Genomic DNA, 72,089 nt, shown 5'->3' with positions numbered 1-72,089 from the left:
TTCTCTGTCCTTCCTGCTCAAGGCATCGGCTACCACATTTGCCTTCCCCGGGTGGTAACGAATCTTAAAGTCGTAATCATTCAACATTTCAATCCACCTACGCTGCCTCATATTCAGTTGTTTCTAATTAAATATGTGTTGAAGACTTTTGTGGTCGGTATATATAATACTTTTGACCCCATATAAGTAGTGCCTCCAAGTCTTTAATGCAAAAACAACCGCGCCTAATTCCAAATCATGCGTCGTATAATTTTGTTCGTGAATCTTCAATTGTCTAGACGCATAAGCAATCACCTTCGTTCGTTGCATTAATACACAACCGAGACCTTGCTTTGATGCGTCACAATAAATCACAAAATCATCATTCTCTTCAGGCAATGACAATATAAGTTGCAACATCCTTCTTAAAATTAGGCTACCAATACTGTTCCTTAAGATCGTGGTACATTTTACCGGCTCCTGGATGAATCGAATATCTTGATTTATGGGCTTCGTCTAGAATGAGGCTTCGCAAATCCCCATAACTAGGCACCCAAATTCTTCCTGCGAAGTATCAGAGTCCAGTCTCCTTAACCTCGAATCGAGAGACGAGAATGTTCAAGTGTTCATGGGAAATATTCTCCTCCTTGAGAGCCTCATCTTGAGCGACTCAGATCTGGCTATTGAGATTCGAATGAATGGCGATGTTCAGGGCTCGAACACGAAGAGGTGCCATCCTCTCTTTTCGGCTTAAAGCGTCGGCTACAACATTTGCCTTGCCAGGATGGTAACAAAGTTCACAATCATAGTTGTTCAGCGTCTCGATCCATCGTCGCTGTCTCATGTTCAATTGTTTCTGATCGAAAATGTGTTGGAGGCTTTTGTGGTCGGTGAAGATAGTACTTTTAGTTCCATAAAGATAGTGTCTCCACAATTTGAGCGCAAAAACAACGGCTCCTAGTTCGAGATCGTGAGTAGTGTAGTTTCGCTCGTGAATCTTCAGTTGACGAGAAGCATAACCAATGACCTTCGTTCTTTGCATCAATACGCAACCAAAACCATTTTTCGAGGCATCACAGTATACGACGAAATCATCACTGCCTTCAGGGAGTGATAAGATAGGCGCGGTGGTTAACTTCTACATCAAGGTTTGAAATGCTGATTCTTGTTCGGGTTCCCAAATGAACTTCTTCCCTTTGTGAGTCAGCGCGGTCAAAGGACGCGCAATCAGAGAGAACCCTTCAATAAATCTTCGGTAGTAACCGGCGAGACCTAAAAATTGGCGGATATGAGTCAGAGTAGTGGGGGTTTCCCACTTGCTGATAGCTTCGATCTTCGTGAGATCAACTTTGATACCTTGATCGCTCATAATATGACCCAGGAATTGGACTTCCTTCAACCAAAACTCACACTTGGAGAATTTGGCATAAAGTTGCTCTTGTCTCAAGAGTTCAAGCACTAGTCGAAGATGTTACTCATGTTCTTCTTCGCTTTTGGAGTAGATGAGGATATCATCTATGAAGACGATAACGAACTTATCTAGGTATGGCTTGCATAAACGATTCATGAGATCCATAAACACGGCAGGTGCGTTGGTTAAACCGAATGGCATCACGAGAAACTCATAGTGACCATAACGGGTTCTGAACGCAGTTTTCATCACATCACTCTCCTTCACCCTCAACTGGTGATAACCGGATTTTAAATCGATCTTAGAGTAAACGCTTGATCCTTGCAGCTGATCGAAAAGATCATCAAATCGGGGAAGGGGATACCGATTCTTGATCGTCAATTTGTTGAGTTGGCGGTAGTCGATACACATGCGGAATGATCCGTCCTTCTTCTTCACAAACAAAACAGGAGCACCTCAAGGCGAAGAACTTGGTTGGATAAATCCACGGTCTAGCAGTTCTTGTAGTTGACTCTGCAACTCTTGCATTTCGGAAGGTGCGAGTCGATAAGGTGCGCGAGCTTTGATGGCGGTAATCCAGCCAATTCTTCCGAAAAGACATCGGGAAATTCGTTCACAATTCGTACATCATCCACGCTCTTCACCTCGGTTTCTAATGTTTTCACATGTGCTAAAACTGCAAGACGTCCTTTCTTCATGATCTTTTGTGCTTTCATGCAACTAATGAGGTTCAGCTTCGAGTTACATCTCCCTCCGTAAATAATCAGTGGCTCACCATCTCCGTGTGGTATACGAATAGCTTTATCTCCATAGATAATGTCGGCCCTTACCTTGGTCAACCAGTCCATACCGACAATCACATCAAAACTTCCCAATTTGATGGGTATCAAGTCAATCTCGAAATCTACACCAGCTATGTTGATAATACCTCCTCGGCTAATTTGGTCAACTTTCTCAAGTTTTTCATTGGCTACCTCAACAAGCATACTCTCCTTTAAAGGAACTAACGACCAATTTATCTTAGAGCAAAAGTGTCTACATACATAACTCCTATCGGTACCAGTATCAAATAGGACAGAAGCTAATAGATTGTTGATAGTGAATATACCTGTAACCAAGTCGGGGTTCTCACGGGCATCCCTTGCATTTACATTGAAAGCTCTTCCACGCGCTGGCCCGCCGTCCTTTCTCTTGTTGGGACATTCATTCCTGAAGTGGCCCTGTTGTCCACACTCATAGCATTTCCTTGGCCCGGTAGGGTTTGTCTTCACAGTTGGGGTAGTGATCTTGCAGTCTTTGCCAATATGCCCAGTCCTTTTACACTTTTCACAAACCACGTTGCAATACCCGGTGTAATGCTTGTAGCATCTCTTGCACTGCGGGAGACTACCCTTGTAGTTAGGGTTTGAGCTAGGGTTCGGGTTGGAGTTGTTTCCCTTGAAACTTTCATGCCTCTTAGCTGGGTTTTGATCAAAGACCCTTCCCTTGTTGTTGTCCCACTTACGTTTGTCATTACTAGCTCCCGATTCGGATTTCCCCTTTTCTGGTTCTTTACTAGTAATTTGGTTCATCAGGGTGTGCGCCATGCGCATAGCTTCCGGGACATCAGCTGGTTTTGAAGAGGTGACATTTCCTTGGATGGACTTGGGAAGTCCCCACAAATACCGTTCCATTCGCTTAAATTCCGGGGTAACCATCGTGGGATACATCAATGCTAGTTCCAATTATCTTCGGTTATAACCGTCAAGATCGGTTCCAACAACCTTCAACTCCCAAAACTCAGCTTCCATTTTCTGAATCTCTGTTCTGGGGCAGTACTCCTCGATCATAGCCCCCTTAAATTCCTCCCACGGTGTAGCATAAGCCTCGTCAATACCTTTAGTCTGAGCAAGTGTGTTCCACCAGGTTAAAGCGCCGTCCAACATTGTACAGGAGGCATACTTAGTCTTGTTCATTTCTGAGCAGTTGCTCACATGGAACACAACTTCCAATTTCTCAAACCACCTCGTCAGTCCAACCGACCCCTCAGTACCACTGAAATTGTGGGGCTTGCAGCTTTGAAATTCCTTATAGGTACACCCGTTATGATTGTGTTGGTTAACCGGTGGAGCTTGGGGGTAGACATTCGCAATTGCGGCAGCTATTCGTTCAGTTATCATATCCTCAATCTGTGCTGCTGTGGGCGTTGATCTTCCGTTTGGCATTGATCTTCGAAACAGAAATTTTGACTTAAGTCAAAATCCAGCATTCAATAAATAGTAATACAGTATATGGTAACCAACATTGAATCAACACATTGCATGTTAATTAAGTAATGCAACTAGATACAGATACCACAAAATCATCATATAGTAACGTAAATAAAACACCGTACAGAAATTAAACAACACCAAGTTCCATTCATTAATAAGAAAGTGACATACATCCACATACAGTTCGTACAATACATTAGCAAAACATGAAACTACAACCGAAATTACATAATAAAATCTAACACAATAGCCCTAGGGTGACGGTGGGTAAAGAATGTCCATCATGTGGGACACCTGGTCCTCGAGCTTAGTTACCCAAGCATGGAGGATATGCACTTCCTCAGTTCCTCGACGAAGGGGGATGCTGGTGGGGCAGGCGGTGCAGACGGTACAGGTGGAGCTGATGGTGCAGACAGTACAGCACCAGAAGTAGATGCTGCGTATCGGGAAGCCTTACGCACGAATGGATCGGCAGGGTAAGGCATAACCCGCTTACGGGTGGTAACTCTAACCTTCAGTTCATGTGCGTTAACGAACGACCTACCTCCGTTAACCCCTGGAATAACAGTACCATCGAAACGATACCGCTTTTTCGGCGGGGTAGAGGGCGGCTGCACGGGCGTCTCCTCAGGGTCCTCGTCAGAATCCTCCTCGGAATCCTCCTCGCTGAAGTCATCGGATGATGAGTCGTCTGAACTATCTGAGGGTGGATCTGCTCGACTGGTGGTCATCAGTCAGTATCTGCAAGGCAGGATCAGCACGACACGTCCATCAGGAAGGCGTCTAGCCCAATGTCCACACTCATTACGGAAAGGACCGTCCCCATTTTCCCCAGGAATCACAGCACCACCGGAATGGTGCTGTGGCTCCGGGAGTCCTGGGTTAGGTGGAGCTGGAATCTCCTCTGGCTCCTAGTCTCCATCGGAGATGATCATCAGGTCGGGTGCGTGGCTACTGTCCCCAGTGGATGAATCGCCAGAGTCACTGGAGGGTAGCGATGACGGGATCTGTGAGTCGGCAGCAGTAGCAGACGAGGCGGCAGATGAATCTGAGTCGCTGTCCAAGTCAATGATGATGGGCGGGATATCCAACATCTGAACAAGGAAAAATAACTTTTTCCATGTCAGTAAGTCATATAGCAAGCACGTATTAGGCAAAGTAACTACGACAGTCTAGATCATCTATAGCAGTAAGTAGCATGGCAATAATGACAAGTATCATGCAATCGAAAGCAGATAGTAGCATGCAGTAGGGAAAGCAAGTAGCAGTATATGATATATAGCAGTAAAAGTAAGCAGCAGCATGGAGCAAGTTTCACAGAAATAGGTAAACTAGCAAGTTGTAGATTAGTCCTATTAGTGAATCCTACTCGGTCCGGTCTAGACTCACTAATGCAACCTAATTCCCTACAACCAACGCTCTGATACCAAATGTGACGCCCCGTACAAAATTAATTTGTACGGATCATCAACAACAGGATCATTACAAGGTCAAACACTATATGCTGTTTTAAAATAAGTTTGCATTCATAAAACGGAGTGACGTCTTAACCAACATTAAAAGTTTTACAACCGATAGTGTGCTTCTACGAATAGAAGGCAATAATAATAGTACGTAACCCAAAGGTTGTAATGACCCTGGATTTTCCAACGTTTATTTATTAATAATTATTATTATTAATACGTGTGATTAAACGAATGTACGTTATTACATTTACATGTTGCCATGATTGCCCGTACTTGACTTTAAATGCCCGAAACGTCTTTGTGACACACGAAACTTTCACGAATAATATTTTTAGAGTATTATTTACATTCATGATTGATTTTATTAATCATTTTAATTAACTATGGTTATTAGTTAGTTACTTGGGCTTTAATTGGACTTATTTGTTAATTAATGGAACTTGGGCTTGTTTAATGTTAATGGACTCATGAATATAAACTTATAAGCCCACCCTACTTCTTTCATGGACTAACTAGCCCACTCTTCCATGTAAGTATTAATTAAAGATGTAACTAGTTTGATTAAGGCTTTTAGAATCTAGTTGCACATCATTCCCATAAACAACCACCTTGTAACCAACTTTAAAGAGCTTTACATGCTAGTGACCAAAGAACACTTCTCTTCCCCCTTTGTGAGCTGCAGGCCGTGGCCTTAGAAGGCCTAGGAGTGTTTTTTTTGTTTCATTTTTCTTATTACTACTTCACTTGTTCACTCTCATTTACAAACACACACTTACCTCTCATAATCTCTCAACTTGTTTTCTCTCTTTCTCTCCAATACTTGCAAGTATTATGAACATATTTCTTCTCTTCTTTCTTGCCTAAAACCAAAACCAAGAACATGCATCATCATCATTCTTTGTTGTTAACTTGTTACTTTTCTTTGATTATTATTTACTTACTTATAGTTACTAGTTGTTGTTTGTTACTTACTAGTTTCAAGAATCAACTCTTTAGTTTGATTCTTCATTATATCTTGTATTTACAAGAACACTCAAGAACATAAACTTTCTAGTTTATGATTCTACCTTTACTTGTTAAAAGATTTAAGTTCATGAGTTGTGAAAGCATACTTGTAATTCATGTTAGTAAATTTAAAGTTTACTTTCTTAAAGGTCAAGACTTAGGCTTGAATCTTTAAAGTATGGAACTCATGAACTAGTTACTTGTTTATTTAGTTTACTACTTCATTTGCTTACACTTTAATTTTGTGATTTTGGTTGTTGTTGGTCAAGTACTACAAGTTAGTCTTGATCTCATTTCTCTTGAACTAAAAGTTAACTTTACTAGTTCAAGAACATGTAAATGAAACTTTTTAATTATAACTTTGTACACTTATGATAGATCTAGACTTTTGAGTCTTGGATCTTCAAGATCAAACTAAGAACTATGTTCTACAACTTAAGATCTTGATTTCATAAGTTCACTTTCAAGTTTGTAACTTATTATTAGTTTTACAGTTCATGTATGTGTTAGATCTAAGACTTTGATGTAATTTTGGTTCATCAAAACACTTGCAACACTTAAGCGAGTTGTGCTTCATGTCTTAGACTTACACTTGGGTTATGATGGTCAAACCTTGGTGAAAATGATGCAAACACATCAACGAGTTGTACACTTGAAGCTATATGCATCAAGGATGAGAACCATGATAAGCATCGAGCACCAAGAACCACCGGAACCTACTGACCCTACTGTTTTACTGTTTCTGGGTCTGATCAGTAAGACCTGGGCTGTTTTAATGTTGATTTTCAGATAGCTCTGTTTGAGTAGATAACTTTTCATATAGGACTCGTCTTAATCCGAGTTACGGTTTAGGATTTATGGCCCTCCGATCGTCACTATGTCCATTTAACGTTGTGCTGAAAATTCTGACCTACTCGCACTTAGACCATCGCCACGGTCAAACGAAGACGAGTTTGCTTCTTTAATTTTAACCACACTTAAAGGACTCATAGATGGAGCCATGGCCACTGGTCTCACCTTATTTCAGTAGGTTTAGAGGCCGTGGTGACTGACCGAACTCAGCCTTTGTTTTAAACTACTTTCATAAACGAAACCTACTTTACACCTTTTGTTTGATGATGAATGATGATGACCCTTAAGACCTTATTTACTGACTTAGTACTATTTGACTTAGGTTGAGGACCCGTTTGGACAACCTTCATTACTTTCTTACTTTCCGAGTCATACTTTACCGCTACTTTATCATTGTGAGTTATAGCATTCCCTTTTTACTTTAACTTATTTTGGGAACTGAGAATACATGCGGATTTTATGTTTTACATACTAGGCACGAGTACTTAAACTTATATATGTGTGGGTTATACAACTTCATAAACATTCCCTTTAGCTCGGTAACGTTTAATCATTGGTTTTTGAACCGTGAACGCGAATCTTAGATAAGGATCCATAGGGTTTGACATCCCCACTCGGGCTAGTAGCGCTAGCATTTAACGAGTGTTTAATACTTCGTAGACATACGCACTTGCCAAGTATACTTTCAGGGGGTATAAACGTTAAGTTAGTTACCAAGTGCCCACGGTTAACATATACTTTATCATACTGTTTTGAAACGCTCTTTGTAGCACTGAAATCTCGCGGCCTACCTTACATACTGTTATACTTAAACTATAGCTCACCAACCTTTGTGTTGACATTTTTAAGCATGTTTTTCTCAGGTGCTTAAGGTTATTTGCTTCCGCTGTCGTGCTAGTCTTGCCGTAGACACCCGCTGCTCTAGTGTTATCACCGCATGAACTGTTTAACTTGCATTCAGACTTTAATACATTTGAAACTATGTTTTGTAACAACCTAAGGGTCACATACATTTATTCATGCTTGCTATTCGTAGAAGCATACTGTTGGTGTAAAACATTTGATGTCGGTTATGACGTCACCTTTTTTATCGTGAATGCAACTTCTTTTATTACAGCATATAGTACTTAACCTTGTAATGATCCTGTTGTTGATGATTCGTACACGATGGTTTTGTACGGGGCATCACATTTGGTATCAGAGCATTGGTTGTAGGGAATTAGGTTGCATTAGTGAGTCTAAGACCGACCCAAGTAGGATTCGCTAATAGGACTAATCTACAACTTGCTAGTTTACTTGTTTCCGCTGAACTTACTGCATGTTGCTGCTTAATTTTACTGCTATATGCCATATACTACTACATGATTTCTCTACTGTATAATATCACTTACTTTCGATTGCATGCTACTTCTGTACGATTCGTTATTATTGCCATGCTACTTATTGTTATACATGATTTAAACTGTTGGCCTAATACGTGCTTGCTTTATGACTTACTGACATGGAAAAATTTATTTTTCCTTGTTCAGATGTCGGATACTCCACCTGCTATCGTTTTGGGCAGTCCAGACTCGTCAGCCACCCCACCTGCTGCTGCTGCCGACACACCGATCCCGATACGCACCAGTGACCCCGGCGCTTCGTCTTCTGGAGCTAGTAGTAGTGCGCCGGCACCAGTGGCTACTATTGACGGACACGTGGACCCTACGGAGATTCCAGCTCCGTCTGCTCCCGGACCCTCTGAGCCACAGCCCCGCATCGGTGGTGTTGTGATTCCCGCGGAGTTCAGGGAAGGGCCATTCCGTAACCATATGCACATGCCGTGCCGACGCGCTCCTAATGGATGTTTAGTGCCGATTCCGCCAGGCAGATACAGACAGATGATGGCCACCCACGGACTGCCAGTTCAGCCACCAGTGCCACCACCACATGATTCGGATGACTCATCATCCGCCGATTCTTCATCAGATGACTCTTCCTCAGAAGACTCCAGTGATGATGTACCTATTCAGCCACCCTCCACCCCGCCGAAGAAGCGGTATCGCTTCGACGGTACCATCATTCCGGGGATCAACGGAGGACGAGCCTTCACTGACGCGTTTGGTCGACGTCGTAGGGTTACCGTGAAACGCCCGTCCTAATCCATCCGGACAAAGTCCATATCGATTATAAACGATTCACAATAGTTGATTACATCGCGAGGTTCTTGACCTCTATATGATACATTTTACAAACATTGCATTCGTTTTTGAAAAGACAAACTTTCATTACATCGAAATTTGATGGCATGCATACCATTTCATAATATATCTAACTATAATTGACTTAATAATAATCTTGATGAACTCAACGACTCGAATGCAACGTCTTTTAAAATATGTCATGAATGACCCCAAGTAATATCTCTAAGATGAGCAAATGCACAACGGAAGATTTCTTTCATACCTGAGAATAGACATGCTTTAAAGTGTCAACCAAAAGGTTGGTGAGTTCATTAGTTTAACATAAATAATCATTTCCATCATTTTAATAGACCACAAGATTTTCATTTTCAGTTCTCATAAATATGCGTTCCATACATAGAGACAAAAATATCATTCATATGGATTGAACACCTGGTAACCGACATTCACAATATGCATATAAGAATATCCCCATCATTCCGGGATCCTTCTTCGGACATGATATAAATTTTGAAGTACTAAAGCATCTGATACTTTGGATGGGGCTTGTTTGGCCCGATAGATCCATCTTTAGGATTCGCGTCAATTAGGATGTTTGTTCCCTAATTCTTAGATTACCAGACTTAATAAAAAGGGGCATATTCGATTTCGATCATTCAACCATATAATGTAGTTTCAATTACTTGTGTCTATTTCGTAAAACAGTTATAAAAACAGCGCATGTATTCTCAGTCCCAAATATATATATTGCAAAAGCATTTAAAAAAGGATTAATGAAACTCTCCTAATGTATTTTGTAGTAAAAATACATATGACAATACTGAACAATTGAACAATGCAGGGTTGGCCTCAGATTCACGAACCTATATCATTTGTATATATATTAAAACATATAGTCGTAATCGAATAGGTTTTTATATATATAATTTATTAATTATATCATTTTTATATTAAATATATATATATATATATATATATATATATATATATATATATTTTTATATTAAATATATATATATATATATATATATATATATATATATATATATATATATATATATATATATATATATATACGTCTCATATATTCATTTTGTGTATAACGCTAATAATGTTGTTATGTTATATGTATTAAGTATATTTTAATATATGTATATATCATTCGTTTGTTAAAATAATAATTTTAGTAATACTAAGATTATATTAATATTGATAAAAATAATAATAATCATAATACTTTATATTAATAAATAAGGTATTATTGTTAATAATTATATTAATACTAAATATAATGATATTTATAATAATAACTGTAAAATATTAATTTTTCAGTTAATGATACTTATAATAATGATTTTTAGTAATTACATATTAGTAATACTCATTATAATATAAATAATCATATTTATAATGATAATAATAATAATAACAATTATGATACTTATAAAGATATTTATAATACTGATAATAATTATAATGCTAGTAATAATAATAATAATAATACTTAGATTAATAATAAACTGAATAAATTAATAATAATGATACTAACAATATTAATAATACTTAATGATATTCCAAATAATAATAACTATGATAATGATAATGATAATATTACTTATATTAATGATAATAATATTCATAATTTCATAATATTAATGATAGTAATAACAATAATTAGCATATCAATTACTAATAATAATAATAATAACAATAATAATAATAATAATAATAATAATAATAATAATAATAATAATAATAATAATAATAATAATAATAATAATAATAATAATAATAATAATAATAATAATAATAATAATGAAAATGAAAATTGAAGCTACCTTTAAAAGAAATTGGCCCAAAAACAAATCTGCCCCTTCAGGGGCTCGAACCCTCGACCACAGGCTTACTCGACACCCACTCTAACCATTCCTCCGTTCATTATTTTTCTGATTTAAAACACCTTCCAATATAATTAACCCGAAATTTAAATGTTCTTCTTCTTCCTTTCCAATTCAGTCGACTGACCCATAATCACCATAAGTATAACACTAGATAATAGTTTTGATTTAGGATTTGAATAACACAGAAAGGGTTTTGGTGTTTGGGATTAACATAAAATCATAAAACTAATACAAACAGAGGTAATTACAGTTTGAAGTCACGAAGAACACCCATTTAATGATTTTGAAATTTAAATCGTTTCAGTTAATGATTATAAAATGAATAAGGTTTGAAATCCTTCATAGAAACTTTATCCATCGTCAATTTTATCGAAAACAACATAATGAATTCGAATTTCACGATGAACAATCTGTTGACTTTTTAATTCAACAACTTTGACTCTAAAATTCGAGTTGAATATAGAAAAGTGGAGTTTCAAACTTTCCAGATAGTTTTGATACAAGATTCCTAACCGTTCTGCTATATTACATTTTGAAATTAATTTCAAATTCGAAGTTTTGGAAAAATAAAAGAAACCAGAGTTTTACGGCTTCAGCTATTTTTTTTTATTTCAGTTTAAATTTGATCGGACCATTACTGTAAGAGTTTTAATTGAGAATGATAAGGAAAAGAAACTGAATAAATTATCAATAACATAATCCAACTCATTGGATTTATACTCTGGTGTCGACAGTTTCTTTAGTGTAAAGAAAGAAAAATAAATGAAAAAAAATATATTATTGATCAAGACTCACAACTGATTTTGGTTGTATCCTCTGATTTGATTCGATTTATTACTAAATGTGGAGACAGAAACAATTTTCTAACACAGTATGGAAAGCTACATCAAACTGATTTGGTACATAATTTATATAATTAATTTTTAATAAATGGTAAATACATTAATAATAATACTAATTAATAATGTTTATATAAAATATAAAATACTGATAATAATAATATAATTTATAATAATAAATAATACTGATATTATATATAAACAAAAATAATACGGTTAGCTTTAATAATAATCATCATACTAATAATTTAAGAATAATGATAACAATATATGTTAATAATAATGTTAATAACAATGTTATTAATGATAATATTAATGAATTATATTACTTTTATAATAATAATAATGTTGATAATCTATAATAATAATAATAATGATAATATCTAATAATAATACCAATATTAATCATAATAACTAAAATATAATTATATTACTAGTTATATTACTAGTTATAATAAGCATGATATTAATAATGTTAATTACAATAAATCAAATGTATTCAATTTCACACACACACACACACATATATATATATATATATATATATATATATATATATATATATATATATATATATATATATATATATATATATATAATAATACTATTAACAATACCGATATTAATGTTAATATTTCTGAAAGTAATAATTTTAATATAACAACTAAATTTTAACTTGTATTATATTATTAATTATGTAGTATTTATGTACTACTTTATAAAATAACTTTTATTGAATAATTATTATTTATTTATAAACCTTATATGTATTACAATATACACATAATAATATTTATACGCAGAAATCATATATATATTTATATATATATATATATATATATATATATATATAGATTCATTTTAAATTACACTTAATTATTTTATATTTTATTTTACATATTTAATTCTAATGTTTATATTTTATAATTTTACTTTATCATATATATACTTACTCTTATATATGTATACATATTTAGTTACAAACAATTGCTCGTGAATCGTTGGGAATAGTCAGAGTCAATGCATCTATGTAAAATAGTTCCAACATTTTGAGACTCAGTTTAATAGACTTTGCTTATCGTATCGAAATCAAATAAGAATAAAGTTTAAATTTGGTTGGAAATTCCCGGGTCATCACAGTACCTACCCGTTAAAGAAATTTCGTCCCGAAATTTGAGTGAGGTCGTCATGGCTAACAATAAAAATGTTTTCCTGATGAATATGGTTGGTAAATAGAGTTTTATCGTTACCGAGTAATATAGATTAAACGATTTGGTTACATGAAGCGTATGAGTGAAGCTATCGCAAAAGATTGAAATAGGAAAAGTAAAGATTCTTCTTAACTTTTGGCAGAGTCAGAGTTGAATTTGGATAACAAGGTGAGTCTTAACTTTTGACGTTGTCTTGGTTGAATTCCGGAATTCAAGGGATTTAGAGAGAATCTTCGAAATCTAAAAGATTTGATTCTTCAGCGAATAAGGAAAATAAAATCTCTATAATTAAATACAGTGATCTGCTTCGGTTTCTCTGTCTGATATTTCCATTATAAATTAAACTCTCCCGTTCCATTATTCTCACCATTCCTATATTTTCTTTCTTAGTTCATATATCCAAAAGATTGTGAAAATGCTTAGTCCAGTTCTAATCCCTAATATTTTCCTAATTATCATTTATGTTATCCTTCTTTTCAATCTTCCACCAGAAAAATCTGTCTACTTTTAATATAACCTTGGGGTGACACTATTCTTAATTATGTCGTGTCTTTATATTGTTATTCCTATTAATATACGCGGTTTGTAACTTCTGTGTTGTTGTCGAATTGTATATCTTCCCTTATGTTTCGGGCTCTTTGCCTTTTTATTCTCTTCTTGACCCCTAGTAAAACGAGTAATGGTCCAGAATTTGTAAGTATGGAGTATCGAATGAACTTAATGTTCTAAATAAGAATGAACGTAGTAGCACGATTTGATTTGTCAAATTGCCTGAATCACTGAGAATAGAACTATCAAGAATATAGTTTCTTGATATGTTTAGAAGTTAATTAGAATGAAAGAGTTATGTAACATGGCACATGATGACGTTATGATCTGTGAATCATCACATTCCATTAGAAACTCAGCATGACTTATTGTAATGTAATCACGTTGATCAAGTGTCATTATATTATACTAACTCATGCATCAGTTTCCCAACATTACTTCAATAACATTCATATTTTTAGCTCGAAAGTTTACAGAATATAGAAACTAACAGTTTCTATATGATGTAACACTGATAGTACGAAGAGATTAATGATTTCAGATGAGAACAGTTATGAAAATATCTTCAGAAATATGGAGGATATTTATAATGAAAGATACGATAATATCTTTGAATATCTAAGATCAGAGGATGATGGAAACTATTGTCCGCAAGGGTTTAGAGTAAGGAGCAAGATATTCGCTAAAGACTTCAGCAGGCATTGAATCATTTGAATTCTTTGAAGTCAAACTTATTCTTTGTGATTTGTCCATGGCTTCCTTCATAGTTTCCCATAATCCTCTTTTCGGTACTAAATTTTCTATTGAGTGTTTCCAATACCCCATTCTTTATCATCAAACTTACGATGATTAAGGGCGTTTATGGTTGTCTATGGTTTCTGCTGCTTCATTCAGCTTTTTCAACATTCAGAGTATTGATTTGTGACAGAGTGCTTTTCAGAATTTCAGAATGATAGATCATAATTCTAAGAGATAAATGTCATACATATAACTGTTGATGTAGATATGCTGTGAGTTTTCAAAGTACTGATTGCTGATTCCCGGTAATTGGTATGGCAGTTCTCGTTACAAGATGCGGATGAGTATATGATAGGGTTTCAATGAATAAATATAATGATTTGTCAAAGAGATTTAAGCCAAGAAGCAACGAGGTTTCTGGTACATCTGCTGGTAATATGGTGGAATATAAAAGAATTCTCCGGTATCAAAAGGGTAATCGTATATATCAGGAGTTATAGTAAGGCTACTTCAAATGAAAAGTCGAAGTTGACCTGATGGAGCTGTGACAAAATTGGCTACTTTGAAAAGGGATCGCAAAGTTATTTTTGCTAATAAATGCCAAAGGATCTGATGCGGCTACGTGTTAAACTTTTACTCAATTGCCGAGAGTTTCTTAGGTGCATAACTATATGCATAAATCTTTTCTTCCGCAGATGAAGTGCGGTTGATTCATCCTATCGATTGAGGTGTTTTCAAGAATCATGAAAGGTTTGAACGCAGATTGTAATCGTCAAGATACTAATCAAGTTTAGAATGAAATCAAGTGGCAAACTTGAAGAATTGTTTAGTTTCATATGTTATAATCAATATTTTAATTCATTTTAATTGTCCAATGTTGATAGTCCTCAGTTGATAGTCCACAGTTAGCAGTGTACAAATAATAATTCATATATAGTTTACTATATAATATTCGAATTAATTAATACGTATCGTGACCCGTGTACATGTCTCAGACTCGATCACAACTTAAACTATATATATTATTGTAGAATCAACCTCAACCCTGTATAGCTAACTCCCGCATTACTGCATATAGAGTGTCTATGGTTATTCCAAATAATATATATAGATGGGTCGATATGATATGTCAAAACCTTGTATACGTGTCCCGATATTTAAATGCGTAAAATAAATAACAGAAATTAAATGACGATAAATAGAGTGCGTAAAGTAATTAACAGAAATTAAATGACGATAAATAAAATTGCGAGAATTAAAATTACGATAAAATAAATTGCGATAATTAAATGTACAATAAGGAATTAACAGTTAATTAGGAACAGTTAGCTAGGATTTTGTTAGCTTGGATTCTTAACAAAATTTCTCATAGTTAATTTGTTTATTTCTAACAAATTTTATTTTGTCCAATGTTTTCTTCATTATGCCACTTATCGGATTCTGATAGGTCAAAATTCAAATATAAAATTGAATGAAAATGGTTATTCTGTGGTGAACGGATACGTATATCGGTGGATGTAAGTAGGATAGTAAATGACTGTTGAATCAGATTCGAAGAATGTACAGTGTAACTTATTAATATGAAATCTAAATATTCCTCGGGTATTACCTACCGTTAAAATATTTTCACCATTAACAGTTTGTACAAAAGAATTTTTAATTACAACCTTTATGAAAACATATATACATATATATTTTCTTCAGATGTAATCATGGATTTTAATGAGTCAATATGATATTAAATTCATTTGATTTACCGTTAGAACGAGAATATATAATCTTTAAAACATTAAAGATTACATAATTGCCATGTCGAACGAAGGTAACTGACGTAGAACGTCATGTAGAATGATGATTATACTCGAGGTATAGAACGAGATGCTGAGGCATGGATTGTTGATGATACTGGTGCTGTTGCTGATGGTACTGTTGGTACTGGTGATGTTGCTGAATCTGGTAAATTTTGCACCATATTCTCCAAATTTATTTCTCGAGCGCGAAGTTCGTTGACTTCTTCTATTATTATGGAATGATTGTCAGTCGGAACGAGTGGATGAATGAGGTTTTGAATTTGAGATAGTATGTAATCGTTGCAAGATATTCGGGAAATGAGTGTGAAAATGGTGTTTCGAATGAGTTTGCCGGTAAGTGCTTCAGGTTCATCGTCAAGAGGTGAATTCGATTGATGGAAGGAATCTCCTTCTTCTTCTCTCCATTGATTAAGTCGACTACGAACCCATCAGATGAATTGGGGATGGATGATTAGTTGATTCATTCTGGTGACGCTGCTTCCTGAGCTTAGGTGAATATCCATATCGAAATAGCTGTCGGAATCCGAGGAATTCGAACTGGTTGAGGGATTCATCTCGTACGATCAGATGAAATATTTTTCGATAAGAAATAGATTATAGGATGTAGATTAGTACCCTGCAATACATAATTTATATATGCATATATAATACTAAAATCCCATGAGTTAAGGAGGGATCTACAGAAGCTGTCAGGCAAAGGTAACAATATCAGATACGCTAAGATATGAATTTATCTATACACAGTCTATGCAATAGAGGCAGTAAGACGTGTCTAGACTTTAAGGATGATAAGTAAATAATTTTTGACACTAAATGATAAGCAAAACTTTTGACATGCAGACACAGTCGAAGTCCAGACTCACTAATGCATCCTAACGACTTATCAGTTAGACACACTAATGCAGACTTGGTTCGCTAAGACCACCGCTCTGATACCAACTGAAATGCCCGTCCTAATCCATCCGGACAAAGTCCATATCGATTATAAACGATTCACAATAGTTGATTACATCGCTAGGTACTTGACCTCTATATGATACATTTTACAAACATTGCATTCGTTTTTGAAAAGACAAACTTTCATTACATCGAAATTTGATGGCATGCATACCATTTCATAATATATCTAACTATAATTGACTTAATAATAATCTTGATGAACTCAACGACTCGAATGCAACGTCTTTTGAAATATGTCATGAATGACCCCAAGTAATATCTCTAAGATGAGCAAATGTACAACGGAAGATTTCTTTCGTACCTGAGAATAGACATGCTTTAAAGTGTCAACCAAAAGGTTGGTGAGTTCATTAGTTTAACATAAATAATCATTTCCATCATTTTAATAGACCACAAGATTTTCATTTTCAGTTCTCATAAATATGCGTCCCATACATAGAGACAAAAATATCATTCATATGGATTGAACACCTGGTAACCGACATTCACAATATGCATATAAGAATATCCCCATCATTCCGGGATCCTTCTTCGGACATGATATAAATTTCGAAGTACTAAAGCATCTGGTACTTTGGATGGGACTTGTTTGGCCCGATAGATCTATCTTTAGGATTCGCGTCAATTAGGGTGTCTGTTCCCTAATTCTTAGATTACCAGACTTAATAAAAAGGGGCATATTCGATTTCGATCATTCAACCATATAATGTAGTTTCGATTACTTGTGTCTATTTCGTAAAACAGTTATAAAAACAGCGCATGTATTCTCAGTCCCAAATATATATATTGCAAAAGCATTTAAAAAGGGATTAATGAAACTCACCTAATGTATTTTGTAGTAAAAATACATATGACAATACTGAACAATTGAACAATGTAGGGCTGGCCTCAGATTCACGAACCTATATCATTTGTATATATATTAAAACATATAGTCGTAATCGAATAGGTTTTTATATATATAATTTATTAATTATATCATTTTTATATTAATTATATATATAATTTATACGTCTCATATATTTATTTTGTGTATAACGCTAATAATGTTGTTATGTTATATGTATTAAGTATATTTTAATATATGTATATATCATTCGTTTGTTAAAATAATAATTTTAGTAATACTATGATTATATTAATATTGATAAAAATAATAATAATCATAATACTTTATATTAATAAATAAGGTATTATTGTTAATAATTATATTAATACTAAATATAATGATATTTATAATAATAACTGTGAAATGTTAATTTTTCAGTTAATGATACTTATAATAATGATTTTTAGTAATTACATATTAGTAATACTCATTATAATATAAATAATCATATTTATAATGATAATAATAATAATAACAATTATGATACTTATAAAGATATTTATAATACTGATAATAATTATAATGCTAGTAATAATAATAATAATACTTAGATTAATAATAAACTGAATAAATTAATAATAATGATAATAACAATATTAATAATACTTAATGATATTCCAAATAATAATAACTATGATAATGATAATGATAATATTACTTATATTAATGATAATAATATTCATAATATTAATGATAGTAATAACAATAATTAGCATATCAATTACTAATAATAATAATAATAATAATAATAATAATAATAATAATAATAATAATAATAATAATAATAATAATAATAATAATAATAATAATAATAATAATAATAATAATATTAATGAAAATGAAAATTGAAGCTACCTTTAAAAGAAATTGGCCCAAAAACAAATCTGCCCCTTCAGGGGCTCGAACCCTCGACCACAGGCTTACTCGACACCCACTCTAACCATTCCTCCGTTCATTATTTTTCTGATTTAAAACACCTTCCAATATAATTAACCCGAAATTTAAATGTTCTTCTTCTTCCTTTCCAATTCAGTCGACTGACCCATAATCACCATAAGTATAACACTAGATAATAGTTTTGATTTAGGATTTGAATAACACAGAAAGGGTTTTGGTGTTTGGGATTAACATAAAATCATAAAACTAATACAAACAGAGGTAATTACAGTTTGAAGTCACGAAGAACACCCATTTAATGATTTTGAAATTTAAATCGTTTCAGTTAATGATTATAAAATGAATAAGGTTTGAAATCCTTCATAGAAACTTTATCCATCGTCAATTTTATCGAAAACAACATAATGAATTCGAATTTCACGATGAACAATCTGTTGACTTTTTAATTCAACAACTTTGACTCTAAAATTCGAGTTGAATATAGAAAAGTGGAGTTTCAAACTTTTCAGATAGTTTAGATACAAGATTCCTAACCGTTCTGCTATATTACATTTTGAAATTAATTTCAAATTCGAAGTTTTGGAAAAATAAAAGAAACCGGAGTTTTACGGCTTCAGCTATTTTTTTTATTTCAGTTTAAATTTGATCGGACCAATACTGTAAAAGTTTTAATTGAGAATGATAAGGAAAAGAAACTGAATAAATTATCAATAACATAATCCAACTCATTGGATTTATACTCTGGTGTCGACAGTTTCTTTAGTGTAAAGAAAGAAAAATAAATGAAAAAAAATATATATTATTGATCAAGACTCACAACTGATTTTGGTTGTATCCTCTGATTTGATTCGATTTATTACCAAATGTGGAGACAGAAACAATTTTCTAACACAGTATGGAAAGCTACATCAAACTGATTTGGTACATAATTTATATAATTAATTTTTAATAAATGGTAAATACATTAATAATAATACTAATTAATAATGTTTATATAAAATATAAAACAATGGTAATAATAATATAATTTATAATAATAAATAATACTGATATTATATATAAACAAAAATAATACGGTTAGCTTTAATAATAATCATCATACTAATAATTTAAGAATAATGATAACAATATATGTTAATAACAATGTTATTAATGATAATATTAATGAATTATATTACTTTTATAATAATAATAATGTTGATAATCTATAATAATAATAATAATACCAATATTAATCATAATAACTAAAATATAATTATATTACTAGTTATAATAAGCATGATATTAATAATGTTAATTACAATAAATCAAATGTATTCAATTTCACACACACACACACGCACACACACACACACACACACACACACACACACACATATATATATATATATATATATATATATATATATATATATATATATATATATATATATATATATATATATATATATATATATATATTATATATATATATATAATACTATTAACAATACTGATATTAATGTTAATATTTATGAAAGTAATAATTTTAATATAACAACTAAATTTTAACTTGTATTATATTATTAATTATGTAGTATTTATGTACTACTTTATAAAATAACTTTTATTGAATAATTATTATTTATATATAAACCTTATATGTATTACAATATATACATAATAATATTTATACGCAGAAATCATATATATATTTTTATATATATATAGATTCATTTTAAATTACACTTAATTATTTTATATTTTATTTTACATATTTAATTCTAATGTTTATATTTTATAATTTCACTTTATCATATATATACTTACTCTTATATATGTACACATATTTATTTACAAACAATTGCTCGTGAATCGTTGGGAATAGTCAGAGTCAATGCATCTATGTAAAATAGTTCCAACATTTTGAGACTCAGTTTAATAGACTTTGCTTATCGTATCGAAATCAAATAAGAATAAAGTTTAAATTTGGTTGGAAATTCCCGGGTCATCACATACCGCCCGTAAACGGCTTATGCCGTACCCTGCCGACCCACAGATACGTAAGGTTCCCCGTTACGTACTGACTATTTCTGGAGCCGGAATGTCTGCACCCCGTTTCGTGCGGTCTACACCACCCGCACCACCGGCACCACCCGCACCACTTGCACCGCCTGCCCCACCATCTCCCTCTAACGAGGAACTGAGGAGGGAGGTGGGAATCCTCCGAGCTCGGGTTACTGAGCTCGAGGAGCAGTTGGCTCAGGTTTTAGACATCCTACACCCACCTTCACCGTAGGACCTTTTGTATTAGATTTCATGATGTAATCTAGTTGTAGTTTCATATTTCACTTATGTATTGTACGAATCTATCATGATGTATGAAACTTATTATTAATGAATGGAAACTTTGTGATGTTACTTTTTGCACAAGTGTTCTATTTACGTTACTGTATGGTGTTTTGCGGTACTTGTATCAACTTGCGTTACTTAATTAACATGTGTTGTGCTGTTTACATGTTGGTTGTTATATACTATATTATTATATATTGAATGCTGGATTTTGACTTGAGTCAAAAATTTTGTTTAGAACACCATGGCTAACGGTCAATCCACACCTACTGCTGCTCAAATTGAAGAGATGATCCAAGAACGTGTAGCCGCAGCTATTGCGGAAATGCAACCCCAAGCTCCACCGCCACCGCCACCACCACCGGTTATTCAACCCGTTCGAAATGGGTGTACTTACAAGGAATTCCAGAGCTGTAAACCACATAACTTCAGCGGCACTGAGGGACCGGTTGGTCTCACCAGATGGTTCGAGAAACTTGAATCAGTATTCCGAGTTAGCAACTGTTCGGAGGACAACAAAACCAAATTTGCTTCTTGCACGCTATCTGACGGCGCGCTCACGTGGTGGAACAAAATGGCACAGGCACAAGGCATTGATGAGGCGTATGCTACGCCATGGGAAGAATTTAAGTGTGCCATGATTGAGGAGTATTGTCCGAGAACCGAAATCCAAAAGATGGAAATGGAATTCATGCAGTTAAAGGCCGTTGGGAACGACCTTGATGGTTACAACAGGAGATTTTTGGAACTAGCCCTGATGTGTCCGACAATGGTCACCCCAGAATTCAAGCGTATGGGGAGGTACTTTTGGGGACTCCCTAAGAGCATTAAAGGAAACGTCACCTCGTCCAAGCCACCGAATGTTCCCGAAGCGATGCGCATGGCGCATACTTTAATGAATCAAATAACCATCAATGAACCGGAGAAAACTAAGCCTGAAGCGGGTACTAGTGAGAAGCGCAAATGGGATAACCACAACAACAGGGGAAGGAACTATGAACAGAACCCGGCGAAACGACATGAGGGTTTCAGAGGAAACAACAACGGTGGAAACCCCAACCTCAACAACAACACCAACTCCAACCCGAACTACAAGGGAACCTTACCACAATGCAAGAGGTGTTACAAAAACCACACTGGGTATTGCAATGTTGTCTGCGAGAAGTGCCAACGGACTGGGCACATCGGGAAAGACTGCAAGGTCACCACTTTGAATGGGAAGCCGAACCCCACAGGGCCAAGGAAGTGTTACAAATGCGGGCAGACAGGCCATTTCAGAAATGCGTGTCCAAATAAGCAAAAAGATGGCAGACCATCGCGCGCTAGAGCTTTCAATGTTAATGCAAGGTACGCACGTGAAAACCCCGACTTGGTGACAGGTATATTCAAAATCCACAATCTTTTAGCTTCTGTCTTGTTTGATACTGGTGCGGATAGAAGTTATGTATGTAGACATTTTTGCGATAAGATTAATTGGTCGTTAGTCCCGTTAAAAGAGAGTATGCTTGTCGAGGTCGCCAATGGAAAACTTGAGAAAGTTGACCATATTAGTCGGGGACCTATTATCAACATAGCTGGTGCAGAATTCGAAATTGATTTGATACCTATCAAACTGGGAAGTTTTGACGTGATCGTTGGTATGGATTGGTTGAGCAAGATAAGGGCCGATATTATCTGTGGAGATAAAGCTCTTCGTATACCACAAGGAGATGGCGAACCACTGGTTATCTATGGAGAGAGATGTACCTCGAAGTTGAACCTCATTAGTTGCGTGAAAGCGCAAAAAATTATAAAGAAGGGACGTTTTGCTATCCTAGCACATGTGAAAGCGGTAGAAACTGAGGTGAAGAGCGTGAACGACGTTCGAATTGTGAACGAATTTTCCGATGTCTTCCCTGAAGAATTGCCTGAATTACCGCCGCCAAGAGCAGTAGAGTTTCAAATCGATTTAGTGCCAGGAGCTGCACCTGTAGCTCGCGCACCTTATAGACTCGCACCTTCCGAGATGCAAGAATTACAGAGTCAACTACAAGAGCTGTTAGACCGTGGATTTATCCAACCAATTTTCTCGCCTTGGGGCGCACCTGTGTTGTTTGTGAAGAAGAAGGATGGATTTTTTCGTATGTGTATCGACTACCATGAACTCAACAAATTGACTATCAAGAATCGGTATCCTCTTCCACGAATTGATGATCTTTTTGATCAACTACAAGGATCGAGTGTTTACTCAAAGATCGATTTACGATCTGGTTATCACCAGTTGAGGGTGAAGGAAAGTGACGTGATGAAAACTGCATTCAGGACCCGTTATGGTCATTATGAGTTTCTCGTGATGCCATTCGGTTTGACAAATGCACCTGCCGTGTTCATGGACCTCATGAATCATGTCTGCAAGCCGTACTTGGATAAGTTTGTTATCATCTTCATAGATGATATCCTCATCTACTCTAAGAGCGAAGAAGAGCATGAGCAACACCTCCGACTAGTACTTGAACTCTTGAGACAAGAGCAACTTTACGCCAAATTCTCCAAGTGTGAATTTTGGTTGAAGGAAGTACGATATTTGGGTCATGTTGTGAGCGAACAGGGTATCAAAGTTGATCCCACCAAGATTGAAGCTATCAGCAAGTGGGAGACTCCCACTACTCCGACCCACATTCGCCAATTTCTAGGTCTCGCCGGTTACTACCGAAGGTTCATTGAAGTATTTTCTCTAATTGCGCGTCCTTTGACCGCGCTGACTCACAAGGGCAAGAAGTTCATTTGGGAACCCGCACACGAATCAGCATTCCAAACTTTGAAGAAGAAGTTAACCACCGCACCTATCCTATCACTTCCTGAGGGCAGTGACGACTTTGTTGTTTATTGCGATGCGTCGAAAAGTGGTTTTGGTTGTGTACTGATGCAACGCTCAAAGGTTATCGCTTATGCCTCTCGACAATTGAGGATTCACGAACGAAATTACACTACTCACGATCTTGAACTTGGAGCCGTTGTCTTTAAGCTTAAATTGTGGAGACACTATTTGTATGGAACTAAGAGCACTATTTTCACCGACCACAAAAGCCTCCAACACATCTTCGATCAGAAACAACTGAATATGAGACAGCGTCAATGGATCGAGACGCTCAACGACTACGATTGTGAACTTCGTTATCATCCTGGCAAGGCCAATGTTGTAGCTGACGTTTTGAGCCGAAAGGAGAGGGCGGCACCTCTTCGTGTTAGGGCTCTAAACATCACCATCCATTCGAACCTCAACAGCCAGATCAGAGTAGCCCAAGATGAGGCTCTCAAGGAGGAGAATATATCTCACGAACATTTAAACATACTTGTCTCTCGATTCGAGGTTAGGGAGTCTGGACTTCGATGTTATGCCGGAAGAATTTGGGTACCTCTTTATGGAAATCTACGGAACCTTATACTTGATGAGGCACACAAATCGAGATATTCGATTCATTCTGGAGCGGGCAAGATGTACCACGACCTTAAAGAACAGTATTGGTGGCCGAATCTTAAGAAAGACGTTGCAACTTATGTTGGGAAGTGTTTGACTTGCTCGAAGGTTAAAGCCGAGCATCAGAGACCTTCTGGTTTACTTCAACAACCGGAAATCCCATAATGGAAGTGGAAAAGGATCACAATGGATTTCATTACTAAGCTGCCGAAGACGGTGGGCGGATACGATACCATCTGGGTTATCGTTGACCGTCTTACCAAATCTGCACACTTTCTAGTGATGAAGGAAATGGATACAATGGAAAGACTTGCTCAACTATACATCAAAGAGGTTGTATCTCGTCATGGTGTACCTTTATCGATCATCTCCGATCGCGATCCCCGTTTTGCTTCCAGATTTTGGCGTTCTTTGCAAGAAGCCATGGGAACCCGTCTCGACATGAGTACTGCTTATCACCCTCAGACTGACGGGCAAAGTGAATGAACGATTCAGACCTTGGAGGACATGTTACGTGCATGTGTCATTGACTTTGGAAAAGCCTGGGAAAGGCATTTGCTGTTAGCCGAATTCTCGTACAACAACAGTTATCACTCAAGCATTAATGCTGCACCTTTTGAAGCATTGTGTGGCCGCAAGTGCCGATCTCCTATTTGTTGGGCTGAAGTGGGCGAAAAGCAAATCACTGGACCCGAGGTAGTCCACGAAACGACGGAGAAGATTGCTCAGGTTCAAGCTAGACTTAAGACTGCCCGCGATCGTCAAAAGAGTTATGCCGATCTTAAATGTAAAGACTTTGAATTCAACGTGGGCGACTGTGTAATGTTAAAGGTTGCACCTTGGAAAGGTGTGATTCATTTTGGAAAACGTGGAAAGTTAAACCCACGATACATTGGTCCTTTTGAAATCTTGGAACGTGTTGGACCCGTTGCTTATCGTTTGGATCTACCAGCACAATTGAGCTCAGTTCATCCTACCTTCCACGTGTCAAACTTGAAGAAGTGTCTTGCTGCACCCGAACTTATCATACCACTTGAGGAACTTACGATTGACGACAAACTCCAGTTCGTGGAAGAGCCTGTTGAAATTATGGACCGTGAGGTCAAAACTTTGAAACACAACAAGATTCTGATTGTACGAGTACGATGGAATACCAAACGAGGACCTGAGTTTACTTGGGAACGAGAGGATCAGATGATGCGGAAGTATCCTCACCTTTTCCCGACTCCTCCATCTTCCTCAGCTTAAAATTTCGGGACGAAATTTTCTTTAACAGGTGGGTAATGTAACGACCCTGGATTTTCCAACGTTTATTTATTAATAATTATTATTATTAATACGTGTGATTAAACGAATGTACGTTATTACATTTACATGTTGCCATGATTGCCCGTACTTGACTTTAAATGCCCGAAACGTCTTTGTGACACACGAAAGTTTCACGAATAATATTTTTAGAGTATTATTTACATTCATGATTGATTTTATTAATCATTTTAATTAACTATGGTTATTAGTTAGTTACTTGGGCTTTAATTGGACTTATTTGTTAATTAATGGAACTTGGGCTTGTTTAATGTTAATGGACTCATGAATATAAACTTATAAGCCCACCCTACTTCTTTCATGGACTAACTAGCCCACTCTTCCATGTAAGTATTAATTAAAGATGTAACTAGTTTGATTAAGGCTTTTAGAATCTAGTTGCACATCATTCCCATAAACAACCACCTTGTAACCAACTTTAAAGAGCTTTACATGCTAGTGACCAAAGAACACTTCTCTTCCCCCTTTGTGAGCTGCAGGCCGTGGCCTTAGAAGGCCTAGGAGTGTTTTTTTTTGTTTCATTTTTCTTATTACTACTTCACTTGTTCACTCTCATTTACAAACACACACTTACCTCTCATAATCTCTCAACTTTTTTTCTCTCTTTCTCTCCAATACTTGTAAGTATTATGAACATATTTCTTCTCTTCTTTCTTGCCTAAAACCGAAACCAAGAACATGCATCATCATCATTCTTTGTTGTTAACTTGTTACTTGTCTTTGATTATTATTTACTTACTTATAGTTACTAGTTGTTGTTTGTTACTTACTAGTTTCAAGAATCAACTCTTTAGTTTGATTCTTCATTATATCTTGTATTTACAAGAACACTCAAGAACATAAACTTACTAGTTTATGATTCTACCTTTACTTGTTAAAAGATTTAAGTTCATGAGTTGTGAAAGCATATTTGTAATTCATGTTAGTAAACTTTAAAGTTTACTTTCTTAAAGGTCAAGACTTAGGCTTGAATCTTTAAAGTATGAAACTCATGAACTAGTTACTTGTTTATTTAGTTTACTACTTCATTTACTTACACTTTAATTTTGTGATTTGGTTGTTGTTGGTCAAGTACTACAAGTTAGTCTTGATCTCATTTCTCTTGAACTAAAAGTTAACTTTACTAGTTCAAGAACATGTAAATGAAACTTTTTAATTATAACTTTGTACACTTATGATAGATCTAGACTTTTGAGTCTTGGATCTTCAAGATCAAACTAAGAACTATGTTCTACAACTTAAGATCTTGATTTCATAAGTTCACTTTCAAGTTTGTAACTCATTATTAGTTTTAAAGTTCATGTATGTGTTAGATCTAAAACTTTGATGTAACTTTGGTTCATCAAAACACTTGCAACACTTAAGAGAGTTGTGCTTCATGTCTTAGACTTACACTTGGATTATGATGGTCAAACCAAGGTGAAAATGATGCAAACACATCAACGAGTTGTACACTTGAAGCTATATGCATCAAGGATGAGAACCATGATAAGCATCGAGCACCAAGAACCACCGGAACCTACAGACCCTACTGTTTTACTGTTTCTGGGTCTGATCAGTAAGACCTGGGCTGTTTTAATGTTAATTTTCAGATAGCTCTGTTCGAGTAGATAACTTTTCATATAGGACTCATCTTAATCCGAGTTACGGTTTAGGATTTATGGCCCTCCGATCGTCACTATGTCCATTTAACGTTGTGCTGAAAATTCTGACCTACTCGCACTTAGACCGTCGCCACGGTCAAACGAAGACGAGTTTGCTTCTGTAATTTTTACCACACTTAAAGGACTCATAGACGGAGCCATGGCCACTAGTCTCACCTTATTTCAGTAGGTCTAGAGGCCGTGGTGACTGACCGAACTCAGCCTTTGTTTTAAACTACTTTCATAAACGAAACATACTTTACACCTTTTGTTTGATGATGAATGATGATGACCCTTAAGACCTTATTTACATACTTTTAAACCTATTCGGACGATTTACTGACTTATTACTATTTGACTTAGGTTGAGTACCCGTTTGGACAACCTTCATTACTTGCTTACTTTCCGAGTCATACTTTACCGCTACTTTATCATTGTGAGTTATAGCATTCCCTTTTTACTTTAACTTATTTTGGGAACTGAGAATACATGCGGATTTTATGTTTTACATACTAGGCACGAGTACTTAAACTTATATATATGTGGGTTATACAACGGTATAAACATTCCCTTTAGCTCGGTAACATTTAATCATTGGTTTTTGAACCGTGAACGCGAATCTTAGATATGGATCCATAGGGTTTGACATCCCCACTCGGGCTAGTAGCGCTAGCATTTAACGAGTGTTTAATACTTCGTAGACATACGCACTTTCCAAGTGTACTTTCAGGGGGTATAAACGTTAAGTTAGTTACCAAGTGCCCACGGTTAACATATACTTTATCATACTGTTTTGAAACGCTCTTTGTAGCACTGAAATCTCGTGGCCTACCTTACATACTGTTATACTTAAACTATAGCTCACCAACCTTTGTGTTGACGTTTTTAAGCATGTTTTTCTCAGGTGCTTAAGGTTATTTGCTTCCGCTGTCGTGCTAGTCTTGTCGTAGACACCCGCTGCTCTAGTGTTATCACCGCATGAACTGTTTAACTTGCATTCAGACTTTAATACATTTGAAACTATGTTTTGTAATGACCTAAGGGTCACATACATTTATTCATGCTTGCTATTCGTAGAAGCATACTGTTTGTGTAAAACATTTGATGTCGGTTATGACGTCACCTTTTTATCGTGAATGCAACTTCTTTTATTACAGCATATAGTACTTAACCTTGTAATGATCCTGTTGTTGATGATTCGTACACGATGGTTTTGTACGGGGCATCACAAAGGCCGTTACAAATTCATCGTTTCAAAAGTAACATAGTTTGAATGCAAAATAAATGTTTCATGCGAAGACATCTCTAATAAACGCAGCGGGAGTCTACACAGCATGACAACTACAGCGGAAGCAACCAAACCTCTAAGCACCTGAGAAAACATGCTTAAAAATGTCAACACAAATGTTGGTGAGCTATATTTTAAGTATAACAGTAATGTAAGGTAGGCCACGAGATTTTAGTGTTTCAAAACAGTATGAAAAGTATATGTTCAACCGTGGGCACTTGGTAACTAACTTAACGTAATATCACCCCCTAAAAGTACACTTGGCGAGTGTGTAAGTTTACGAAGTATTAAACACCCATTAAATGCTAGCGCTACTAGCTCGAGTGGGGATGTCAAACCCTATGGATCCATATCTAAGATTCGCGTTCACCGGTTCAAAGACCAATGACTAAACGTTACCGAGCTAAGGGGAAAGTTTATGCCGTTGTATAACCCACACATACATAAAGTTTAAGTACTCGTGCCTAGTATGTAAAACTTAAAACGCGCATGTATTCTCATTCCCAAAATAGTTAAAGTAAAAAGGGATGCTATAACTCACAGTGAAAAGTAGTAAAGTCTGTACGGAATAAGTAAGCAAGTAGTTGGTCCGGAAAGTCCTCAACCTAAGTCAAAAGTTATTAAGTCAGTAAATGGTTCCCAAAGGTTTAAAAGTATGTAAATTAGGTCTTAAGTATCTTCATCATTCATCATTAATCAAAAAGTGTAAAATAAGCTTCAATCAAGAATAGAGTTCAAAACAAAGGCTGAATTCGTTCAGTCGGCACAAACTCTATACAAACTGAAATGAGGTGAGACCAGTGGCCATGGCTCCGTATATGAGTCCCCTAGTTGCTGACCAATTTCCAGAACCAAACTCGTCTTCGTTTAACCGTGGCAACGATTTAAGTGCGAGTAGGTCAGAAATTTCAGCACAACGTTAAAAGGGTGTAGTGACTTTCGGAAGGCTATAAATCCTAAACCGTAACTCGGATTAAGACGATGCCTAAATGGAAAATCATATACTCGAACCGAACTAACTGGAAATCAACTTTCCAGTAGCCCAGGTGACCTGATCAGACCCATAAAACAGTAAGCAAAGTGTTCCGGTGGGTTCTTGGTGCTTGATGCTCATCACGGTTCTCATCCTTGATGCTTATAGCTTCAAGTGTACAACTCGTTGATGTGTTTGCATCATCTTTACCAAGTTTTGACCATAATAACACTAGTGTATGTCTAAGATATGTAGCACAACTCAATTAAGGGTTGTATGAAGGTTGATGAACCAAAGTTACATCAAGATCTTAGATCCGACACATACATGAGTTCTAATAGTAATATTAAGCTACAAACTTGAAAGTAAACTAAGTAAACAAGATCTTAAGTTGTAGAACTTCGTTCTTAGTTAGATCTTGAAGATTCTAGACCAAAATGTCTAGATCTAGTGTTCTTAAGTTAAACCCTAAGTTATAGAACTTGGATCTTCACTTTAATGAAACCATAAGTCATGAAACTTAGATTTTTATCTTGTAACATGTATGTAAGCTTATAAGCTCTTGTTTTAAACAAAATTAGAAGACCATAAGCTATAAAAACTTAGTTCCAACATAAGTGTGTGAAGTTATAACTAGAAAGTTAAACTTCCATGTTCTTGAACTTATAAAGTTTAACTTTAATTTCAAGAATAATGAGATCAAGTTTAACTAGTAATACTTGACCAAAGTAATAATTAAAATACTTACAAAAGAAAGAAAATAAACTAAAGTTACAAGCATTATGTTCATGTTTGTTTCATATTTAAGAAGATTCAAATCAAAGTTTGGATCTTAAGAAAGTAAACTTTAAGTCTACAAAACATGAACACAAGTAAAATTATAAAGCTTATGAACTTTTAGATCTTTAAAATATTTAAGTGTAGAACAAGTTATAGAAACTTAGATCCTTGTTCTTGGTTCTTCATCAAACAAAGATGAAAGTAACAAGATTACATGAAGATACAAGCTAGATAACTTGATCTTTAACAACAACAAACAACAAGTAACAAAACAAGTAATTAAAATGATGATGATGGATTCGGTTTTAAGGAGAAAAAGAAAGAAGAAATAAAGTTGTTACTTACAAAGTTTGAGAGAAAATGAAGTGGTGTATGAGTGTGTGTGTAAAATGAGATGATACTAGTGTAAAAGTAACAAAAAAATGAAAAAAGAACTCTCCTCCCTCCTAGCTATGGCCGACGGTTTCATGGTGCCCAAAGGGGAAGTCAAATGCTCACTTTCAAGTGTGGGATGAAGGTGTAAGCTAAGAAGAGGTAATAAGTTAAATGTATGGAGAAATGGTCTTGCATGCTTGAATAATTTGTCTCCTCATTAACTAATTAATCCATGCTTAACATTAATAAATTACTAGCATAAAAGTGAGCTTACAAGTAGTCCATTAAGTAAGTAGGGTGGGCTTCCAAGTTCAAGTCCATTGATAAAGGCCCAAGTCCAAGTATGTAACAAATTAAATAAATATAGTCCAAGTAATTAACTACTAACATTAGTTAATTAAAAATGATTAATAATAATTAATCATGAATGCAAATAATATTCTAAATATTATTCGTGAAAAGTACGTGTGTCACAAAGACAAGTCGGGACATGAAAAGTCGATTACGGTAACAAGTAAAATGTATAAGCATACATTCATTAAAGCACAAGTATTAATAATAAATATTAATAATTATACGTTGGAAAATGCAGGGTCGTTACATATATGAAGAAGTACAAAAAAACAATGACATTTATATTAAGAATATGAGCACACATAGCAACTTCAAAGGAAGTACCAACATCAAAATCTGCCAAAAACAAAAACCTGACCCGCAGATAAGAACGTGGCCAAATCTTCTAGATAGCCACTTCCTTGCAAATATTTGATAATTTAGTAAAATCATCAAATAAGAATGTGGCCAATTCGTCATTTAAAAAAAACGAAAAACTGACATACGCATCTTAAAGACAAAATTAACTATGTACCTATTTTTTTTTCAAAATTCGGTATTTAGTAAATTAAAAACAAAATAACTGAAATCCTCCAACCTGCTGCAAATTTTCACTTCTCCATTAAAACCCACACCTAAAATCTATATTTTCTTTCAAAGATCTAAATGAAATGAACTTCAGAAGTTTATATGCCACAAAGTTGGATAGTGTAACTCTATCAAATTACAATCTTTCAGATTCTACAGCACAAAAAAAACTCATTGAATTATAGATTATCATACCTGAGGAAGATAGGTTGCAGTTATCGTGTGAGGTTAACAAAACTGGATTCGGTCGATGGTTAGGATGCACAAACAAATAAGTTGTCATTAACCTGAAAGACAAAGCAACATGACGCTAATTAACAACACTACTTACCTATAAAACGAAACAAAAAAAAATTCGGCAAACCATACAACATACATACTACAATTGTTCATCAACACAGGTGAAACTAAAAAATAAACAGCAGCAGCTTAAATTAACCGATCGCAGATCTGTTTGAGTGCAGGCGGACACAAACACTACAATATCTTACCATTCCATACACCACATGAGAAGCAAAAAAAATTACAAAAACATATAATTGCAACTCAAACAACTATAATGCAAAGGAAAACCCACACCTACCCTTTGAATACATGAGGAATCCGATTAAAAAAACAGCAGATATTATCAAAGTAGCAATATGCACCCAAATGCATTTTTAAGTTTTTTTTTTGAAAGACCAATAGAAATTTTAATAAAATAGAAAGGGATACAACTTGGCATATTAGATAATGCCATTTACAAAGAGAAACAGATGCATAAAAAACTAGAAAACGATAGAAACATGCAAACTAAAGACTGAACATTTATCCTATATCGTTGAATGAGCTCGGATTTGTCAACCATTGCAGCCAAGTTAACGAAAGTTTTCTAGAACGATTTGAGATCCATTCGAAAGATTTGGTTTGAATTTCACTTAGCAACAAGGGACCGTTACCTTTTTTCTTTTTAAAGACCATGTCGTTTCTATTTTTCCATAATAGGTAGCCGGTGATCCACTCGATTGCTTGCCAAAGTTTGGAGTAGATGTTTGGATTTGACGAGCTAGCGGTACCCGAAAACAAGGCACTGTAATTCGAAGTAGAAGAAGGAGTAGAGGACCACCATCTTGAAACACGAGACCAAATATCGACCGCGAAAGTGCATTGAAACAGTATGTGTTCTGAGGTTTCAATGTGACTGCTGCAAATTGGACAAAGCACCGAATCTAGGTCCACTCCTCGTTTGTCTAACTCACTAAGAACCGGTAACCTATTAAGCTTGGAACGCCAAATGAAGATGCCAAGTTTTTGTGGAACTAGATTGTTGCGCATGGTTGCTAAGGATCCATTAGTCCCTGGCAGTATCTTGGTATCGATCAATTTATTTAGAACCGAAGTAATGAAGCGTCCGTTGTTGTTTAGGTTCCAATTCCACACGTCGCTAGGGTAATCAGAGAACCTGAAATCTCGAACGGCTGCTTCAAGTGCTACTAGTTCATCGTTTGTTCTTCCTGAAGGAATCCTGGACCATTGCCAAAATGCACACCAATTTTCGTTTTCACTATTTTTAATTAACCGATCCATTACTAACACATCTTTTGAGTTTTCAAGGTGGAACAATCTAGCAAATGTTTCGCATAAAGGAGTGCTTCTTAGCCATGAATCCAACCAAAATCTTGTGTTATTACCTCGATTAACAACCTTTACGAATGAATTGGAGAAAGAAACGCCCAAACTATCGATGTGGAAACCTGCTGCCCTAATGCCATTCCAAGTTGAGTGCCTGCTGCGTATTACATGGAATTCATGAGAATTTAACCCCCCGTCCCGCCCGTAAAGACTTTGAATTATTTTGACCCAAATGGAGTTTGTTTCGTTGTGAAAGCGCCACCACCATTTACCAAGTAAGGAAAGATTTTTAACTTTTAGTGTCCCTATGTTTAACCCCCCGCCCTCGTATGGTAATAGAATTTTCTCCCATTTTACCCAAGAGATTTTTGAATTTTCTCCCGACCCGCCCCAAAAAAACTTACGACGCAAACCTTCTAGCAAATTGAGGACACTTGAGGGAGCACGGAATAGGGAGAAGGCATACAATGGTAGGCTACTTAACACCGATTTGATAAGAGTAAGACGACCCCCGAAAGACAACGTCTTTGTTTTCCAATCCGCCAACCTTGAATGAAATTTTTCAATGACTTTTTCCCAATCCCGAATATGTTTCATTTTTTGACCAATAGGCACACCGAGGTATGTGAATGGAAAAGAGCCAACCCGACATCCTATAAAATTAGCCATATTTTCGATTGTCACCTTTGAAACACCGATCCCATATAAACAACTTTTTGAGAAATTAACTTTTAACCCCGAGAATATTTCAAAACATTTGAGAAGATTGAAGAGGCTACGAGCATTCTTTTTGTTCCATTGCCCGAAAAAAATCGTATCGTCGGCATATTGAAGATGCGAGACAAGAATTTTATCCGACCCGATTTCAAATCCTTTGAAAAGGTTAACCTCCATCGCGTGTTTCATGAGTAAGTTTAGTCCTTCAGCCGCCATTATGAAAAGGTAAGGCGATAGTGGATCGCCTTGTCTTACCCCTCGATGGAGTGTGAATTCATTAGTTGGTGAACCGTTTACAAGCACCGAAATAGAAGCGGATTTAAGACAAGAAGAAATCCACGAAATCCACTTTGCACCAAAGCCCATACATTCAAGAATCGTGAACAAGTAATTCCAATTAAGGCTATCGAAAGCCTTCTCGAAATCAGCTTTGAAGATGAGTCCCTTATGTTTTTGAAATTTCAAATTTTCAACAATCTCATTAGTTACTAGGATACCATCAAGAATAAACCGTCCTTTTATGAAAGCACTTTGTTCCGTCCCAATAATTTTTTGAATCACTTTTTGAAGTCGATTAGCTAGCAATTTTGAGACTATTTTATAGAAGCTTCCAATAAGACTTATAGGCCGATAGTCACCTAATTGAAGAGGATCTTTCTTTTTGGGGACAAGTGTAAAGAATGATGCATTGCAACCATTGGAGATGTGACCATGAGACCAAAACCAATCGATAGCATTCTTTAAGTCATCTTTGATCAACCAATAAAAATTTTTAAAGAAATTCATATTGAACCCATCGGGACCCGGGGCTTTACTTGGATCAAAATCTTTAATCGTATTCCATATTTCGGTTTCAAGGAAAGGAGCTTCTAGTGAAAGAACATCTTCTGTACTGATTTTTGAAAAAGCCAATGATCTCAGGCAATTAAAATCTGGGTTGGCAGAAAGGGGGATTTCAAATATTTTTTAAAATAGCCATGAATTTCATCTTTTATTTTAGAAGGATTATCTTCCCATACTCCATTAATATGCAACCCTCTAATATTGGTTCGATTATAGTTTCTTCTCAAGGTTGAATGAAAGAACGAGGTATTATCATCTCCCTCCGCTGCCCACTTTAATCTCACTTTTTGTTTAAGCATACTCATCTTCTCCCGTTCTTTTTGAACCTATTTCGCTCTAGTATTAATCCATTCATTTCGATCAGCTTCAGGTAGAGTACCCAAATCAGCCTTTTTTTCAAAATCCATAACGGTAGCCATACATGATTCAATTTCCTTGTCAATGGATCCATATTTGTGTCTGCTCCATGTTCGTAGTGCATCTTTAACATTTTTCAGCTTGTTTCTAAAAACACAATCAAGTTTAGAGCCAACAACCTTTTTATTCCAAGCTTCAACAACGATAGGTTCAACATCTTTATTCTCTAACCATACATCAAAAATCCGAAACGGTTTGGGACCAAAATCAACATTGTTGTCTTGTAGAATAATCGGACAGTGGTCAGAGGTATTTCTATCCAAGCAGGTGACCGAAATATCATCTCGTGAAAGTAGAAAATTCTCGGATACAAGAAATCGATCTAGTTTACTGAACTTTTTCCCGTCATCACTAACTCTTGTGAACCTCTTACCGATCAGTGGGATGTCGATTAAACGACTACTATCAATAAAATCGTTGAAAAATTTTGCCCTTCTTTTGATGAACTCACAGTTTTGACGCTCGTCTTCCGATCTAACTTCGTTGAAATCTCCTCCTATTATCCATTCGACATCAGGTAGAGACATAATGTCTTCAAGACTATCCCAGAAGAGTTTTTTATCCTTATCTTTGTGTGGTCCATATACGTTGATGATAACCGTTTGAGTGGTTTTTCCTTTCCACGAACCTTTGATTGCCAAGAAGTATTTTTTTTCGACAGCATCATCGATAATAAAAACATTAGGATCCCAAATAAGCAACATTCCACCAGACTTGCCCATTTTTGGTTTTTGCACATACTGGAAGTTTGGTGAGCCCCATATATTCTCTACCCATTTGTCATTTACTTCGTTACACTTACTCTCTTGAATTGCCACGATATCAATGGATTCCTTTAAACGCATCTGCCTAAACCATCCGACTTTGCTATCTTTCCCGTCTTCTCCACAAAAACCACGAATATTGAAAGACATTAACTTCATTAAAAAAACATTAATAGACGAAGGTGTAGGAAAAAACTGGTCACTGGGATTTTTCCTCCCAATGAAGTCCAAGTTTCTTCCCATATTCATTTAGACCTATACTAGCTGTTGAATCCAGGGAGGAGCTTTTTGATTTTTTACTTTTTCTAGATTTTGAGGACACGTTGGAGGTATTGGTTGATTTGTGGACATGACGGGCCTGATTTTTTAATTGAAGAAATCTAGATGACATTTTTTGTATGCCAATAGATTTACTCGACTGTAGTTTTCGAGAGCAGTTGGTAGGGGTGGAAGAAGGTTTAGATGAGGATGTGTGGCTAAATTTTCCTTTCTTTTTTCTGTTTTGGGTATTAGTAGAGGTGTGTTGTGTAGGATATCTTGGTGAAATGTTCACAGGTTTTTGAAACGAGTTGGATTTATTTTGTGGACTCTTATGGGAGCTTGGGACATGGTTATCGAAAAGGTTGGTTACTCGAATAGGACTTGGTTGGCTTGATTCATTAATAGAATTATTTTTAGGATCTGAATTGGTTGGTGAAGTAGGAATAGAAAGATTCTGTTGTTTAGTGGACTTAGAGATGGAAGATTGGGTCTGCTGATTAATAGGTTTTTTATTTTGTATAGTAAGTGGGTTTGGGGAGTCGTTAATGGGCCGAGAATGTTTAGAAGGGGACTGGGCTTTAGTTGAAGAGATTCTTGGATTAACATGCGTGTTTTCTTTGACTATTGGATTAGGCTTATTTGAATTGCAGTCGTTAGGAATAGGGGATGTATAAGAATTATTATCATCGACAATTTTACCTGGATTAGTGTGGATGTGGGACCCAGTTTGGAGCATTTCAAATTCTCTGCTTTTTTTTCGGTGCCTTTACAATTATTATTCTGTTCCACGCCTTCATTGGGGACTGTGCCTTCATTGGGGACTGTGTTGGCACTATTGCGGGGGAAAAAATTTTCATTAGTTCCCATGCATTTAGATGATCCATCTCCCACCTCTTTGTCTTCCTTTCTTGCCGGAATTTCAGTTTCCGGCACTGATTCATCGTCTGAACTGAAATCCACTAAAGACTCATTATCTGACAACCAACAGGACCCTTCATCATCCGTATCTAATTCAACGATATCCCTGAATTCCTCTAAAGCTCTAACATAATGAATTGTTGATTTGGTTTTGAGCCTGATTATCTCTTGAATTGGATTATAACATTTAACTTTAACCAGTATTTTGCCAGCAATAAGATTTTGCGTTTTTTCCGTAATGCTACAATTTTTTGTCTCAATTATTGGACCCCACCATGAAGCAATCTTCCTGAATGTCTCTTCTATCCAGTGTGAGATTGGTACCCCATAAACACTAACCCAAGTTAGTCGTCCTGGATATGTATGATTGTCATTCCAACGTCTAATGTTATGAATCCATCTCTTGATATTGTGATGTTCATTGGCTAATATGTTTTCAACTGTTGATTCGGATTCAAAGATAATCAAGATTTCAAACCCTCCTATGTATTTGATTACAAAGTTTGAAAGACCCTCCTCATTACAAAGATCTGTTAGTTGTTCTAAGATCTCTAAATTGGAGGTTTCACCTACCAAAGTTCTTTTAAAGACCTCAGAATAGTTTTCCTTATCATCAAGTTCTATTCCTCTGCTCATGTTTGTATTGGTTATGAAGTCGTCAAGTGGGTTAGGGGGTTGTTTGGAAGGTGGTATATTCGTAGATGGAATGTTTGTTTTCGGTTTATAAGTTGGAGGTGGAGAGTAGTTACTTCGGTTTTGATTGTGTGTTTTTGGGTAGTGTTTAGGTTGGAAAAGAGTTGGCGATTTGTGTTTGTTTAGGGGTGGTTTATGATGGTGGTTACAGGTGTGAGGAGGTGGTACAGTAATGGGTTTTGGGTAGGACTGAAAGTGACGTGTAGGGAGGGTTGGAAAGTTTGAATCTGAATAGTGGAATGAATGGTGAGGGTGTTGGTGATTATTTGTTTGATTAAGTATATGGTTTGGGTAAGGTTTCCATGGTTCTTTGGCAACATCGTTGAAGGATCGATCATCCCTAAAATTATCACCCTTCGAAACGGTCTTTTGGAATTCCTCTCGATGATAACTTGAGTTTTCTTGTTTTTTCATGGTAGGAGGAGCAGTTTTTTCATTCTTTGATTGATAGAATCTTAAGTAGAGATCCCCGATTTTGATTTTTCTCATCTCGTCTGCGAATTTGTCCGGATTATGGACGTCAACGTACCTGACAAATCCAAACTTTTGTCCACTGGGGAGACATCTCTTGGCCATGTAGATCTCAGAAGCATTTCCATGACGTTTGAATAATCGCCATAGATCCGTCACCTTCCAAGAGGTTGGATAATTGAAAAACAAGAAAGAAGTGATTCGTTTGTTGTTTACCCTTGATTGTTGTTTCCGGTAGCCGTTACCATCGTAGCCGTCATACACCGCCTCCGTACTCCTGTAGATGTCGCAACCTGCCAGACCCCCTCTCTCTCTAGTGCTCTCTCTCTCTCTCATATTCTCTCTCTAGTATTATTATTAGTGCACCATAATTACCTTGAAGCAGCCTTTGATGTCAAGGATAAGAGGAAGGTCCATGAGCTTCCATTTTTAGAACCAGCTACAGTATTTCAGTGCTTGCATTATGAGTTGAAAAACAAATTATTAAATCATGTACCTCAGATATCTAAAATAAGTATGTTAAATCAGTGCTTCCTATTTAGTTTGTTCTACTTAAATTGCGGAAACCTATTTTCAGAGGTATCACTCACAACGATCCAAAGGGATTTTGTTAAATCAATAATCAACATATATATAACACACTTGACGCGTTTGACCGCTTGACCCGCCCATTTTGCAACCTACAAAACATAAAAAAAAAAAAAATGTAAACCAACACAACATATAAATGAATTGAACCTTACCTACCATTGAGTTCAAAGGAAGATCGTCAAGTTTATTTGTAAGATAAGCCTGTAGAATACCGATGCCAAAATGGTCGAAGAGGAAGGTAAGTATAGTAGACACGTTTGATTCGATTACTGATACCATATCTGAAAAATGTAAATACTCAAGCAACTCGTTAGAATTGTGTTTGACTCTGATTTATCCAGTTTTTAGTTTGTTGTTTCACTGCCAAGCAAAATATGAAGACGGTGATACGTTTGCAAGTACAAAACAGTTAGTACTAAATTATTTTTCCAAACAAAGCTTCATGTAAGCAACGTCGAGAATAAAAATGCACCTGAGCTATGTGAATTAGCGACAACTAAAAACAATTGCATATTCTAAGTTTCTAATAATATATGATGTGTGTGCTTTTCAGAATAAAATTTCATGCGTGTGTTTATCCCATTTCTATCACATACAGAGTACTTTAACAACTTAAACAACAAACAACAATAATTCTATATCAGTTGACACGATGTAAATATGCACAGAGAGATTGTTTTTTTGATGATATTTGAAGATTGTGCTTAAAAAATACAACGAATTACAAACTTTGAATCCAATCAGCTTTACTCCGAATGGTTCAAAAAGTCAAACACCAAGTGTGAAAGAAACATAGTTAAGAATCGTGTGTTTTGGACCCAACCTATAACGCAAAAGAGGTAATATGTTTAAGAAACATATTTAATCACAACTTCAGTAGCCCATCAATTTTACGTAGAGTAAAGCATTAATACAATCAAAGTTTAATAACATATTAACCATTAAAAGTAACAATGCAATTTTATACCATACCTGTCATTTTTAGGAACTTATATATTATTCTTGAGGATTTCTTGCACAACTGGAACTCCTCTTTCATCATTAAGCATTTGAGAACACATAGTGTCAGTTATGACCCATATCGTATGACCCATATCTGTTTTTTGCTATATAGCAAAGTTTGTGTTAGGAAATATACAATACAACCTTTTGATGTGCAAATGAGTCAATGTTACAACTCTCACTTAAGGACATGCATTTACTTTCCGCCTCTACATGTTTTGCCCATTTGGTCCCGTTTGACCCGTTTGGTCATTTTGGTCAAACGATCTGTGTACAAAGTCGATCTATTTTTCTCTTCATGAACAAAAGACCAGCAGCTATTTTTCGACATACTCTTATCACATTTGCATCACTTACGGGCTCATAATTTGTGTACAATTCTATAAGAAAAAATGATCAATAGGTTCTTCAGACTCCTAATTACATGAATCACATTATATAAGTGTGTTTTATACAGAAACCCTAACCTAAAATAGCACGATCAAAAAAAATAAAAATCGATGAAAAAGTCACTGCTCGAATTTAAAATCGGACATTATAAGAAATTTGAAACTTACATATCTATTGAATGATATTATATCAACGATTCAGTTTTCAATTACTTAAGCGATCAATGATAAATCAAGGAGATGATAGTAACCGAAGAACGCTGCAACAACACCCAAGTAATCAGGAAAAATTAGCGATACAATCAACAATTAAAAGCAGCAGTATATCATTTATTCATAAGATTTCGAACCAAAAAAGACCCACTACATATACTGCAGTATCAATTAGTATTGAATATTCATAATAAAACAATTTGAATTCAAGATAAAGTTCATAAACTGCAGTATCAATTCGTATTGAATATTCATAAAGATCCAATTGATTATACAGAAATCCTTAAAATCTTTAATTATCTATTGAAATCGATACCATTTTGTAAAATTATGATCAAAACATCACCATCCACAACCATTTGAAATTTTGAAAATTCAAATCTACCATAAAAGATCACAATAACTAAAACCCAACTTCGGGTTATTAAATATAAAAAAATAGAAAATAATAAACCCTAGGTTAGAAAATAAAAAAGAAATATTTACCTAAATTGATACGTATTTCAACATCGGAGAATGTCAGTTGATGCAGATTCAGACCCAGTTGAATTCTATGGATTCGAATGCCTTATTATGGATGGAACGAACTGTCGATTTCTATTCCATATTCATAACGGTTTATAAAAAATCGTTATTATGAATTGTAGTTACATAATCGAGATTAGATACTTACACCGTTCATCAATTACTGCTACCAGAAATTAATATGACGCAATTATATACTTACACCGTTCATCGATAAATTGAAAACACGATCGAGATTAGATGGCCGCGTTGGATATCAAATCTTAATCGGATGTGGATCATAATCGTCCTCCTCCGCTGTCCGATTAACCAACGGCAGAAGCTGCAGGCGAGATCAAATTAACTACCGGTGTATAAGGAAAATGTGGTAAATCTATAAAATTGATACCGATCTGTGTATAAAATGATGAAGAATAATTTAGAGGTAGCAGTGGTGTTTTTTTTAGGCCGATATCGGCCTCAATCGTCGATTTTTTGTTAGGGTTTTTCCATGAACGATAGAGAGAGATAGGGAGGTTGCAGGTGTGATTTTTTGTTCCGTTTTTTTTTAAATCGAAGTTACTAACCGGGACACGTGGCAGTTTTTTAGGGTAGTTTAGGTTTATTAATCCCACTAATGGGTGATTAACATGTGGATTATCCTAATTAAGGAGTGATTAGGTGAGTGACACATAGGACTAATCCTTGTGCTTTATATGATGTAATAGAATAGATAATAGATAATAGATTGATAGATAGATAAATTATACTCGTATGCTTTTGTTGTATTAAACTGATTGTTCATTATCAACTATAGAAAGTAATTTTAATTTTAATTTAATTTTAATTTAATTTAATGGTTTTTAGGCACTGTTTCCTTTGTAATGAAATTATAAAAGTAAGAGAAATTTTAAATTAACTTATAAATCTTTAGGGTAATTTTTTCATTGGATACAAAATAAATAGTAATGATTGTGAAAAAAATAAAAATAAATAGTAATGATATAGGTGAAAAAAATAATTTTTATCAGCAAAAACATAATTTTTTTTTTTATCAAAATCTATCATGAGAACAACATAATTGACGGTAAATATTTTCAAAAAATAAATTCTAACCGGTGAATGATAAACGTTTTTTCTAATAAAATATTAAAAAAAAGTAAATAGTATTATTTTTAATATACATAAGTTTTTGGGTGTTTTTGTGATATGATCGAAAATGGTGAAAATATACAATTACAATTTTAGTTATCATTTAATTGGGTCAGTTTCATATAGCTTATAAACTAGTTTAACCCGAATTTACGGGCATAGCCCAACGGTTCCTCCCATGTACTTTGTATCATGGGATAGGGAGAGGTCATGAGTTCGATCCTTAAGGATGACATGATTTTCTTTAAACCAATTGAACACCAATAATGGTGGTATATATTGACCCTATAGGGAGGTTTTACCGGATTCGTTCACGGACCTCTACCCGGAACCACTGCCCGAATGGATGTGTTCTCGGGTACTGTCGATCGGGTTCGGGTTTCCGCCCGAACGTGTGTTACGTGAAAATGATGAGGGTCGTTGAAATAAATGATCTACTTATGTCAAAAAATCGTAGTTGCAAAAAAAAAAAAAAAAAAAAAAAAAAAAAAAAAACTAGTTTAACCCTTTAAAAAAAAAAAACAAAAGTTAAATGTTTACTTATGTATATAAATATTTATAAATTATAAATATGAATAAGAGGAATATTCATTTGAGTCCATAAATTAAGTTGAGATTTAAGGGACCAATGAGAGCGCGACACGTGTCGCGAAAATCACATGTGATTGAAAAAAAATTCAAAAATTTTTTTTTGAAAAAAAAAATTTTAAATTTTTTTTCAAAATTTAAAAAAAAAAAAAATTTTAATTTTTTTTTTTTACAATCACATGTGATTTACCTGCACAATCACATGTGATTGAATTGTACAATCACATGTGATTGGATTTGCCATGCATAATCACATGTGATTGGGTTTACAATCACATGTGATTGACATGCATAATCACATATGATTTTTTAAAAAAAAAATTCGAAAAAAAAATTTTCGGAAACAAAATTTGAAAAAAAAAATTTCGAAAAAAATTAAAAAAAAATTTTCGAATTTTTTTTTTTTCAATCACATGTGCTTTTCGCGCCACATGTCGCCATCTCATTGGTCCCTTTGTTTTCAAGCAAATTTATGGATGCAAGTGATTACTAACTCATATGAATAAATTCATATAATAATAAGATAACATATGTATACTTGATAGTAGTGCTAATTGATTAACAAAATACACACACTCACACATAGTTTCGCCAAATGTAGTAATGAAACAAATTAAAGACGAGTGCTGTAAACCAAAACAGCAAATTAAGACAATCCTCCTTAACAGACGGTGGTTTAATGAAGTCAACTACCAAATATATTGAAATCGTAGGCACCAATCATTGACAAATTAATCCTAGTTGGTCTTTCTTGCAGGCCATTCCATCTATCTATACTTTTATATCATATCATATACATAACAAACACACATAAAAAAAAAGCACACTGCACATATATGTCGGTAGTTTTTGTAGTAGCTACTATACCTTCAATCACTAGCTACCATTCTTAACATATTTACATTGAAAATTAGCAAAAAGATGACATACGATGAGATGTTTGCTCGAAGCTTCAGTCGACGTGATCAAATAAGATTGAAGTATAGCGCATTCGCTGCATGCTTTGTAGTCGCATGCTGTTTGTGCACTGTGTTCAAGCCTTACCTCGGCCCACTACCTGCTTGTAAGTCGTTTTAATGCGCCATATATGTGAGTTTGCTTTTTTCTAACAAAACAGTACGTCATAACTCATAAGTATTGGTCATGCAATATGTTAAAGTTAATTGTGTAACATATACTCCGTAGTAGATTAGTAGGACATTGGTGTGTTTTCTAAAGTAAAATGTTGATTAAGGAGTTTACCTTTAACAATCTACCATGTAATGTGTGTTTGAAGAGAGTATATGATTAAGATTGATGATGTTTTTTCTTTTCAGATTGTATGTATAGAGGAATATTTTTTTTTTTTTTTTTCAAATTTACTATTAGTTTTTTTTTCTACACTAAAATAACGATTACTATTTAGATTATCTCGTCATTTTTTTTTTTCATTTTTATTGTGATGGTTAACTTGTATGCTTAAATGTGATAACTACATGTATATAATAGATATATAGATATAGAAGTCATGATTTAGTTTATATATTTATGTCATTGCTGAATTAAGGCTTGAATAGTTATCCCAAGTTATTTTGTATGTTTTCAATCACTTAAAATTTGTATAAATAAGCTTTTTTTTTTAAAGCAAATTTACGCACTCATTACATGAACATTTACAAATCAACAAAATATGTTCGATCATAACACGATTTGAACCCCCAACATCTTAGTTGATAGGGTTATCAACTAATTTATCGCAAGTTATCATTATATTTAATGGCTCTATTAATCGAGTCAACAACAAGCGTCGATTTATTAGTATCTTGACTGTCGCTTAGAGCCTAAATTGAATTTCAGGCAGGTTTAAAATTCATAGAAATTTGATTCTATCATTTTCATGGCGTGTCACATTTTTTTTAACTTACTTATTGACCGGGGGTCAATTCGAAAACAATCTCTCTATCCTTTGAACATTGAGAGAGATGACTTTCAATCTCTACTCTTGAGGTGTTTCACTCTGGGTAAAGAAATGATTTCTCTTTATTCTATCATACGAGAAGGATTGTCTACATTTTACCTACCTCATACTTTAGGGATTGAGTTTTGTTATTGTTGTTGTTATCATTATATTTTAATGTTTTTTTATTTATATTTTCATTTTCATTTTCATTAGTGAATTTGAGGTTGACGATGGCTGACGGACTACAATTAGCGATGATTACCGACAAAACAGGCGAACCAAAACGACCATGTAAGTACAATAATCTCTACTTGTTAATTTTTATTAAAAGCGTGCAAGAAAACTCTGTTTTTAATTCAAGTGTAGGTACAATTTATTAGTTAAATAATTATTTCATTTTCTATTTTCTATTACATTACATGTTAGAATTGAATATGCTAATTAATTTATCTGCGTTTAACATACGGAGTATCGATACTTGGACAAACAATAACCGATATACATGCCTGATATATACTGTAATATACAATATTATTGTTAATAGTTTACTTGGATTTTATACAGTTCACCCTTAATTATAAATTCTCATGAATATCAACAGATTCTGAAGTACAACAAACCTCACTTACATGTGACATATCAAAACACAGATCAGATACATGTGAGATTAAAGGTGACGTAAGGATTAAAGGGACATCCTCACTCATATTTGTAGCTTCTTCACACAATAAAAATGCTTCTTTCATCATAAAGCCTTATGCTCGTAATGGCGACAAAAGTGCAATGGATCTTGTTACAACATTTACCTTAAAATCAGTTGAAAACCAACCTGAAATCATGCCCGAATGTAACAAAACTCACAACGTACCAGCCGTAGTTTTTTCTATCGGTGGCTATGCTAATAACAACTTTCACGCCTTCACAGATGTCATAATCCCTCTGTATGCTACGTCTCGTAAATTCAATGGTGAAGTGAAGTTCCTAGTGTCGAACAAACTTCCTCGATGGACGAGCAAATTCAAAGTAGTATTAGACAAATTATCAAGGTATGAAACTATTGATATCGATAGGGAAAATATAGTACATTGCTTTCCTAGTATGATAGTTGGTCTTAAAAAAGAACACACAAAAGAGCTACACTATGAATCAATGAAAGATTTTAGAAACTTCTTGAGAAATTCTTACTCGTTGGAGCGATCCATGGTTATTAAGTTAAACAATAGCTCAATTCAAAAAGCTCGACTCCTAATTATTTCCAGACAAAAAACACGAGCTTTTACAAATGTGGAAGATGTGGTTCTCGCAGCCGAAAACATGGGATTTGAGGTGATTGTTAGTGAGATGAGCGCGAATATGACACATATTTCTAGGCTCGTGAACTCGTGTGATGTGTTGATCGGAGTTCACGGGGCAGGGTTAACGAATATGGTTTTTTTACCCGAAAACGGCGTGATTATACAAGTGGTACCATTTGGAAAGATGGAATGGTTGGCAAGTACATATTTTGGTGAACCTTCTAAGGAAATGGGTTTGAAGTATTTGGAGTATAAGATTAGTGAAGATGAAAGCAGTTTGATTCAAGAATATCCATTGAAGCATCAAGTGTTTGTGGATCCGTATTCAGTGCAAAAGAAAGGTTTAACCTTTCCATGGGTGTGGTTTCTTTTTGATTCTATTGATGCTTGTGCTCGTTTTAAAGCTAGTCCAAACATGTTATCGTTGTTTGCTTGTTTGAAAGAGCCCTCTGATATGTTTGTAGTTGATGAACGAATAGTGTGGATTGAGATTAATGGTTTACCTACGTGTGCGTGGGGTACTAATGCTGGTAAAAAAGTGGCTTCTCTTTTCGGCAAGTTCCTTTTCTTCGAGTCGAATTGCAAGTTACCTTTGTCTACTTGTCGTGTTTGTATTGCAACGTATGACAAACATCCGATCTCGTCGGTTCGTAATGTTGAAATAGACAAATCTAATGTGGAAGTTGTTGTTCAAGAGGTTGGCACTTGGTTATTTGATATTGATTCGACAATTAAAGTGGAAAAGAGTGATGACGATATTATGGACAATGAAGATGCAGGTAGTTTTGTTTCCGGGTACCAAACTTCCGAAGACTCACAAACATGTTCTGATCATTTAAAGGAATTCGAAGGTATTAAGCTAGATGATTCTGTGTCATGTTCGAATATGAAAAGGACAAGTAGTGTTAATGTTTCTTCTAAGGAACAAGTGAATATTAAATTGAATGTTCATGCCCAGAATGATGAGCATTTTAATTCTAAAATGCATGTTTCGGGTCAGAGTGTTGATAATGATAATTCTATATCAACTAAACCTCTTTTCGATAATGTTGTGGGTAACAGTGGAGGTAGTACTAGTTTATCTCATGCTCCTGGTTTCTCCATGAACAAGGACGTTGAGAACCAAGGTTTAACTTCATCTTTTAGTTGTTACACTCCTTTTACGATTTTTAATCATGATTCTATCCCGTCCCAAAGTTTGGATTTGAGTGAAGATATTTTTGGAATTGGAGATTTGTTGGGGTATCATCCTAAAGGTCTTTGTAAGTTGTCGAATAGTAATATCGATAATGTAGTTTTTAGATGAAGATTTTATCGGTAAATTCTTGTGGATCGTTGTTCTTCGATAAAAGAAAATGGATTAAAGATTTGTGTGTTACGTTGAATATTGATTTTTTAGGTATTCAAGAATCTAAGTTGTCTCGTTTTAATATGAATCGTCTTAAATCGTTTTGGGGTAATCAAAACTTTGATTACGCCTTATCTTTATCTCGTGGTTTTTCAGGTGGAATCATCTCTTTATGGGACCCGAATGTTTTTGGTAAAAGTAATATTTGGTGCGATGATAACTTTGTCATTGTTAAGGGGACTTGGTATCGTGTTAATTCGGTGGTGTACATGGTAAATGTTTATGCTCCTCAATCGTTGTCGGATAAAGAGATTCTTTGGTCTAAACTTTCTACATTTATTTCTTCTCACCCAGGAGATTATATATGTATGGGCGATTGGAATTCGGTTAGAAACGAGGACGAGAGATGTGGTTCTGTTTTTTGTCTGAATGAGGCGTTGTTGTTTAATAACTTTATCATTGCTAATGACTTGTTTGATGTGCCTCTAGGTGGTCTTCAATTTACTTGGAGGAACAAACGGGGTAGTAAGTTTAGCAAGATTGATCGTTTTCTCATCTCGAATAATATTTTAAACGTTTTCGATAACCTTAAAGGTTTAGTCTTACCTAGAGGTTTATCGGATCATTCGCCTCTCTACTTACACCAAGATAAAGTTGACTTCGGTCCGACTTATTTTAAAATCTTTGATTCTTGGTTCGAACGGAGAGATTTTGTAGAAACGGTTAATAAAGCGTGGGATGTGATTAATATAAAAAAAAATTTAGATATTGCTGCTAAATTCCGTCTTCTTAAGTTTCAACTGAAAAGTTGGATTCACTCTTCTCGTTCCGTAGAGGCTGATCGTTTAAAGGAGTTAAATGAAAAGATCGAATCTCTTGATATTATGATTGATAATGGTTCAGCGAGGATTGAGCACGTGGAGGAACGAAATTCTTTAGCGGCTGAAAAGGATAATCTAGCTAAAATTGTTGATTTGGATATTAGACAAAAGGCGAATGTTAAATGGGATGTAGAGGGGGACGAAAATTCGAAATTCTTCCATGGTTCTCTGAAGAGGAAACGACGTGTTCAACACATACAAGGTCTATTAATTGACGGGGTTTGGATTGACAATCCTGATGACATAAAAACAAGCTTATTCGAATACTTTAAATCCAAATTCGAAGCTTCAGAGGCTGAATTCAGTTTTGGTAATATTAGGCCGAAGGTTACTCTCTCAGAAGCTGATCGATATTTCCTGGATGCTGATGTCGACGAGGTTGAGATCAAAAATGCGGTGTGGAGTTGCGGGAGTTCGAAAGCTCCCGGACCCGATGGTATCTCTTTTCATTTTTTAAAACACTTTTGGGATATTGTGAAATTTGATTTTTGCAGGGATATCAAAGATTTTTTTCTTTCGTGCAAGATGCCTAAAGGTGCAAACTCGGCGTTTTTCTCTTTAATCCCGAAAGTTAGTAATCCTGTTCTCATCAAGGATTTTCGTCCTATTTCTTTGGTGAGCTGTTTTTACAAGACTGTTACCAAAATCTTGACTAATAGATTGCAAGGTGTCATCGATAAGATTATTAGTCCGGTTCAGTCCGCTTTTATAGCCGGACGTCAGATTCTGGATAGCCCGCTTATGCTCAGCGAGATTATTTCGTGGTACAAGAATGATAATAAGAAGATGCTTTTGTTTAAAGTTGACTTTGAGAAGGCGTATGACTCGGTAAATTGGGAGTATCTTTTATTTATGTTATCCTCGTTGGGTTTTAGTTCGAAATGGTGTTCTTGGATTAAAGGGTGTTTATATTCAGCAAAGACTTCTGTTCTTGTTAATGGTAGTCCTACCCAAGAATTTTGTTTAAAGAGGGGTTTGAGACAAGGCGATCCTCTAAGCCCTTTTTTATTTATTATAGTCATGGAAGGTCTGCACCTCGCCTTTCATCATGCCATGGAAGCGAATCTCATCAGGGGCATCAAAGTTGGTAACGATAACATTCATTTATCTCACTTTATTTATGCAGATGATGTCATTATCTTTTCAGATTGGAACGCTATAGAGATGAGACGAATTGTTATGATCTTAGAGATCTTTTATGGAGTATCCGGGCTAAGATTGAATGTCTCTAAATCCCTTGTTTTCGGAATAGGGGTGGATGATGTAGAAGTGGCTACGATGGCAAATAGTGTTGGAGCTCGAGCTGGTACTTTTCCTACTACTTATCTAGGTGTTCCTATTGGTACTAGCATGAAACGAGTTTCAAATTGGGACTCATTAGTGGAGAAATTCAGCTCCAAATTATCGATGTGGAAGGCTAATCTTATTTCCGTGGGCGGTCGCTTAACTTTAGTGAAATCGGTTATGGGTAGTCTCGGCATTTACTTTATGTCGTTATTCAAATGTCCAGAAACGGTGTTAAAGAAACTTGAATCTATTCGTGCTAGATTTTTTTGGGGAGGAAACAAAACAGATAAAAAGATGGCATGGATCAAGTGGCACAAAGTTCTCGCTTCTTTTGAGAAAGGAGGTCTAAACATTGGAAGTCTCAAAGCTTTCAACTTGGCTCTTATTTTTAAATGGAGATGGAGATTTTTAACCAGACCGAACGATATGTGGGTATCCATCATTAAGTCTATTCATGGTAATGTTTTCGAAGTCACCAAATCTTCTACTTCGACTGTGTGGTCTAATATTGTTAATTCATGTTCGAATTGCATTGCTGAGAAGTATGTTCCTACTGATTTTTTTCGATTGTCCATTGGTGATGGTAGAAAAATCCGTTTTTGGTACGATTTATGGGTTGGAAATGCTCCTTTGAAAGATAGATTTAGTCGTTTATTTCATCTAGACTCGTCCCCTTTTGATACCATCGCTGATAAACGCAACAATAATGAGTGGATATTCGAGTGGACGAGGGACCGTTTGAGAGGTAGAACTGCTAGTCTGCTGTCTATGTTACTTGAGGAGATAGGCTGTCCAACGTTGTCTAATAGATCTGATTCGTGGTTGTGTTCGATCAACAACGAAGGCGAATTCACTGTTAAAGATACGAGAGTTCATATGGATAGTCTTCTAACTCAGTCTTCGATTACTAGCACTTCATGGTTTAAGTTTTTGCCTCGCAAAGTTAACGTTTTTTTGTGGCGCTTTCGGCTCAATTGTCTTCCTGTTCGATGGAATCTTTCCGCTAAGGGGATAGATATTGATTCGGTCGTTTGTCCAGCATGTGATAACGGGGTAGAGACGTCCAGGCATATTTTCTTCGAGTGTATTTTTGCTACTGAGATTTGGCGTAAGATTCGTATTTGGCTCGATTGTGGTATGGCTCCCTTAGTCTCATGGGATTCTTTTATATCTTGGTTGGAAGGTGTTCGGATACAAGTCTCTTCAAAGAATCGGATTATTGCGGTGGTGGTGACAAGTTTATGGGCGTTGTGGCGTTTTCGTAATGGTCTTGTTTTTCATGATTCGTTTTGTAGTAGAAGTAATCTATTTGATGTAATTAGGCTAGTTGCTTTTCGTTGGTTGAAAAATAGAAGTCATGGTGTTCCAAATTGGAACACATGGCTCTCTATTCCTTTGTAATCTTCCCTTAGCGTCTAGCTAGGGATCGTTTTTCTAATATATTCATTTTTTGGCCGTAAAAAAAAAAAGTGCAAAAGAAAGGTTGGAGTGCTTATAAATCAATTTATTTGGATAAACAGAATGTGAAACTTAATGTAACTAAGTTCAAAGAGACATTGTCACATGCGCTTGAACTACTTCATGTCTAGAATATCTAGAATATTGATCGTATCATTATACGGAGTAATTATTTGTTTATGTAAATTATATTTTATTTGTATGTACTAGTTATTAATTAATTGAGATTGAATATATATATTCAATCTCAATTAATTAATAACTACACACACACACACATATATATATATATATATATATATATATATATATATATATATATATATATATATATATATATATATATATATATATATATATATATATATATATATATATATATAGTGGTGGGATCAAGAGGGAAGTAACCAATCGGGGGGAAGCGGGGGGAAGCAAAAAAAAAAATTTTTCTTCGTTTTTTGAAAAAACTTTGTTCACGAACATTATAGATGGGATGAAAATATGAACATTTAGTAGAGACACTTTGTGATAAATATTTTTATTTTGGCGGGAAAACGCTCGAAGAAGTAATATATAACAATTATCGTATTTTTCGAGCGTATGTTGAGGTTTTAGCTATTGGGGTTTAGATATTAGGGTTTAGATATTAGGGTTTAAAGGGTTTAGATATTAGGGTTTAGAAATTTAGGGTTTAGGGTTTAGATTTAGGATTTAGATTGAATTTTTAACACGAATGATTTAGAGTTTTGGGTTTAGGGTTTGGTGTTTTGGGTTTATGGAATAAACCCAAAACACCAAACCCTAAACCCTAAACCCTAAACCCTAAACTCTAAATCGGGCTAAATTTTACTTCACAAAACATGAAGAAGAAAAAAACGTTCATATTCTTCACGAACAATATTATCTTGAATGTTATTTTTGTCGATCGTTTTCCCGCCTAAATAATAACATTCATCACGAAGTGTCTCTTCTAAATGTTCATATTTTCGTGTGATCTTGATGTCGAAAAAAAAATTCCAAAAAAAAACAAAAAAAAATTGCTTCCCACGCTTCCCCCCGATTGGTTACTTTCCCATTGATCCTGCCCATATATATATATATATATATATATATATATATATATATATATATATATATATATATATATATATATATATATATATATATATATATATATATATATATATATATATATATATATATATATATATATATATATATTGAAAGGATCAAGAAAAAATTAAGGTGAGAGAGAAACCATAGAATCCACAGATTAACCTCAATCTGCACACAAATTAAGTTTAGTTTGTGAGTTCTCTGCTACCCTTGATTTTCTCTAGATCATCACTGTATATATATATATATATATATATATATATATATATATATATATATATATATATATATATATATATATATATATATATATATATATGGAGAGGATCCCTAGAGAACTCAACTAAGGAGAGAACTTAGAGAACTAACTACTCGCTCCCCCGCTTCGTGTTCTAAACATTCAGAGCCGGTGGAACCAACAGATGACCTTCAATCTGTTGCAGAATGACCTTCAATCTGTATGCAGATTGACCTTCAATCTGCAACAGATTGGCCTTGAAACTTTTTTTTATTTAAGTCTGCAACAGTTGACCTTCAATTTGCAACAGACTGAACTTCAATCTGCAACATATTGAAACTTTGTTTTTTTTTTATTTAAGTCCGCAACACATTGACCTTCAATCTGCAACAGACTGACCTTCAATTTGCAACAGATTGAATCCATTTATGTGCAGAATGAATTCAATTTGTGGCAATTTTGACCCATATGTGATAATGTAGTTCAGTCTCCCACACATTTAACTCAATCTGCCTACAGTTTGAGTTCAATCTGTATGGCTCTCAAGTCCATTTACAAAATGTAATTCCATATTCATTGTGAAAAGCAATTATACTATATGTTAAGTTAAGTTAAATGTACACCAACAACAATTCAATATATACAACATGATTCAATATTTTATAAAAGATAACTTATTACCAGTCATCATGTTTTTGCTTCGGTTCTCTGGGTTCGTTACCACCCAAAGTTCGCTCCTGATCCTTTAACTATATATATATATATATATATATATATATATATATATATATATATATATATATATATATATATATATATATATATATATATAAAAGCTAGTTTTATTTTCTATCATTGTTATCTTCTATTCATGTTTTCCCAACAATAAATTAATTTTTATCATTATTAATTATTAGATAAAATTGCCCAAATCGTCCATGTATTTATGATTTTTTGCCCAAATCGTCCATGTGTTAACAAAACAGCATAAATTATCCTTAAATGCCAAATAACGTTCCAAATTAGTCCCTGCCTTAACTTTTATTAAACTCTCTGTTAGTCAAAAATACACGATTAGTCCCTGAAGTTTCTTAAAAGATTGCAACAAAGATCCTCTTCATCATCTTCAAGATGAAGCTTTAAGGCCTGTTTATTTTTAGCTTATTGGGCTGAAGTGACTGAAGAGCTTATTCGGTAAGCACATTGACTTGTTTACTTGGGAATTAATCATTAATGTAATCTTACTGGAGATCTGTATCGATCACGCTTAAATGTTATGTACTCCCCCATCTAGCCACTTATATTCCTATCCATACCCTTTCCTCTTTTGTAAAACCTGAGTTCTTCATGAGAAAAAAAAAGATACCATTTATTTTTTCACCTACTCCAAAAGCCACCATAAATTGTTGTGGATCTAGCAGATTTTTCACATCACCAACATCGTCCACTGTCGTCACTCACTCATTAACTATCGTTGCTTGCTTACCATTCGGTACCAGTGATTTTTTTTGTGTTGTAAAATTGATGTAATTTTTGCTTTCTTCAAACGATACAATTTGATTTGATTATGTGTTTCTAGATTTATTTTGTTTGTTAATTTCACCTCGATGTTGTGAAGAAGAAGGTAAAGCAGATTGGAGTTTTTGTTTAATATAAAAATAAAACTGTGGATGTCGAGTGTTAAGCTTTTCGAAAATTTGTTTTGGGTTTATCCTCATTATTTATTTGTGGATATTTGCTTTATTTATTTTGAGACAGGATTCCACGAATAGAGAGTCTGATGCATCTTGTGATTGGTTGTCGTTGGATAAAGCTTAATTGATTTTTTAAGCTTTCATTAAAGCTTCATCTTAAAGATGATGAAGAGGATCTTTGTTGTAATATTTTAAGAAACTTCAGGGACTAATTGTGTATTTTTGACTAACGGAGAGTTTAACAAAAGTTAAGGCAGAGACTAATTTGGGACGTTATTTGGCATTTAAGGATGATTTATGCAGTTTTGTTAACACAGAGACGATTTAGGCAAAAAAACCAAAAGCACAAGAATGATTTGGGCAATTTTGTCTAATTATTACTACCTATAAAGTTGAAATTATTATTAATAATTAATAATAATAGTAATAATCATACTATTTTTCTTTTTCTTTTATAAATCAACCAAAACTTTATTAGAGATACAACAACAACAACAAAACTCAATACCACATAAGTGGTATATGAGGGAGGTGAGATGTAGACAATCCTTCCCTTATTCGAGAATAAATACAAGTCATTTCTCCACTCAGAGTGAAAACACTCTCAAAAATTGAGAAAATCATCCTTCTCTCTTTATTAGAGATAATAAACAATAATATAAAGGATTACAATAAAAACTACAAGCATACTGATTGTGAGAGTCAGGAGCCAAAATGTACAAAGAATTAGCCAAAATGTACATATCTTTCAAACTAGTCACTCGAGGAACAACTCGAAAATATCATTTATCTCGGGTCTTCATGGTGCAAAGTAACAATAGATTTAGCTGATTCCTTCCTTCACAGTAGAAGTAGGGTTGGCATCGAAAATCTTTTGGTTTGTTATCCAATTTAGCCACTTTAAATTACATTTTCCAACGACTCGTGATTCATTCGAAGCTATTTGTTTGGATTTCGAGACTATTTTTGGACCACTTAATTGATCCTTCCCGAAAACGTATGCATTGCGGTTTTTTCTTATATAGTAATCCGTGACCTACACAATTGCTTGCCAAACTAAGCAGAAGATCCTCTTGATGTATTAAAAGTGGGGTTTGAACCTTTGGAGATATCTGAAGGAGTAGAGATATTAATATTACCTACTTTCCTCCATTTTCTTATTATCTCCCAAATATCAAACGCTTTTGAGCAAGTTAAGAGTGTATGCTGTAATGTCTCAATTTCCTCATCACACGTCAGACATCTAACAGAATGTAAATCTATTCCTATATTATTTAATTCAGTTCTTACTGGAAGTTTATTTTTTTCGCGCCAAACGAAAATACCAATCTTTTAAAGAATATTGGTGTATGTTTGGATTTAGAATAGTGAAAGGACCCGTTCATATACATTATAAACAATTCATAATAGTTGATTACATCGCGAGGTATTTGACCTCTATATGATACATTTTACAAACAATGCATTCGTTTTTAAAAGACAAACTTTCTTTATATCGAAAATTGACAGGCATGCATACCATTTCATAATATCCAATATCCAACTATAATTGACTTAATAATGATCTTGATGAACTCAATGACTCGAATGCAACGTCTTTCGAAATATGCCATGAATGACTCCAAGTAAGATCTCTAAAATGAGCTAATGCACAGCGGAAGATTTCTTTAATACCTGAGAATAAACATGCTTTAAAGTGTCAACCAAAAGGTTGGTGAGTTCATTAGTTTATCGTAATCAATCATTTCCATAATTTTAATAGACCACAAGATTTCATTTATTCGATAATCATACACTCGTAAGTGTTTAAAATTCATACGTATGGATTGAACATTTGGTAACCGACATTAACAAAATGCATCTAGAATATCCCCATATATAATCATCGAAGTACTAAAGCAGTTCAAATTCTCTGACTGGGGCGTGTCACAGCCCATAGATCTATCTTTAGGATTCGCGTCAATTGGTGGCAATTATAATAAACACCAATTCTTAGGTTACCAAGTTCAACAAGGGCAATATCCGGTATAACAATTCAACCATAGAATGTAGTTTCGATTACTTGTGTCTATTTCGTCAATCATTTAAAAAGCGCATGTATTCTCAGTCCCAAAAAATATATATTGCAAAAGCATTTAAAAAGGGAGCAAATGAAACTCACAATACTGTATTTCGTAGTAAAAATACATATGACGTCATTGAACAAGTGCAGGGTTGGCCTCGGATTCACGAACCTATATTAATTATATATTTTTATATGTTGGTCAATATCTATATAGCAATTTAGGTCAGGCCATAGTGTATCACAATCCTAATGCTCGAGACTAATATGCAAAAGTCAACAAAAGTCAATTTGACTCAAAATGATTTCCAAAATTTATGCATGATTAATATATAGTTTAAATATAGTCATTTTATATTTTTCAATATTTTTAACAGATTTATTATAGTAAATAATATAATTCATTTATTCATAAATAAAATTTTATATTAAAATTTATATAATAAAAATGTACTTTTATATATCTTAAGTAATAAAATTTATAAAGTTCATTTAATAATATGATAGGTATTATTAATGTGATTATATTACATGTAGAAAAATATGTTTGTATCACATATTTATTTGATAAAATAATATCGATAATAATAATAGTAAGTAAAAGTTCTATAAATCAATGTCTCGTTGTTTATTAAAATATATTTAATAATATTATTTTAAATCAAAACGTTTTATGAGTAAGTTAATATTATATTCTATCACTTTGTAAAATATAAATATATTTTAGAAATGTAACTTATCCATATTAGAAATTTTTATTTAGTAATATATTATTTAGTCTTTCAAAAGGTATTCATATTTCAAAGTATAATTTAAAACCGTTTACATAATATACAACGTTTACGTTGTAAAACTTAAATAGATATAGCTCATTTGTACTAGCGTTTACATTAACTTCTTAATGTACTAGTTGACATGTCCCAATATTAATCGAATCAATAAGTGAGTGTTACAATCTTTTACTTAATTAATCTAAAATCAAATATATCTAATATACATTAACACATTTTAATACACGTTGCAAGTTACTCACGTATCTAGCAACTCATATTCCAACATACGTTATTTAAACAAAGACATTAATAGTCTAGTTCTATTATATCGAGAAAAAAAATGTTTTCGTACATTTGAAATTAAGTCAATTGATTCTTATGTAATTTAATCTTCCACTAACTTTTGTCTAATTCTTGTTGATGACACTTTTGTTCTTATTTATAAATCACTTTTACTAAATATTCCGAATACCATTAAAAGGAACAGATTTCCTAAATCAAAGTGGACCTCTCAATAGAGACTCGTAATCATAATTCAATGTATCTGATAAATCAATTATTTGATATTATCTTCTAATTCCATTTGATAAACATATTGAAACAAATACGTTCATGTAAAGTATTATTCGTTTAATACTTTGTTAACGTCCTCAAGTTGTAATAGATACACATATACATATTCATATTCAAATATATATTGGTTCGTGAATCGTCGAAGTTTGTGTAGTGACCCGAACTTTTCCATGTTTATATATATTAAATAAAATTGTTATTTACATGATTAAGTGTTTCCAACATGTTAAGCAATCAAACTTGTTAAGACTTGATTAATTGAAATAGGTTTCATATAGACAATTGACCACTCAAGTTGACCGGTGATTCACGAACGTTAAAACTTGTAAAAACTATATGATGACATATATATGGATACATATATAGTTAACATGATATTATGATAAGTAAACATATCATTAAGTATATTAACAATGAACTACATATGTAAAAACAAGACTACTAACTTAATGATTTTGAAACGAGACATATATGTAACGATTATCGTTGTAACGACATTTAATATATATATATCATATTAAGAGATATTCATACATCATAATATCATGATAATATAATAATTTAAAATCTCATTTGATATTATAAACATTGGGTTAACAACATTTAACAAGATCGTTAAACTAAAGGTTTCAAAACAACACTTACATGTAACGACTAACGATGACTTAACGACTCAGTTAAAATGTATATACATGTTGTGTTTTAATATGTATTCATACACTTTTGAAAGACTTCAAGACACTTATCAAAATACTTCTACTTAACAAAAATGCTTACAATTACATCCTCGTTCAGTTTCATCAACAATTCTACTCGTATGCACCCGTATTCGTACTCGTACAATACACAGCTTTTAGATGTATGTACTATTGGTATATACACTCCAATGATCAACTCTTAGCAGCCCATGTGAGTCACCTAACACATGTGGGAATCTTCATTTGGCAACTAGCATGAAATATCTCATAAAATTAAAAAAAAAAAAAGTAATCATTCATGACTTATTTACATGAAAACAAAATTACATATCCTTTATATATAATCCATACACCAACGACCAAAAACACCTACAAACACTTTAATTCTTCAATTTTCTTCATCTAATTGAACTCTCTCAAGTTCTATCTTCAAGTTCTAAGTGTTCTTCATAAATTCTACAAGTTCTAGTTTCATAAAATCAAGAATACTTCCAAGTTTGCTAGCTTACTTCCAATCTTGTAGAGTGATCATCCAACCTCAAGAAATCTTTCTTATTTACAGTAAGATATATTTCTAATATAAGGTAATACTCATATTTAAACTTTGATTCAATTTCTATAACTATAACAATCGTATTTCGAGTGAAAATCTTACTTGAACTGTTTTCGTGTCATGATTCTGCTTCAAGAACTTTCAAGCCATCCAAGGATCCTTTGAAGCTAGATCCATTTTTCTCATTTCCAGTAGCTTTATCCAGAAAACTTGAGGTAGTAATGATGTTCATAACATCATTCGATTCATACATATAAAGCTATCTTATTCGAAGGTTTAAACTTGTAATCACTATAACATAGTTTAGTTAATTCTAAACTTGTTCGCAAATAAAAATTAATCCTTCTAACTTGACTTTTAAAATCAACTAAACACATGTTCTATATCTATATGATATGCTAACTTAATGATTTAAAACCTGGAAACACGAAAAACACCGTAAAACCGAATTTACGCCGTCGTAGTAACACCGCGGGCTGTTTTGGGTTAGTTAATTAAAAACTATGATAAACTTTGATTTAAAAGTTATTATTCTGGGAAAATGATTTTTATTATGAACATGAAACTATATCCAAAAATCATGGTTAAACTCAAAGTGAAAGTATGTTTTCTAAAATGGTCATCTAGACGTCGTTCTTTCGACTGAAATGACTACCTTTACAAAAATGAATTGTAACTTATTTTTCCGACTATAAACCTATACTTTTTCTGTTTAGATTCATAAAATAGAGTTCAATATAAAACCATAGCAATTTGATTCACTCAAAACGGATTTAAAATGAAGAAGTTATGGGTAAAACAAGATTGGATAATTTTTCTCATTTTAGCTACGTGAAAATTGGTAACAAATCTATTCAGAACAACCATAGACACTCTATATGTGAATGTTGGAGTTAGCTATACAGGGTTGAGGTTGATTCCAAAATATATATTGTTTGAGTTGTGATCAATACTGAGATATGTATACACTGGGTCGTGGATTGATTCAAGATAATATATATATCGATTTATTTCTGTACATCTAACTGTGGACAAGTAGTTATAGGTTACTAACAAGGACAGCTGACTTAATGAACTTAAAACATCAAAATGTATTAAAAGTGTTGTAAATATATTTTGAACATACTTTGATATATATGTACATATTTGTTATAGGTTCGTGAATCGACCAGTGGCCAAGTCTTACTTCCCGACGAAATAAAAATCTGTGAAAGTGAGTTATAGTCCCACTTTTAAAATCTAATATTTTTGGGATGAGAATACATGCAGGTTTTATAAATGATTTACAAATAGACACAAGTACGTGAAACTACATTCTATGGTTGAATTATCGAAATCGAATATGCCCCTTTTTATTAAGTCTGGTAATCTAAGAATTAGGGAACAGACACCCTAATTGACGCGAATCCTAAAGATAGATCTATTGGGCCTAACAAACCCCATCCAAAGTACCGGATGCTTTAGTACTTCGAAATTTATATCATGTCCGAAGGAGGATCCCGGAATGATGGGGATATTCTTATATGCTAATTGTTAATGTCGGTTACCAAGTGTTCACCATATGAATGATTTTTATCTCTATGTATGGGATGTGTATTGAAATATGAAATCTTGTGGTCTATTGTTACGATTTGATATATATAGGTTAAACCTATAACTCACCAACATTTTTGTTGAAGTTTAAAGCATGTTTATTCTCAGGTGAATACTAAGAGCTTCCGCTGTTGCATACTAAAATAAGGACAAGATTTGGAGTCCATGTTTGTTTGAAATTGTGTAAAAACTGCATTCAAGAAACTGATTTCGATGTAACATATTTGTATTGTAAACCATTATGTAATGGTCGTGTGTAAACAGGATATTTTAGATTATCATTATTTGATAATCTACGTAAAGCTTTTTAAACCTTTATTTATGAAATAAAGGTTATGGTTTGTTTTAAAAATGAATGCAGTCTTTGAAAAACGTCTCATATAGAGGTCAAAACCTCGCAACGAAATCAATTAATATGGAATGTTTTTAATCAATAAGAACGGGACATTTCAGTTGGTATCCGAGCGTTGGTCTTAGAGAACCAGAAAATTTGCATTAGTGTGTCTTATCGAGTTTGTTAGGATGCATTAGTGAGTCTGGACTTCGACCGTGTTTTTTTTTAAAATGATTGCTTAACATTTTTGTTGGAAACTATATTTTTTTAACATGTGAATATTATGTGATATATTAATCTCTTAACGTGTTTGATATTATGTGATAGATGTCTACCTCTAGAACAAGTCCCATTGACTCACCTAATAATAACGAAGATTCGAATATATATTGGACTGATTCACAAGTTCCCGAAGAGGAACCGGAAGAAGAATCAGAACCGGAAGAAGAATCAGAACCGGAAGAGGAGGAACTGGAGGAGGAGGAACCGGAAGAAGAAATAGAACCGGTGGGGGAAATAATAAAACGGTTAAGTAAAAGAAAATCCTCAACCAACCGACCAAGGTTAATTATGGTCAATGGTGTTTCCGCCAAGGAAGCAAAATATTGGGAGGATTACCAATTCTCCGATGAATCGGATTCCGACGAGAATTCCGATGATGTTATAGAAATTACCCCAACTGAATTTAAAAGGCAAGAGAAAATAATAAGGGAAAGGGTACAAAAATAGAGAAATCTAATTCCAACCCCGATGAACTTTATATGTATCGTCAACCCCCGAAGTCCTTAAGTTGTAACAATGACCCGGGAACCTCTAAACCACCAGGTTTTTCTAAACCAATGTGGAAAACGACGGCTCGTATTAGGGGAACATCATATATCCCTAGAAACTTGGCAAAACGAACCAAAACCGAAGAAGAAGAAGAAACGAGCGAGTCAGAATAAGATAGTTGTATTCGTGTGGTGTAATATATGTAATATAGTGTGCTTATGCTTTATGATATATGTAAAAATTGCTTGTATTAATAAGTATTTTTTTTATGAATCTAACTCTTGTCTATTTTACAGTATAAAAACACAAAATGGATAGACAACCCAATATTTTAAGAGACCTACCCGGAGACATGATTGATGAAATCTTGTCTAGAGTCGGTCAGAATTCCTCAGCACAACTATTTAAGGCGAGATCAGTTTGTAAGACATTCGAAGAACGTTCCAAGAATGCCTTGGTTTATAAAAGGCTTTCGTTCAAAAGATGGGGGATATCACATTGGGAAATTCATAAGTTACGATGTGTGTACTTTGACGCATATATTGCGGGGAACCCAAATGCTATTTTACGCAACGGGTTAAGAAATTATTTTGACTCAATATATCCGAATATAGGACTTCGTGATTTAGAAAAAGCGGCTAACATGCAACATAAAGAAGCATGTTATGCTTACGGGTTAGTAATGTTCACTTCTCACCGAAGTGAGAAAAAGAACATCGGGCTACAACTATTAAACAAAACGTTCCCACAAGTGACGGAGTTGGTAATTGGGGTAAGAAATGAGGTTTTTAGGTTGTTACGAGACTATTGGTCATTACGTAACCTTCATCCTTGTGACAACGTTACAACATGTTGTCTTACTATCGGTCACAACGGTTATGTTCCACAAGACCAAGGATAGGAAGTAGTCTTAGTAAAACCAGAATGCATGACTTGTTTCTGGACGTATGAATTACGTGTCTTTATTGCCTTTACTGAACGACTTGTGTACTAGCTAGAATTATCTTCACAACTATCTTGTATCAAAGTTATTGTGTGCTATAATTTCATGCTATATGTAAAATAAGCGGTATTGTAAGTTTGTAAAATATTGTATAAAAGTTTGAACGCGAAATATTATTATAATCAGTTTTTCATATAGAATTGTAGTAGTTTAATTGTATATTAACTACTAAGTATGAACTTAACGGGTAGGTACTACCCGAATTTAAACTTATAAAATGCTAATATGAAGAAAAAGCTTTTATAAATGAGTTCATATTATGCTACGAGATACTATCGACTACTCTTAATATTCTGTATGATTAACTTGCTTCATTTGACCATTTTGAAGGAAATGGCACCGACTACTCGACACACCGTGAATATGAATGAAGAGGAATTCCGTACTTTTCTAGCTTCAAACATAGCCGCAGTACAGGCTGCGCTACATACCAACAATAACCTTGGATCTAGCAGTACAGGAAATCATGTAGGATGCACCTACAAAGAATTCACTGCCTGCAAACCTTTGGAATTTGATGGAACCGAAGGACCGATCGGATTGAAACGGTGGACCGAGAAGGTCGAATCGGTGTTTGCCATAAGTAAGTGTACTGAAGAGGACAAAGTGAAGTACGCTACGCATACCTTCACAGGTTCTGCGTTAACATGGTGGAATACCTATCTAGAGCAAGTGGGACAAGATGATGCTTACGTACTACCGTGGTCAGAATTCATGCACTTGATGAACGAGAAGTACCGTCCCAGAACCGAGGTCAATAATCTCAAGACAGAACTTAGAGGGTTACGAACCCAAGGATTTGATATTACCACGTACGAAAGACGATTCACAGAATTGTGTCTATTGTGTCCGGGAGCGTTCGAAGACGAGGAAGAGAAGATCAACGCGTTTGTGAAAGGATTACCGGAAAGAATCCAAGAAGATATAAGTTCACACGAGCCCGCCTCCATACAACAGGCATGCAGAATGGCTCACAAACTAGTGAACCAGATTGAAGAAAGAATTAAAGAACAGATTGCTGAAGAGGCCAATGTGAAGCAAGTCAAAAGAAAGTGGGAGGAAAACGGTGATAAGAATCTGATGTCGTAGCGTGAGGGTATGAAATAGTTTATATTTTTACTAGGAAAAGCGATACAAATTACACAAGTTTTAATTATTTATTTACAAATGGGATATACCTAAACCTTGCTACAACACTATAGGCAGTGTACCTAATCGTAGAGTAGTGTAGTTTTTAGTAAGTCCGGTTCGTTCCACATGGAGCTGGCTTATTTCACACTATATTTTAAACAATTATATTCGTACAAAATATATTATATTAATAATATATAAAAGGGGGTTTTACCGTTTAATGACCGGTTTGTCGATTTTATATTTTAAGCGAAGCGTAAAGTAAATGACGATATTTAACTAACAATATAAAATAAATAACAATAATTAAAATGACAATAAATAAAAGTACGAGGAAATATGAAATAAAATATATTATGCTTATTTAAACTTCCGTAACCATGATGGTTGACGTGTTGATTTTAGTTTTATGCCCATGGGTTAATTGTCCTTTGTCCTGGATTATTTAATATGTCCGTCTGGTTTTTGTCCATAACAGTCCATCGGTCATAAATTTAAAGTGCGAATGTCCTCGTCAATTTATTCTTATACCCGAAGTCAAATATTCCAACTAATTGGGGACTTAAACTGTAACAAGGTTTTAATACTTTGTTTAATAATTACACCAGGATATCGACTGCGTGTAACCCAAGGTTTTAATACTTTGTTATCAATTATGCCAAGTGTCCTTGTACATAATTTCACCCCTGTTTTAATAATTCCATAGACTATTAATCCATTCCCGTGTCCGGTTAAATGAACGATTATTTGTACATATAAATATCCCGCCCATCGTGTCCGATCGAGTGTATATGGTTATTTATAGGTACGTTCAATTGTAAATCTTTATATTAAAATTAACAAACTATCATTTAGTTAAACAAATATAAAGCCCATTAATAGTCCATAGTCTAATTTCCACAAGTGTCGTTCTTTTGTCCAAACCCCAATTATGGTACAAAGCCCAATTACCCCGTCTTTAATATTTAGTCCAACATCATGATTACTTTGGCTCAAATAAGCATAATAATAACTTAAGTACGAGACATTAATTTAAAAAGGAGAACATAGCTTACATTGATTATTTATCGCGTAGTGTTACACGGACAGAGCTCCGACTTTAAAACCCGTAAAATAACCTTTACATAACCCGAACTAATCTAATATAACACTAATCTATATTATATATATATATATATATATATATATATATATATATATATATATATATATATATATATATATATATATAATACTACGGAGTATTATTATTATTATGTTATTTTACTCGGCCAAATGCTCGAGCCTTTTATAGGCATTTCTGAAATCTTGTGCTCCGCGAGTCGCGATAGAAAAAGGCTGGGATCTCCGCGAGTCGCGGAGATCGTGAATACAGCTCATCCAAGTTTGGAACTTTGCTTTGCCGACATATTATTTATATAATTATAATATTTAAATAATTAATATAATTATTTAAATATTATATTATATTCTCGTGCATAGTTGACTCGTAATTTTTAGTCCGTTGCGTTGAGCGTTGAGAGTTGACTCATGTCCTGGTTCCGGATTTTCAAACGTCCTTTCGTACTATTTTATATCGTGCACTTTACGTTTCGCGATTTGTAATTTGCACAAAAATTGTTCTCCTTAAATTTCAAAATCCGTGCGAGTCTTTTACTCACTTTTTAGTGGCACTTTTAAGTGTACTATGGCTTTAGTGGCACTTTTCAGGCTTTAGTGGCACTTTTTCTTCAATTCTTTAATCTTCGTGCTTCGTCTTCACATTTATTTATTTAAACAATTACAATGAAAATATAATACAATTACATATAAAAATCTATTATTTAGGAGGGATATTGCTATGAAATATATGTTCCTTTTTAGCCTTATCAAATATCCCCACACTTGAGCGTTGCTTGTCCTCAAGCAATACAGAACTTGAAATAAAAACATACATGAATCACTTTTTTATTCATCACACTTTGTACATTAGTGATTTTGATAGGGTGGTATAAACAATGATAGTAACGATAGAACCATGGTTAAAGGTGGATGTGTCATCCACAGTTGCCTCGGGTTTAGGTCAACGACACTTGCAATCAAATAGCCGATTTACTTTCGGTTTCCAAAGCAAAGTGCACATTTGAAAGGCGGTTTACAGTCCCACATGACTATGAAAATTTAGATCCTTAAGGAAATTGAATCTTTATGAAAACATTTGATCTTTGAAAATTCAATCTAGCTTTTACCCTAGATAAGTTTTCCGGAATAACCCTTCACCGGTGTTGCAAAATATTTTTGTGGGTTTTGTGGGTTTCAGATTTGAAAATTTTGGCTCAAAACTTATGGTTTTGTGTCACCCACTTGCTAACCTTGTATTAGGAAAGCAACACATCCAGTATACTTGCTCCGTATATTACCTTTCGGTAAACTACCGTCCGGTTGTAAAGGAAAGCGTTGAACAAGCAACTTGTTAAGGCAATGTCCCCTGACATGCTTTTAATTATGGTCTATAACGTGTCGGACGCAATTACTATCCTTTGTAGGAGCAATAGTAAAGCTCACCCTTATAATTTTTTGGTCTGGCACAAGGTCCTATCTTCGACCATGCTATGCAACCACCGTTCTTACGGTTCACACCCGATTTGGTTCAGGTGACCTAATGAATTCCAGGTGAATTCCTAGGATTTTACGTTCAATGGTAATGAACGCATTGAAAATAGGTTTTCAGAAAACAAATCGGTTTTAATTTTGATCAAAATATTTTCTCGTTCAAGCTCGAGTTTAGATATCATTGAATTCCATGAGTTTGTAATTCTCAATTTTTAAGGTCAATCTCAAGGATTGAGTAATATCAGGCTTAAAAGCTGATTTTTAATCTTTAAGGAGATTATCCTTTCTGGGGATCTGATTCATTAGTCTTATCAAGCTAATTTGCACGGTGCCCCCCCCATTATACGAGATAAATCCTTCTCGTGGTTAGGATAAATCTGACCACTTGGCGACCCTGTTTGATGCTGAGGTCCGTGGATTTCCTGCTGATTTTAGAGATGACTTTTCTAGATTTTTCGTCAACCTACAGCTTGTCTGGACGACAACTTCCTGACCTAAATCAAGAAGCGCATGTCTTTTTCGGAAGACTTTACTTCCTTTTAATGATGGAATTGATTCATCGTGTAGATCCATCTTTTCTTTTCTTTCATCGGGTAAAATAGTTAATTTAGTCCAAAACAAAAACACCTGCAATAACTTTACAGAAACATGTGATATATAGTTTTTAATTGAATAACTTGGTACATTCTCCCCACACTTAGTTTCTTTCTTTGCCTTTTTATTCTCCTTTATTCCATTTTAAATGAATTCAATCGTTTTAGGGTGTTTCTCAATTTATGTCCTTTCCGAGGTAACGATAATTTCGGTATTAACACCTAGTTTTCACCGTTCATAAATATATATAAACATGATTTTAAATTCATTTAGTTGAAAATTTTTATTTTTTTTAAAAATTTTCACAAAATTTGGCAAATAAGACCAAGTGTAAACCCGAGAGAATTTATAACCCTTCCCCACACTTAAGATCATGCAATGCCCTCATTTGCATGAAATCAGAGTCTAATTATAAATTCATGAGGGTGATTAGTGTAGAAAAATGATTGAAAATACCCAGTTTGTAATTACAAAGCTCGTCGAATGATAGATGGCGCACCTCATCGTTCATTCCTTTTATTGTTTTATCACACATGTTTTTCTTCAAAAACGGTTGCTTTTCTGGACTGTTTGATAATCTTTGAAAATGCGTCTTTTACCCTAACTTATTATGCATGTTTATTAACGAGTTATGCACTAACCCGAACCCCTAATTTAACGTTAAGTGGGGTTAGACTTCCCCACACTTAGCAGACGACATGTGAAGTCGGTAGAATAAGTTCCATGAATTAGAATAGTGAGCCAGTTATTTACATCTCGGGTGGTGTATAATATATCAATGGGTTTAAAGTTTAGACTCTCACGATCGTCACTACTTAATTCTTTTTTAAGTGTAGCTTTTAGTAAATGGATATGTCTCTTTTCTGGTTCTTGGTCAAATGGATCGATATACATCGACATACATATTTCTATAGGGTGGATAATTCCTAACATTTCCTTCCGTTCATTCTCGGGATCAAAGGTTTCACCTCTATTACCCAATTGGGTGAAATTCGAGGTGTCATTATCTATTAAAGCTCGTAGTTCATCTTCGGTAGATGACTCGTCTATTGAGAATATTGGGTTGGAAGGTTGTGGATTGGTGAATTTCGGGATTGAAGCAAATTCTACTTCTTTAACGGTTCTTATCGGTCCCACCATTTTGGTCTCGGGGGTAAAATTTTCAACGTTATCATTTTCCCATGAGTACCAATTTGTCACCCTTACTTCTTCTTCAGCCATTGATGGATCGATGATTTCGTCGGTAGAGGCTAATGTGTCGATATGTTGTGAAATTGGTAAGACTGAATAAAAAGTATCATCGGGATAGTTAGTAATTTCGGAGCTCTCGAATTCATCAAAATTCGATGATATGAGATTTTCTTGCACAATACTCCTCAGATCAACAGGTGTGTAGTCTGATAGAGTTTCAGCTTGCCGGTTTACAAACTCTCTCATTTGTACATTTTGAGCATTGAGTTCTTCGAGTTTGATTTTCATATTGTCTAATAAATTTTCAGACACGTAATTTTCCTCGTCTACTGGTTGTTGAGTTTGGATATATTCTTGGGAATAATTCCAATTTGAATTGTATTCTTCATAATCATTCCATTCAGGTTCCGTGGGTGCGTAATTTTCCATAGGAACGTAATAATAACATTCCCATGTTGAGTGATAATCTCCACAGATTTCACAACCAGTTATTGTTTCGTCATTCGTGATCCAAGATTGACCGAACGAATTGTCATCAACACTCGTTTGAGAGTATTGATTTAATTGATTTTGGATATCAAAAAGGGTTTCCATAGCCTTGTTTTCAAAATTTTCCATTTTATTGCGATGGCCAAATTTTAGCTACAATGTGGTGCATTTACTAATTATCCTATTAGTTATAAAAATAGAAAAAACTTATATAAGTTGTCCAATTAATAGACTTTTCTGCTTTTGCCCACATTTCGAATAGCCAAAAGATGCAGCAGGGAGTCAGAACCCTTTAAATCGGAAGCTCACAACTCAGCCACTAACAAATCCAACTATTACTACGAAGCAAAAAATTGTCAACGTTCATTAATTTAACCACTTAAATAATTTTTCTTTCCGTTTGAGATATTAGATAAGAAATAGAGAAAATTTCTAAGTCCTAAAAACTAAAGCGTCGAGAAATAAGAAAGAAAAAGAATGCGCGTCAAAAAACGTCGAAAAATAAAAATAAGAAAATAGCGCGTCGTGACTTAAAAGGCACTAAAATTTTAAAATCGTAGCAAAATTCTAAAGCACCTAAATCTTAGTCTAAAGAAATAGCACTTAAGGGATTTTACGGCAAAGCCTAAAAATCTAGAAGTAAAAATAACTATGGCAAAAACTATGGATTAAAACTAAATACGAGCGAAAAACATACAAATATTACGCTAAAAACAAATAAAAAGGGACAAAATATAAAAATATACTAAAATCCGTAAAAAGTACAATTTTTATAAAAATTTTATTTTTATATTATTTATTTAATAAAACTATTAATTTTATAATTTAATAAAACTTAATTAAACTAAATAAACAAAATAATAATAAAACTAAAACTAATTAATAAATTAATTAACTAATTTAGGGTTTATTAATAATAATAAATAATAATATACCGTAATAAATGCTGGTTTAGGGTTTCAGGCGCGTCAGACAGGGCGGCTCCGCGAGTCGCGGTTCCACTTGCCTTAAAACTCCGCAAGTCGCGGAGGATGTAAAACGTTTTTTTTTTTAATTTTATATTGTTTTTCTAAAAATATATTTATACAAATATATATTAAAAATATAGCGTTTCACCGATTCCCCGGCAGCGGCGCCAAAAATACTTGATGTCGTAGCGTGGGGGTATGAAATAGTTTATATTTTTACTAGAAAAAGCGATACAAATTACACAAGTTTTAATTATTTATTTACAAATGGGATATACCTAAACCTTGCTACAACACTATAGGCAGTGTACCTAATCGTAGAGTAGTGTAGTTTTTAGTAAGTCCGGTTCGTTCCACAGGGAGCTGGCTTATTTCACACTATATTTTAAACAATTATATTCGTACAAAATATATTATATTAATAATATATAAAAGGGGGTTTTACCGTTTAATGACCGGTTTGTCGATTTTATATTTTAAGCGAAACGTAAAGTAAATGACGATATTTAACTAACAATATAAAATAAATGACAATAATTAAAATGACAATAAATAAAAGTACGAGGAAATATGAAATAAAATATATTATGCTTATTTAAACTTCCGTAACCATGATGGTTGACGTGTTGATTTTAGTTTTATGCCCATGGGTTAATTGTCCTTTGTCCTGGATTATTTAATATGTCCGTCTGGTTTTTGTCCATAACAGTCCATCGGTCATAAATTTAAAGTGCGAATGTCCTCGTCAATTTATTCTTATACCCGAAGTCAAATATTCCAACTAATTGGGGACTTAAACTGTAACAAGGTTTTAATACTTTGTTTAATAATTACACCAGGATATCGACTGCGTGTAACCCAAGGTTTTAATACTTTGTTATCAATTATGCCAAGTGTCCTTGTACATAATTTCACCCCTGTTTTAATAATTCCATAGACTATTAATCCATTCCCGTGTCCGGTTAAATGAACGATTATTCGTACATATAAATATCCCGCCCATCGTGTCCGATCGAGTGTATATGGTTATTTATAGGTACGTTCAATTGTAAATCTTTATATTAAAATTAACAAACTATCATTTAGTTAAACAAATATAAAGCCCATTAATAGCCCATAGTCTAATTTCCACAAGTGTCGTTCTTTTGTCCAAACCCCAATTATGGTACAAAGCCCAATTACCCCGTCTTTAATATTTAGTCCAACATCATGATTACTTTGGCTCAAATAAGCATAATAATAACTTAAGTACGAGACATTAATTTAAAAAGGAGAACATAGCTTACATTGATTATTTATCGCGTAGTGTTACACGGACAGAGCTCCGACTTTAAAACCCGTAAAATAACCTTTACATAACCCGAACTAATCTAATATAACACTAATCTATATTATATATATATATATATATATATATATATATATATATATATATATATATTATATATTTATTTATATTATACTACGGAGTATTATTATTATTATGTTATTTTACTCGGCCAAATGCTTGAGCCTTTTATAGGCATTTCTGAAATCTTGTGCTCCGCGAGTCGCGATAGAAAAAGGCTGGGATCTCCGCGAGTCGCGGAGATCGTGAATACAGCTAATCCAAGTTTGGAACTTTGCTTTGCCGACATATTATTTATATAATTATAATATTTAAATAATTAATATAATTATTTAAATATTATATTATATTCTCGTGCATAATTGACTCGTAATTTTTAGTCCGTTGCGTCAAGCGTTGAGAGTTGACTCATGTCCTGGTTCCGGATTTTCAAACGTCCTTTCGTACTATTTTATATCGTGCACTTTACGTTTCGCGATTTGTAATTTGCACAAAAATTGTTCTCCTTAAATTTCAAAATCCGTGCGAGTCTTTTACTCACTTTTTAGTGGCACTTTTAAGTGTACTATGGCTTTAGTGGCACTTTTCAGGCTTTAGTGGCACTTTTTCTTCAATTCTTTAATCTTCGTCTTCACATTTATTTATTTAAACAATTACAATGAAAATATAATACAATTACATATAAAAATCTATTATTTAGGAGGGATATTGCTATGAAATATATGTTCCTTTTTAGCCTTATCAGAATCACCAATATAATAACAACAGCAATTACAACAATAATCGCAACAACTATCCCAACAATCGCAACATCAATCGCAACTACAACAAACGGCCCAACAACAACAACAACAACAACAACAACAACAACAACAACAGCAACTACAACAATCATCCCAACAACAATAATAACCGCAACAACAACAACAATCAGAAGCAGCTATGCCAAAGGTGTGAAAAGTATCACTCGGGGTTCTGCACCAAATTTT

At 34.2% G+C, this 72,089-nt stretch overlaps 1 protein-coding gene and 1 long non-coding RNA gene across 4 annotated transcripts; one reads left to right on the top strand and one right to left on the bottom strand.

Annotated features, from left to right (window-relative positions):
- Positions 1-39,232: 39,232 nt before the first annotated feature.
- Positions 39,233-41,955, bottom strand: LOC139844926 (uncharacterized). Of its 3 annotated transcripts, XR_011758132.1 has the most exons (5): positions 41,601-41,955; positions 41,414-41,524; positions 40,883-40,974; positions 40,296-40,429; positions 39,233-39,412 (listed from the first exon to the last, which is right to left on the bottom strand). It is a non-coding gene; the product is annotated as an uncharacterized lncRNA (long non-coding RNA). The 3 variants fall into 3 exon arrangements; XR_011758133.1 differs by having other exon boundaries at positions 39,233-40,146; positions 41,414-41,955; XR_011758131.1 differs by having other exon boundaries at positions 41,414-41,955.
- A 2,137-nt stretch (positions 41,956-44,092) lies between these two features.
- On the top strand, positions 44,093-51,510 carry LOC139839820 (alpha-1,3-arabinosyltransferase XAT2-like). Its single transcript, XM_071829984.1, has 4 exons — positions 44,093-44,234; positions 45,324-45,401; positions 45,712-46,746; positions 51,404-51,510. The coding sequence occupies exons 1-4, from the start codon at positions 44,093-44,095 to the stop codon at positions 51,508-51,510; spliced, it is 1,362 nt and encodes a 453-aa protein (XP_071686085.1).
- The last annotated feature ends 20,579 nt before the right edge of the window (positions 51,511-72,089 follow it).

This window comes from Rutidosis leptorrhynchoides, chromosome 4 (assembly GCF_046630445.1).
Source record: "Rutidosis leptorrhynchoides isolate AG116_Rl617_1_P2 chromosome 4, CSIRO_AGI_Rlap_v1, whole genome shotgun sequence".
Taxonomy (NCBI): domain Eukaryota; kingdom Viridiplantae; phylum Streptophyta; class Magnoliopsida; order Asterales; family Asteraceae; genus Rutidosis; species Rutidosis leptorrhynchoides.
This window is presented reverse-complemented; position numbering and strand designations above follow the sequence as displayed.

Coding starts and splice junctions, on each gene's coding strand:
- LOC139839820 (XM_071829984.1), top strand. CDS start 44,093: ATGACATACGATGAGATGTTTGCTCGAAGCTTCAGTCGACGTGATCAA. Junction 44,235..45,323: donor CCTCGGCCCACTACCTGCTT/GTAAGTCGTTTT, acceptor CATTTTCATTAG/TGAATTTGAGGTTGACGATG. Junction 45,402..45,711: donor AGGCGAACCAAAACGACCAT/GTAAGTACAATA, acceptor GAATATCAACAG/ATTCTGAAGTACAACAAACC.